This window comes from Suncus etruscus, chromosome 7 (genome assembly GCF_024139225.1).
Source record: "Suncus etruscus isolate mSunEtr1 chromosome 7, mSunEtr1.pri.cur, whole genome shotgun sequence".
NCBI lineage: Eukaryota > Metazoa > Chordata > Mammalia > Eulipotyphla > Soricidae > Suncus > Suncus etruscus.
In genome coordinates, this window is record NC_064854.1 from 43,407,665 (window position 1) to 43,479,753 (window position 72,089).

At 44.4% G+C, this 72,089-nt stretch overlaps 1 protein-coding gene and 1 non-coding gene across 2 annotated transcripts; both read left to right on the forward strand.

Moving 5' to 3' along the window:
• Positions 1 to 21,276: 21,276 nt before the first annotated feature.
• Positions 21,277 to 21,366, forward strand: TRNAY-GUA (transfer RNA tyrosine (anticodon GUA)). The gene is given in 2 exon segments: positions 21,277 to 21,313; positions 21,331 to 21,366. It is a non-coding gene; the product is annotated as a tRNA-Tyr (tRNA).
• Positions 21,367 to 50,069: 28,703 nt separating this feature from the next.
• LOC126013502 (histone H3.3A) lies at positions 50,070 to 58,267 on the forward strand. Its single transcript, XM_049776622.1, has 3 exons — positions 50,070 to 50,218; positions 51,100 to 51,253; positions 57,621 to 58,267. Exons 1-3 carry the CDS (start codon positions 50,091 to 50,093, stop codon positions 57,747 to 57,749), a joined length of 411 nt encoding a protein of 136 aa, XP_049632579.1. The 5' UTR covers positions 50,070 to 50,090; the 3' UTR covers positions 57,750 to 58,267.
• The last annotated feature ends 13,822 nt before the right edge of the window (positions 58,268 to 72,089 follow it).

A 72,089-nucleotide genomic window follows, 5' to 3' on the forward strand; every position in this document is an offset into this window, starting at 1 on the left:
GCAAAGAACAATAGAACATGATCTATTCTGGTTTATCTCATATTTCTGCATTTTAGTAAATAAAAAGGAAAATTTGTTGATTTATCATTTGTTTCACCTTAAACAAAGCTGGTTTCCTACCTCTTTCCCCGCCCTCTTCACATGTCAAAGACTTACCTGGAGGAATTAGTTAAATAGGTTTTTTTGTCTTCACTGTTCCCTCCCAAGAATGGTCTTGGAGCTCAATAGGAACTTTAGTTTTGGCAGGCAGCTCTCACTCCTCGTGATTGAAAGCCCCTGACCACACGCCTTTCCCCTTCTCAAACTTGCCTGGTTTATTTCCTGCGGTAACCTCTGCTCCAGACCTGTTTTTTCTGGAGTTTGATTATGGTGTGTGGAGCCCCACACTAACCAGTAATACAGAAGGCCCAACTAGTTCCAACCATGGTCCAGTAAATCCTTAAGCACTGATTTTATAACATCCTGGCTCGATGTAACAATTATTTCAAATTGACTCCTGTTCATCTAAGTTTTGATAATTCCACTTGCCTTTGTGTTGTTAAAAGCAATATGAAGGGCTGGAGTGATAGCACAGTGATAGAGCATTTGCCTTGCACGCAGCTAACCCGGGACAGACCTGGGTTCGATCCCTGGGATCCCATATGGTCCCCCAAGTCTGCCAGGAATGATTTCTGAGCAGAGTAACCCCTGAGTGCCACCAGGTGTGGCCCCAAAAAACAAAAACAAAAACAAAAAAAGCAAAAGCAATATTGTTGCAGAACAACCCTTGATGGGTTTGACTGATGGAGGGATGGAGAATGAGGCCTTTCTCCTTCAGCTTGGACCACCATCTGTCACCCTGTTCAGCTGGTGGTTCTGAGGTGAATGTGGCGGGTATAAAGCTAACAGGCATTCAGGCTTCTGAAGGTAACAGCTTTATTCTGTGCATAAGGCTGAAGCCAAAAGCCTCAGAATCAGCCCCCAGAAAAAAGCCCCAGCCTTCCACAGCCCTTGCTTTTATACATGAGAATCAGATACCACCCTAGGGTGGGAGCAGAATCAGGTACCACCCGAGGGTGGGAGCAGAATGCCAGGTCACACGCTAGGGTAGGGCACAATCACCGATCTGGGTAGGATCAGTAACATAATAATCCCATGTAAATGTTTACATACACAACACAATATGAAGTAAATTTATTTATGTCTATAAGGATAGATGGGAAATTTGGGATACTGATGAAGGGAAGGTCACACTGGTAGTGGGATTGGTTTTTTTTTTTTTTATTAACATTTAATGCCTGAAATGACTGTATTATGAACAACTTGGTAAGTCACAGTGTTATAATAACAAATTTTGGGTCAGAGAGATAGCACAGTGGTAGGGCATTTGCCTTGCACACAGCTGATTTAGGACGGACGGTGGTTCAAATCCTGGCATCCCATATGTCCCCTGTGTCTGCCAGGAGTGGTTTCTGAGCTCAAAGCCAGGATTAACACCTGAGCACCACCGGGAGTGACTCCAAAACCAAAACAAAATTATTTTGTTTAAGTAAAGAGGTAAGAATATTTCTCCGGGGCCGGAGAGATAGCATGGAGGTAAGGCGTTTGCCTTTCATGCAGAAGGTCATCGGTTCGAATCCCGGCGTCCCATATGGTCCCCCGTGCCTGCCAGGAGCAATTTCTGAGCATGGAGCCAGGAGTAACCCCTGAGCACTGCCGGGTGTGACCCAAAAACCACAAAAAAAAAAAAAAAAAAGAATATTTCTCCATTGGTCTATCTAGAGGTAGTATAATCTGTTTCTGAAAAAAGGAACAAAGCAGGAATGAAGCAGGTTTATGAGATCAGGACCAAATATTGAAAGACCATATCCCAAATTCACAATCTTTTGACTGCAAATATTCTTGGAATAAATTTAATTAGTTAGAAAGTCATCAGGTGAGCAGTTAAAACTTGTGCTGGACAGGAAATGATAAAGAAATGGAATTGGTTGCAGAGAAAAAGAAGTAGCATGATTTAGAAGAGATGATCTATTTATATAACTGAAATTCAATCATGAAAAACTTTGCAATTGTGAATAAAAACTCAAACGTATTATGAACAACCTTATAACCATGGTGTTTAAATAAAGTAATTTTTTTTGGTAAATAAAGTAATTTTAAAAAAAAAGAATAAAATCACCAGAGCACTGCAGGTATGTGTTTGCCTTGCCAACCCAGGTTTGATCCCCGGCATCCCATGTGGTCCCCTGAGCTTGCCAGGAGCAATTTCTGGGTGCAGAGCCAGAGTGCGGCTGAGTGTGACCCTCCCCGAGATAAAGAAAAAGAAAATAAAGAGATGGTTTAATTGTTACATGGTTCTAGCAATGTGACTTTCAAATTAACAGTGTTAGCATCGGTGGAAATTTGTACAAAAACACAAATATATGGATCTTGGCATAGACCTACTGAATCAAAACTCTAAGTTGTGACTTAGCAATAACAGTTTTGTACAGCTTTCCAGGTAACTTTAAGGCACTCTTGTTTGAGAACAACTGAACATGAGAAATCTTGCAAGTTGGCTCAAATATAGAATTCTCCACATTGATTCATGCTCTGCATATTCAAAAAGCAAACTGAAAATGTCGTTTTCTTTTTTTTTTTATTTTATCTTTTTTTTTGTTTTTTTTTTGTTTTTGTTTTTGGGCCACACCTGTTTGATGCTCAGGGGTTACTCCTGGCTATGCGCTCAGAAGTCGCTCCTGGCTTGGGGGGACCATATGGGACGCCGGGGGATCGAACCGCGGTCCGTCCTACGCTAGCGCTTGCAAGGCAGACACCTTACCTCTAGCGCCACCTTCCCAGCCCCTTATTTTATCTTTTTAAATAAGTTTTGTATTGTGTAAAAAATGTTTAACCTACACGAAAATAGAGAATAGAGCAATAAAACCATCAGATACCTGTATTTCAGATTTAATGATTTAGCAAGATTTTGCTGAAAGAATTGACTTTTCTTTACCTCTGAGTTATTTTTCTTTTCTTTTGATGTTTGGGTCATACCCAGCAGTGCTCAAGGGACCATGGGGTGCCAGAGATAGAACTCTGTCTCCTATATGCATAGATTGTGACTCTAGCATATTGAGCATCTCCTAAGCCCCTGAATTATTTGTTTTAACTGTAGACATTATTTTCAATTTACCCCTCTATCTTTCAGTATGCCTTTTTCAAAAATATATATGGTACCTGTATTTTGGGGCAAAATATATAGTATAGTGGGCAAGATGCCTTGCACATGGTTGACCCAAGTTTGATCCCTGCCACCCCATCAGGAGTGATCCCTGAACCCAGAGCCAGGAGTAAGCCTTTAGCATGGCTTAAACCACCCCCCAATTAAAAAAAAAAAATATATATATATATATATACACTTACATTTTCACATAATCATAATGTCAATATCACACCTAACAATGAAAAATAGTACTTTATTTGGCTTCTATTTTTTTTGTTTTGTTTTGTTTTGTTTTGTTTTGGGGTCACACCCGGTGGTGCTCAGGGGTTACTCCTGGCTGTCTGCTCAGAAATAGCTCCTGGCAGGCACGGGGGACCATATGGGACACCGGGATTCGAACCAACCACCTTTGGTCCTGGATCGGCTGCTTGCAAGGCAAACGTCGTCGTTGTGCTATCTCTCCGGGCCCCTGGCTTCTATTTTTTGGTTTGTTTTGGGCCACATCTGGATAAAATCAATATGCTGTCTCTCCATGACAACTAATTTTTAAGTCATAAGAAAGTGCTTGATAAATAAGGCCAAAACAACAGGATTAAAAAATAAATAAATAAGGGGCCAGAGTGATAGTACAGCAGATAGGGTGCTTGCCTTGCATGCAGCCAACCCAGGTTTAATCCCTGGCATCTCTAATGGTCCCCTGTGTCTGTCAGGAGTGATTCCTGAGTGTAGGACCAGGAATAACCTCTGAGGATTGCCAGGTATGGCCCCAAAACAAAACAGCAAGAAGACAAATAAGTGGCTGAAGAGAGAATGTAGCAGGAAAGATGCTTACTCTGAGCAATGCCAGTTTGATCCTCTGAGCACAACCAGGAGTGATCTCTAAATTCAGAGACAAGTGTAAGCCCTAAGCATCATTGGGTGTGGCCCCCAAATTTAAAATAAATCAAATCACCAAAAGAGAGCTGACCAAATGTATTTGGAAAGAAAAATTTAAATATATTTTAATTTTTTATTAAAGCATCATGATTTATAAAGTTATTTCTAGCTGAGTTTTAGACATACAATGTTCCAGGACCAATCCCACCACCAGGGTCAACTTCCCTCCACCAATGTTTCCAGGTTCCTGCCTATACCTCCCCATCCCAACCTGTCATCTTCACAGGCATCTTTTTAAGTTTGGTTGTTAAAGTTTTGGTCTCGTGATTTTAGTGCTGTTTGTTCTGTGATCTGGATATTTATCTCTGTCCTCCTTTATTACCATTGATGTTCCTGAGTCTCCATAACTTCTGTCCCCCTTATTTCACATCTTTTTCCCATAAACAGATTTTTTTGTTTCGTTTTGTTGTGGGGCTACACACAGCAATGTTCAGAGATTACTCCTGGCTCCGAGCTCAGAAATTCATTTCAGTGATTGAATCAACTTTAAAATTCTCAGGGCCGGAGAGATAGCATAAAGGTAAGGCGTTTGCTTTGCAAGCAGAAGGACTCTAGTTAGAATCCCAGCATCCCATATGTTCCCCCAAGCCTGCCAGGAGTGATTTCTGAGCGTAGAGCCAGGAGTAACCCCTGAGCACTGCCGGGTGTGACCTAAAAACAAAAACAAACAAACAAAAAAATCTTTAAAATTTTATTTTCAGGAACTGGAATGATAGGACAATAGGGCATTTGCCTTGCATGCGGCTAATCTGGGATGGACCCGGGTCCAATATCTGGCATTTCATATAGTCCCGAGAACCTGCCAGGAGCAATTTCTGTGTGCAGAGCCATGAGTAACCCCTGAGCGCTACCGGGTGTGGCCCAAAAACAAAAGAATTTAAAAAAAAATTTTTGATAGAGTGTATTCCACTTAAGAATTGCTAGCAGGGCCCGGGCGGTGGCGCTAAAGGTAAGGTACCTGCCTTGCCTGCGCTAGCCTTGGACGGACTGCGGTTCGATCCCCCGGTGTCCCATATGGTCCCCCAAGCCAGGAGCAACTTCTGAGCGCATAGCCAGGAGTAACCCCTGAGCGTTACTGGGTGTGGCCCAAAAACCAAAAAAAAAAAAAAAAAAAAAAAAAAAGAATTGCTAGCAGCCTAGCTTGAGATACATTTTTTTTGCCTTTTTTGGGCAACACCCCATGACACTCAGGGGTTACTCCTGGCTATGCGCTCAGAAATTGCACCTGGCTTGGGGCACCATATGGGACACCAGGGGATCGAACTGCCATTCGTCCTAGGTTAGCACGTGCAAGGCAGACGTCCTACAAACGTCCTACCGCTTGTGCCACTGCTCCAACCCCAAGATAATTTAAATTTTTCACAGGGAGAGTTGGGCCACACCTGGCTGTTCCCAGGATTACTTGTGACTCTGCACTCAGGTATCTTGGGGAGGCTCTTGGGGGACCATATGGGATGCCTAATATTGAACCTAGATTGGCTGTGTGCAAGGCAAATACCCTACCCGCGGTACTACTGCTCTGGCCCTGGGATAATTCTTTTCTTTTACTTTATAGGATTCCCTCTGCTCTTGTTCTCTCTTGCTCATATTTTCTAAATAAAACTATTCTACTCAAACATTTTTGATACAAATAATGGACTGAAGTAATTTTTCTTTTTTAACTTTTATTGGGCGTAAGAAAGATTCATTACTCATTATTTTCATCGCTGATTATTCCGCCCACTTCCTCCCTGCTTTTCCCTTTCACGAATGGGTCCATTTATTTAGGTAGCTATGTCAGGTTGAAAATTCTGTAAACAAGATGATAAAATGTCCATCTGATTTTGTTGAAGATAAGAACAATTCCGAAAATAGTTGTTGCCCTTCACTGTGTTTGTTCTCCTAGTAATGAAGCTCACTGCCTTTAATTATAGTTTGAGACACTGTGTTGAAATATTTAATCTCTGAGTAATGACTGGATTTTAGTTTCCTAATTGGCATCTGCGTGCTTAATGTCTGTGCCAAGGCCCGAATCTGAGAATGAAGACACTATAGAGGATGAGGTCTAGATAGATGTAAAGAAACTCTGATACCTGTCACCTCAGTTACAGAGCAATCATGCCCTAACCTCCCCCCCCCAAAAAAAAAGATACACAACTCACATGTTACCAGATCCAAACACTTCTAAATGGTTTAACAACAAGCTGTTAAGAAATGCAAGCTAAAAAGAAGACCCCAGGAGTGATGAGCACACAGTGAAGTGTAATTGTAGCTTCAAAGATGCCCTTGGCCTTGGCAAGTCTTGCTCATTCTCAAATGGTATTTCAAGTACCTGGGAGACAGTCCAGAAGATACTACTCCACCCACAAGTGAGTGGCTTATTCCAAACCTTGTGAAACCGGCTTGAAAGGGATATAAGAATAGGTTAGGTGGAGAAGTGAGCATCTCTAAATCTTGGCCCCCTAAATTTTTTTTTCAGGAAGAAGCAGCCTCCAAAGTGGCACCTGGGGATTATTGTTTCACATGGTTTGACGCAAGATGTCTGTCCTCTGCCACACACCTCTTTGGTGAGGGCATTCAAGGTGCTGTGGGTGTGAGACCTGTAGGCTCACATTCCCTGAATAATGCATGTGGCCTTTGGTGTGTTTCCCCAGCCTAAAGTTACACACGAATGAAGGTGGAGCAAGAGATGGAATTACAGAACCCATCATGCTTGCCCATTGACACATTCCTAGGACCAAAAGACCAGTCATTCACTGATGACAGATGCTGCAGGCGAATGAACAGAACCTCCCTTTCAGTTGTGGAGAGAGAAGCATTTCTAGTTTTCAGTCTAGCTAACATAGGGAAACAGGCTCCCAACCCATCTAACAGCAGTGTTAAGCCTGTTTTTATTCAGGAGAGGATATATCACTAGACGTCACCAAGCTCCATATTCACCTGGAGGTCATGATATTCACAGGAAGTGAACTCACAGGAAAATTTTTTTCAAACATGAATAACAATAGGTAGGACTGAATTTGGGCCATGGCAAGGCAATACAGTGATGATCAAAGGTGCAGCCCCAAATACTAAACCGTCATTATGGTTGCAGGACAGGAGCAAAACAAGGCCATCAAATAATAGGAACTCTCCCATCCACTAAATGGATGGAAGACAACAGGCAATAGGCAAGGCCTGTTGACCTCATTGACTGGAGTGGTCATTTAATTTTGATCTTCCCACCCTAGAACACAACTCAGACCTGAAACTTTCTCTAAATTCAGCCTGATCCTATCCCACACACATGCCCAATGTTTTCACTTAATTCTTTCAAATATTTTGTTATGTGGGCTTCTCCTTGTGTAACCAAAGAGGAAACTAAAGCCTAAGTGCCACACAATCCGGAAGACACAGCACCAGGAGAGGAACCCAGGGCCCCCAAAGTCACATTTTCACTTCCTCATTTTCCATGAGCTCCAACCTACCAAAAGTATGTTTTCTGAAGATTCATAAATGCTATCGCCTGTTTTACCTTGGCATTAATAGATTCTAAGTTTCATTGTGATCTGAGCCAGATAAACTTCAAGTAGAGATGACAAGAACATTTAGCTCATGAGGCCTTAAAATCCTCTTTTAGGGTAGGAGTAATAGACAGCAGGTAGGATGCTTGCCTTGCTCATGGCCATCTTGTTTCAATCCCTGACAATTCATCTGGTTTCCTGAACCCTCTGAGAGTGTTCCCTGAGCATAGATCCAGGAGTAGGCCCTTAGAGCACCTAGGTATTTCCCCTCCAAAAAATACTTTACTACTTTTTTGGTGAGGGGACTCCAAGTGGTGCCTGAGAAAGCATGCAGTGCCAGGGATTGAATCAGGGTCAGTTACATGCAAGGCAAGCACCTTAACCCCCTGTACTATATCTCTGGGCCTAGATCCCTACTTATTAAGACTCAATAACTTCATTACTGCCTGTAGCAGCTAATTTAAAGTATCCTGCACACTCTTTGGCACAGCAGTGTATAATTTTCAATCTAGAGTAGACAGAATGGCTGGTATTACCACTTAGACAATGGAGAAAATGCTTAGAAATTATCACTTACAAAATGCTTCCCTTTGGTATGTCCCTTTTTATCTGAAAGCAGCTAACCTGAAGTTTATATTCTCTGTAATAGGAGAAAGGGAAAACATCACAGAAAAGGCTCACAGCATTTAGCCATCCTTACTAATTCCTTGCTGACAACTAAAGGGTACTTTGAACCCACCCCTTAAGACAAACAAACAAACAAACAAACAAATAAACAACACTTTGATTTTAAATGTCTTGCCAACTTGATCTGGGACCACAGAGATATAGCATAGTTGTATGTGGCCAACATGGATTGGACCCCCAGTATCCCCTGTTTGCCTGAACCCACCAGAAGTTATTTCTGAGGGCAGAGCCAGGAGAACCCCCTGAGTGTCACAGTGTGTTGCCTAGAAACCAAAACAAATAAACAAACAAACAAAAACAACTTGATCTTTGTTTATACAGTGGATTCAAAAGGGTGAGGGGGTCCAGGGAGTTTCCATCCTAGAGAAACAGCAATTAAAGCGATCGATCCATCTTTTCTCCTTTCAAACCCCAGAGCCAAGCAGCACCTGTAAATTTTCCTCCTGAACTAGACCATCCAGTGAATATCACAACACATGTGCAGAATGCTTTGGGGTCTGTGTGTAAAATTGTTGGCCGCCTCTTCCTGACCTCTAAACACAAGCTTCTCTGCTCCCTACAATCAGTGTTTAGCAATGGGGTCTCACTCCCAAGAAGCTCGTGTTCAGAGGTCACACCAGGCAGTGCAGTTACTAAGGCTTACTCCTAGCTTTGCATTCAGGGATTACACCTGGCAAAACTTGTTGTGTTGGGATTTGGTGTAGTATGCTGTGCTGGAAATCAAATGGGCTAGCCACATGCAAGACAAAAGCCTGGGCTGGAGAGCTAGCATGGAGGTAGGGCATTTGCCTTGCATGCAGAAGGTCGGTGGTTCAAATCCCAGCATCCCATATGGTCCCCCGAGCCTGCCAGGAGCAATTTCTGAGTGTAGAGCCGGTGTGACCCAAAACAACAACAACAACAACAAAAAAAAAAAAAAAAAAGAAAAGAAAAAAGCCTATTGTGGACATACTGAAAAAACTGTTCTTTCGAGGAATTTACAATAACCAAGAGAGGGAGCGGAGCAATAGCACAGCAGTCAGGCGTTTGCCTTGCACGCAGCTGATTCAGAATGAACCTCAGTTCGATCCCCAGTGTCCCATATAGTCTCCCAAGCCAGGAGCTATTTCTGAGCGCATAGCCAGAAGTTACCCCTGAAAATCACCAGGCATGATTCCCTTAAAAAAAAATAGGCAAGAGAGAAATATTAATTCAATATTAATATAAATACATTGAAAATCAAACTCGATGGTATAATGTCATTTACAAATTTGTAAAACCATGGACTTTTGTAAAACCTGCTGACTTTTAAAAATACATATTAGATGTTAAAAGTATGTGAAGATTATATACAGAAATTACGGGGTGCTTCCCAGCAGTTCTCTGGAGGCCAAGCAATACTGGAGAACAAATACAAGTCCTTGTGTATGCTAGGCAAGTACCCCAGCCCTTTGAACTACCTTCAAGGCCTCAGGAAACAGAACTTAAATAAGGCTGGAGGTTGGAAAAAAGTTCTAGCATCATCACTCAGCAAATCACAAGTCCCAACATGCCTTGCATCTCAGACAGGAAGTGATGTTGCTTCCCCATGGAATGAGGAAGTTGACTTCTTTGCACAGCACCCCTACAAAGGCTATGAAAAGGGGTGCTGCCTTTGATTAGGGGAAGTGATTTGTCTCACTATGACACTGCAATTGGTAAACTGTGTTTTTGTTGTTTCTAAGCAAACACATTTCATTGATGGAAGTATTTTAAGGTCAACAACAGTATGAAAACATGAGTGCAGAGCTAGGAGTAAGACCTGAGCACTGCCAGGTGTGGCTAAAAACAAAATAATCTATTTACAAATTCTGAAGGTGGCCTCCCCAAGAGGTGCTCAGAGGCTTACAAGATTATACACCACAATGCTAGAGAGGTCACAGTGCTGATGGTCAAACCCAAGGCTTATGAATGCCACATAGGCACTTCGATCCTTGGAGCTATCTTGCTAGCAACTGTTTACAAATGTTTTAAATTATAACAATAAGGTAATAAAAGATAAAGATGGGTTCTGATGAAACTGCGAGAGTGTCTATGAGTCTCAGAGGGGGAGTGCCTGAAGAAGCCAAGCCTTTAAGAAGCCCCATTCTTCATGGAGAATGAGGATAGTCTTCCACTCAAAGCAATGCCACGTTTATGATGCTGTGATTGGAATCTAATTTGGAAATACAGAAATGGCAGTGACTTGTATTATGACATTCAGGGTCATGGATATGGAGAGACACTGAATAGGTTCAACAGACAAAGGGGCCTGAGTGATAACACAGTGGTAGGGTGTTTGCCTTGCATGCAGCTAACCCAGGACAGACCTGGGTTTGATTCCCAGTGTCTCATCTGGTCGCCTGAGCCAGGAGCGATTTCTGAGCACATAGCCAGGAGTAACCCCTGAGCATCACCGGCTGTGGCCCAAAAACCAAAAACCAGGGGCCGGAGAGATAGAGCAGTGGTAGGGCATTTGCCTTAGACGCTGAAAGACGGTGGTTCGAATCCCAGCATCCCATATAGTCCCCCGAGCCTGCCAGGAGCGATTTCTGAGCGTAAAGCCAGGAGTAGCCCCTGAGTGCTGCCGGGTTTGACCCAAAAAACAAACAAAAAACAAACAAAAAACAAACAAACAAAAAAACAACTAGACATGGAGAAGGTAAAATGGCAGGACAGGGGTGGACCATATACTCAGGAAGGCTGAAGAGGGAATTAAATGAGGCTGAATTAAATGGATTCAACTGAGTGTGTGGCACTATCTTGGGCAATGTAATACTGAGAGAAATTTGCATTTAGCAAGAATCATATATCTTTATTTCAGATTGCTGGGTTTTTGTTTTGTTTTGTTTTGGTTTGGTTTGGTTTGGTTTTTGGGTCATACCTGGCAGTACTCAAGGGTTACTCCTGGCTCTACGCTCAGAAATCGCTCCTTGCAGGCTTGGGGATCATGTGGGATGCCAGGATTCGAATCACTGGTCTTCTGCGTGCAAGGCAAATGCCTTACCTCTATGCTATCTCTCCGGTCCCAGATTGTTGGTTTTAAGGAAATTTGTCTTGTTTTTGTTTCAAGGCTTCTCTAGTGGTAGTGGAGGCCACCAGGGCAATATCTAGCCATGCCAGCTCAGTGTCAGGGATCAAACCTGGGACCCTGAACCTGCCAGACCTACACTCAGCCCTTTAAGCCATCTCCTCAATCTTAAATTATTTTATTTTATTTCATTTTGGGGAGTTTGGGCCACACATTCCTGCACTGCTTAATGGACCATTTGTGCTACAGATCTAACCCTGGTTGGCTGTGTGCAAGACATAGGCCTTATTCATACATTCTCTCTCTAGCCCTGCAGCCCTGACTTTAAGACAATATTAAGATATTCCAGGAAAACCCAATTCTATTAACAAAAAAAGTAAGAGATGGGTCAGCAGAGATAACTATCACACTCAGAATCAGTTGCTTAGGAGGGAAAAACTGCAGTGTGACACTGTGAGGGATCTCAGGGTCTGCTCTGACCACAACTGAAAACCATTTCTAGTTCAGTGGCTTGGTTTCATTTGATTCATGAAGGATTAAATCTTGGTGTTTCATTTTCCTCCTTTACAGACAGGCATTTTCTCTTCACTTCTAGACCTGTTGCTTTCAAGTTCCTCTAAATGTGACTCAGCTGGAGGCAGGAGAGATAGCGTGGAGGTAGGGCGTTTGCATTGCATGCAGAAGGACGGTGGTTCAAATCCCAGCATCCCATATGGTCCCCTGAGCCTGCCAGAAGTGATTTCTGAGTGTAGATCCAGGAATAACCCCTGAACTCTGCCGGATATGACATAAAACCAAAAAAAAAAATGTGATTCAGCTATGGTATGAATGTTTGTGTCCATGAATGAATGTCCATGAGGTGTGGTGTGGGAGGTGATTGGTTGATGAAGGAGGAGCCCTCCTGAAGGGGATTAGTGCCCAGATATAAGGGCTGGAGAGATCATCCTTAACCTTTCTGCCATGTGTAGACTCAGCAAAAGATTAGCATAGGCAATTGGAGGAGAGTTTCCTTCAGATGCCAAACTCTTTAACTCATGGTCTTGGGTGTTCCTATCTCCAGAACTGAGACATAAATGTCTATTGTTTATAATCCCCACTAACACTCCCTCTGTGCTATTTCCTCACAGCAACCTGAATTAATATAGACAGATTTCAGGTAGAACCCTAAATTCAGCTTTTTTGTTTGTTTGTTTTTGGGCCACACCTGGTGGTGCTCAGGAGTTACTCCTGCCTCTGTGCTCAAAAATCACTCCTGACAGGTTCAGTGAACCAAATAGGATGCTGGGAGTTGAACCCAGGTCTGTCCTATCTGGGTATCTTTCCTGTGCTATCATGAGCTATCTTTCTGGCCCTGGGCTTTGGTTTTATTTCCCTGCCTACTAGGCAGAGACTTACCTACCTACTTCAAATGAACTCCAACTGTCTTGGTTTGACTTGTTCTGAAACCAAAACACTGAGAACCTGAGGGCAACACCTTTACTTCAGACATGATCCCAGGGCTAGAGTGATAGTACAGAGGATAAGGTGCTTGCACATGGCAAACCTGGGTTTGATCTCTGGCATTCCATATGGTCCCCCTGATCCCCTCCAGGAATGATTCCTGAGTGCAGAGCCAGAAGTAACCTCTATGCCTCACTGAGTGTGCCTGCACCCCAAAAAAGAGGTGATCCCAAGAAGACAGAGTAAGGCAGAGAGATACAAAGAAGGGAGCCAAGCAAGAGAATATTATTAAGCAAGTCATTACGGTGGCAACTACAACAGGAAATAAATCCTGCAGGGGATTCTGGCACCACCATAGACACACCTCTGAGGTTTCCTACCCCAGGGATGAGAAAGCTGGGGTGTCTCCAATTCCCCACCCCTTGTTGACTGAGGCTTGCTTTTACAAGCAATAGCTTCCTGTGATGTCTGTCTACCATTCTGTGGAAGGAAAGCTGTCCAATCAAGAATCATGAGTACAGGGACCAGAGCGGTGGTGCAAGTGGTAGGGCATCTGCCTTGCATGTGCTAACCTAGGATGGACCGCGGTTAGATCCCCCAGTGTTCCATATGGTTCCCCAAACCAGGAGCGATTTCTGAGTGCATAGCCAGGAGCAACCCCTGAGCGTCACCTTGTGTGGCCCCAAAAGCAAACAACAAAAAAAAAAAATCATGGGTACTTGTAATAGGAATATCCTTGGAATATGCTATAACTTTGGGACAAGGGAAGACAGATGCCACTGAAATTTTGAGCCCTCTTTAGGGAACAAGCTGACTTTAAGGTGTTTCCACACCATCTCCATTTCCTGGTACTCACATCCTTTATCTAATCCCCTTTCCCAAAGTGTGAAGATTCTAACATAATCTCTGGCAAAGGTGATGAGATGTCAGTCTGTAATTAGGTGATTAGCATGTTATGTAAGATTAGTTCTTGTTCACTCTTTCTCCATGCTGTTTTGGTAGAAGCAAGCACTCTGATATGAGCAATCTCTCCCTGCCAGTCTCCCAGTATGGCAAGGGAGAGTCCCACATACAAGAAACTGTGAGAAGCCTCTTGAAGATGAGACTGGCCTCTGACCCATGGCCAACAAAATCCTGGGCCTTGATCATTGTGAAGCAAGGAGCCACACTCTGCCAATAGCCCAAGAGGGTTTGCAGGCAGATTCATCATTGCAAGCTCCAAGCAGACCCAAGTTCTGGACAGCAACAACATGCCAGCCTTGTAAAGGTCAGGTTTATCTTATCTATGTCGACCAAAAGTCCTATCATATAGGGTGTGAGAAAATAAATGAATATTGTCTCTGATTACTATGTTTGTGATCATAGTTATGTAGTCCAGAAAGCATATACAAGGATGGAGCAGTAGTACAACTAGTTGGGCACTTAAGTGCCTTGTAGGCAGACAATCCAGGTTCAATCCCCAGTAGCATCTCATATAGTCCCTCAAGCACTGCCAGAACTAATTCCTGAATACAGAGACAGGATTAGTCCCAGAACACCCTGTCAGAGTAAAATAAAAGCAAAAACAAAAGAAAACAGAAAACATACATTCCACATCTAGGGGCTGGAGAGAGAGCATGGTGGTAAGGCATTTGCCTTGCATGCAGAAGGTCGGTGGTTCGAATCCCAGCATCCCATATGATCCCCCGAGCCTGCCAGGAGCAATTTCTGAGCATAGAGCCAGGAGTAACCCCTGAGTGCTGTTGGGTGTGACCCAAAAAACAAACAAACAAAAAAACCTTTTTTTTTCCACATCTAAAACCCCCAATCTGAGTAGCCTGCTTTTAACTCAACAACATGTTTCTCTATTTGCAATATTTACTCTATGTCCACTAATTAAGTTTAAATAAATATTTGGTTGGTTTTTATTAAAAAGTAAGATGCATTCATTCTAAAACATTTTAAAAATATATGTAAGCAAAGGAAACTAATAAACATTTCTCAACTTTTTCCAAATTACCTTCCAGAGAATTTTTCTTTATATTTGAATCCTAGAATCATTCTTTTTTTTTTTTTTTTTTTTTTTTTTTTACTCCTGTTGTGGGTGAACCTTTAACCTACATACAATTTTTTTTGTTTGTTTTTTTGGGCCACACCTGTTTGATGCTCAGGAGTTACTCCTGGCTTAGCGCTCAGAAATTGCCCCTGGCTTGGGGGGACCATATGGCTAGCGCTTGCAAGGCAGACACCTTACCTCTAGTGCCACCTCACCGGCCCCCCTACATACAAATTTATAATTCAAAGAGACTACATTCATATAGATTATGCTTGAGCTCTTCCAAACAGGTTCATTTTCAAAATACCAATGTAATTGGGAAGAGGCAAGAGTCCAGAGGGAGATGGTCCCGTGGCCACAGAGCAGCCATAATCCAGTCTTTGCTCACTGGGAGTCTCGATCTACCCAAGGAAAGAAAGTGCCAAGTGTTTGATCCTAAACAGCTTTTCAATAAATAATGGCTTCTGAATTTAAATTTTTGGCACCAGGTTTAGCAAAGGAGGAGTGTCAGAGACTGAATATTCAGCATATTCCCTGGCTTATTTATTTTTCCTTACTTCTCTAGCCCTGACCACACTGGGGAAATGCTCCTGCAAGCACTAAGGCCTAACACTAAGTTCCCAACATTTCATATTGATGGGGTGGACTGATGGAGGGACGGAGGATGAGGCCTTTCCCCTCCAGCTCGGAGCACGAGTCTGCCACCCTGTTCAGCCGGCAGTTCTGAGGTGAAGTGGCAGGTAAAAGGCTAGCAGACAGTCAGGCTTGTGAAAATATTAGCTTTATTCAGTGGACAAGACTGAAGCCAACAGGGGCCGGGCGGTGGCGCTAAAGGTAAGGTGCCTGCCTTGCCAGCGCTAGCCTTGGACGGACCGCGGTTCGATCCCCCGGTGTCCCATATGGTCCCCCAAGCCAGGAGCAACTTCTGAGCGCATAGCCAGGAGTAACCCCTGAGCGTTACCGGGTGTGGCCAAAAAACCAAAAAAAAAAAAAAAAAAAAAAAAAAAAAGACTGAAGCCAACAGCCTCAGTATCAGTTCCAGCCAAAAAGCCCCTCGCCTTCCACAGACCCTTGCTTTTATCCCCCAGAATCAAGTACCACCCTAGGGTGGGAGCAGAATGCCAGGTCACACCCTAGGGTAGGGCACAATCACCGATCAGGGTAGGGTCAGTAACATAACAATCCCATTGAAATGGTTACATACACTGTTGAATTAAATAAATAATGATGGGGCTAGATGGTGATGGATGGTGAAGGATTTCTCTCTGCCATCCCAGGCCACGTGGCTCAGCAACCCCCATCCAGCCGGCGGGTCCCAGGCCCAGGTGAAAGGCGAAATCACTCACTCACAGGCAGGCATTAGGAAGCATCATCTTTATTCATGCCCTGACCACCACAGGTGTGTGGCCTATCTCATAACCTTTCAAGCATTTGGCCATTCTTAGCCCTGCATCTTATAATTCAGCCATCTTCCTTTGGCCTCCATCCTGGTCAAAGACCAAAAGAGGCAAAGAACCTAAAGCCCGGGAGCGCAGCAGGGCAGAGCCCCAATCCCCTGGCTTCAGGGTTATCTACCTATTCCAAGACTCCTCCCAGGAATGGGCGGGTCTCAGATAGGTACACCAACAATACACAACATCCCTCCTTTCTGTTGTTTGCAAATAAAGCAAATTCTGCCTGAATGGAGCCTCCATGATGCCACCTGTCAATAGTGGAAGCTTGAAACACCTCTTTTTTCTTATCCCTTTGGAAGAAAAAGGGTAAGGAAAAGGGGGTTTTAGTTTGTTTAAAAAAGCCCTCCTCAAGGGACTGCTGTAGGCTGAGCACAGGGGCGAAGCATGGGACCCCACCCCATATATGTGCTGTGTTCTCCAAGAGCTCTCAGAGACAGTAATGTGGGGAGCAGAGGAGAGATAGAGAGATGAGGAGAATGACAGTGGAAGGTGCAAAGTAGGAAACAAGAAGAATATTCGCTTTATGCCCATAGGGATGGTCAAAATTAAAGACAGATAATAGGATAGAGTGAGAAGGTGAGAGGCTGGAGTGGGACTGTTGCTGGGAATATTGAATGGGGCCACTTCTTTGAAAACATCTAAAGTGAAAGATAGGGAGGGCTCTTGTCTTGCATGCAGCAGATCTGGGTTCAATTCCCAGAATCACACATGATATGCCGAATGATGCCACCAAGAGTAATCCCTAAGCACAGAGCCAGGAGTAAGTCCTGAACATAGGTGGATGTAGCTCAAAAACAGAAAAGAAAGTCAAACATAGAGTTTCTGTGTGACTTGGCAGCTCTACTTCCAGTAAAATACCTAAAAGAATTAAAATATATATTCAGGGCCTGAGAAATAGTATGTTGGGATAAAAGCATTTACCTGGCATATAGTCAACCGAGGTTCAATGCCCAGCAACATAGTCCCCTAAACTCCATCAGGAGTGATCCTTGAGCACAGATCCAATAGTAAGGTCTGAGCATAGTCAAGCCTTAAAAATAGGAACACAGACATGCATGTCTGTTTTTTTGTTTGTTTGCTTTTGGGCCACACACGGTGATGCTCAGGGGTTACTACTCCTGGTTATGCGCTCAGAAATCACTCCTGGCTTGGGGGAACATATGGAAGCCAGGTGATCGAATCGCGGTGATCCTGGGTCAGCTGCGTGCAAGGCAAATGCTCTACCACTGTGCTATCACTTCAGCCCACATACATATGTTTAAGTGTTAGAGAGTACAGGGGTTAATGCACTCGCCTTGCATGTAACTGATTCAGGTTCAATCCCCAGTACTCCTACTCAGTGCAGCTCTGGAGAGCCCCAAATACCACCAAAGTGATCCTAAAGTTCCCAAACACTATCAGGGTAGCTTAGATAGTGCCTAGCATTACTGAGCCTGAGCAGCACCACATCATTGGGCCTTTGCACTGAAAGGTCAGCCTAGTTGGCCAAGAATTGCTGGAAGGATACCAGAGTGATAGTACAGTGGTTAGGGCACTTGCCTTGCATTCTACCAACCCTGGTTCGATCCCTAGCACTCCATAGTGTCTCCTGAGCCCCACAATGAGTGATCCCTGAGCACAGAGCCAAGAGTAATCTCTGAGAACCACCAGGTTTGACCCAAAAGCCAAACTAAAACAAAATAACAAAAAAAAAAAATAAATAAAACCTGGGCTTCCAATGTACAAAGAATGTGTTCAGCTCATTGATCTCTCTCTCTCTCTCTCTCTCTCTCTCTCTCTCTCTCTCTCTCTCTCTCTCTCTCTCTCTCTCTCTCTCTCTCTCTCTCTCTACCAATCTTACACCCACCCACTCATTTATGTCTTGTCCTGGGCAATGTTATTCTGTGCTTCAATTCATATGACTGTCTCAGTGAAACAGACCCTTTGAATACATAAAAGGACATTTTTATAGCCACCTAGTCCTATAGCCATTCTTTTTTTTTTTTTCTTTTTTTTTGGGCCACATCCAGTAACACTCAGGGGTTACTCCTGGCTATGCACTCAGAAGTTGCTCCTGGCTTGGGGGACCATATGGGACACCGGGGGATCGAACCGCGGTTCGTCCAAGGCTAGCGCAGGCAAGGCAGGCACCTTACCTCTTGCGCCACCGCCCGGCCCCCCTATAGCCATTCTACTCTCCTTCTATCTGTCCCCTGGCAACTACTTCTGTTTAAATGTAATTTTATGGGGCCAGAGCGGTATGGGGCGCAGCAGTAGGGCGTTTGCCTTGCACACGGCTGACCTAGGACAGACACTCCTGGCGTTCCATATGGTCTCCCAAGCTAGAAGCGATTTCTGAGTGTATAGCCAGGAGTAACACCTGAGTGTCACTGGGTGTGGCCCAAAACCAAAATAAATAAATAAAATTAAAAAAATAAATGTAGGGGCCGGGCGGTGGCGCTAAAGGTAAGGTGTGCCTGCCTTGCCTGCGCTAACCTTGGACGAACCGCGGTTCGATCCTCCGGTGTCCCATATGGTCCCCCAAGCCAGGAGCAACTTCTGAGCGCATAGCCAGGAGTAACCCCTGAGCGTTACCGGGTGTGGCCCAAAAACCAAAAAAAAAAAAATAATGTAATTTTATGATGATGCTGGAGTGAACATATAAAGGGTAGGGTATTTGTCTTGTATTCAACAGACCAAGGTTCAATCCCCAGAATCCCATATGGTCCCTCCAGCCAGTCAAGAATGATTCATGATATCAAAGCCAGGAGTAACCCCTGAGTATTACTGCATGTGGCCCCCAAATAAAGACAAGAAAAGACTTATTTAACTGTAATTTCATGTTATAAAAGTGGAATCTCTTCAGGCTGGAGCAGCAGTACAATAGGTAGAGGCCTTGCACAGTCAATCTAAACTTGATTCCCAGGTCACCGGAGTCTCACCAGGAGTGATCCCTGAGTGCTGAACCAGGAGTAAGCCCTAAATACTGCAGGGTGTGGCACCCTGTCCTTCCTCACAAAAAAAAAAAAAAAAAAAAAGGTGGAATATCTCATACTATGTAACCTATGTAATTTTTTGAGATGGTCTCTTTTCATTCAGCAGAATTCTCTGGTGATCCATCTAGGTTAATTGTATATCAATAGTTTTTTCTTTTCTATTCCATGGTATAAATATAGCATGGCTTATTTAACCTTTCAGCTGTTTTGGGTAGTTTCCAGCTTGGGGATTACAAGTGAATCTATTAATATAAAATTTTTGTGGGAATGGACATTTTCATTTTCTAGGATAGAGCCCCAAGAATGCAATTACTAAGGCCTGTGGTATTGATATTTAATAACAGGAGAAACAGCTATACTCCTTTCTAAAGTGCCTGAATAACTTTATATTTCTATTAACAATGTCTAAGTAAAATCATTTCTTTGTGACCTCCTGGGAATTTAATGCTGTTACTCTTTAAAATTTTTTCATTATTATTCATTTATTGTTTAAAATTATTCATTATTCACTTATTCATATATTGTTTAAAAGCTGGACAAATAGGTACCAAACTTTTGACATTGATTATCTATGATTGGTAGGTGATTCTCTTATGGAGGACTTTCAGTTTCTGTCACTAGAAGGTTTCTTATTTATGTGGTTCAGATTTTACCTAATACAAGTTAGTAACCTAAGTCAATGTTCTTGGTGCACTGTTCAGAGGCCCCAGGTCTATAGCTGGCAGTGCCAGGTTGTGCCGGAGATTGAACCCAGGGCCCACATATGCAAGGCATGTACTCTGCCACTAGAACTACATCCCTGGTCCTCAATAAGGATTGGGGGAAGGGGCATACAGAGAGATACTTTGGAGACCATGTAGTGCCAAAATTGAACATGGAGCTCATTCTGAAAGGTTCCAAGCCTTTGTCCTTTCTTCCCAACCTCAGGATTTTTTTTTAAAGAAATAATAGGTATTAAAAATTGCAAGCTTGAGGCAAGAGCAATAGCACAGTGGACAGGGCACTTACCTTGCATTTGGCTGGCTCAGATCCAACCCTCAGCATCCCATATGGTTCCCCAAGCACTGCCAGGAATGCTAGCAGGTATGGCCCAGAAACCAAAAAATAAAAAATATATAAAATAAAAAAGAAATTGCAAGCTAGTATTATAAGTATACCATAGAGGAGATTATCCATGGAAGGAGGTGAAGAGGTGGGCAGTGGAGGGGACAGAGGCTTGAGGAAACTTTGTCCTGACAGCTAAGAAACCCATAGAGATGGGAGGCAGAGATCACAGGAATGACAGGACATCTGGGGTTTGACTCTGTCTAAGAGAACTCTCTTCTTTTTTGTCCTTTCTTATCCCTGAAGTCTAGTTTCTAGGATCCTCTTCACATTACAGGACAAGAGGAGAGAGTCAAGATTTGCTCTTTTCAAACCCAACTCCATCCCATCCCATCTTACTAGAACCGTCTCTCAAGCAATTCCTCTCATAATGCACACTTTCCTAAAATCCTCATCACTTTCCTCCCTGGAATTCTCAGCTTGGGCAGTCCTAGTTCCCCATGCTGTTTGTGGGAGATGGAGTGAAGGAGTTGGGGTGCTGGAGGGAGTATCATCCTAGCCTTCACCCCGACAGTCTTTTCTTCTGGCCCCTACCCCAACTATGCTCAGCATAGCCCTGTGGATCTGTCTGATGAGACAAGCCCCCCATGCAGTTGGTCCCAGGGAGAATAAATGGTGGAAGGAGTTCGTGCTTCACCAGATTCCCCATTTTTTCTGGGAAACTCAGGCAGAGATGGAACTAAGCCCCAAAACCATGTTTTTCATGGTCCTGCTTCCTGAAAAGTCATCTTGTGTGCAAAGGCAGAGTGTGTTTTCTTGGTTATCTCTAGGCTGTCATCACAACATTAATGACAGTGTTATGACATTAATCACACTATTAATGGCAGGGGAATTCTGAAGCCGGTTCTGTAGAACCCAGCAATACTCAGGGGTTACTTCTGCTCTTTGCTCAGAAATCACTCCTGGCAGGGCACCAGTGGATCATATGGGATATTGAGGATCAAACTGAGTCTTTCGATAGCTCAGTTGGTAGAGCGAAGGACTGTAGGTGTATGGCCCCTGGTCATCCTTAGGTCGCTGGTTCGTATCCGGCTTGAAGGACAAAGGTTTTTGGAAAAGAAATCTGTATTTACAGTGTGGAAAATGTAAAACACCATGGCATGAAATACCTAAATTAGGAGGATCAAACTCTGGCCAACCAAATGCAAGACAAATGCTCGAACCAGTGTATTATCACTCCAGCCCCTGGAGAACCTAAATTAGATTTTTTTAGATTTTTATTCTGAGTCTGGTGGGTGTGAACAAGGAGTCCAGGCCTCAGCTTTTTCATCCATCCATCATGAAATGGGTTACTTAGAGTTGGGTTTGCTCTCACCATTTCTTTTTTTTGTTTTGTTTTGTTTTTTGGCCACACCCTGTGATGCTCAGGGGTTACTCCTGGCTATATGTTCAGAAGTCGCTCTTGGCTTGGGGGACCATTTGGGATTCGGGGGGATCGAACCACGATCCATCCTAGGCTAGCGCTGGCAAGGCAGAAATGCCTTACCACTCTGTGCCACCTGCTCTCACCATTTCTGATGGCTTAATCAGCTGTCCACTGAGAAAACCTGGAAAAGAAGCTGCTCCCTAGCAGGCAGTTAGCAGATAGGAAAGCTTGTGACAAGAGCAAGTCTAAGCAGCTGAAAAACCCCAAACCCAGGCATTTTATTCACCCAAAGACTGTTTTTGAAAAAAATTATAGCTGTAATCCCATGAACAAAAGCTTCAGACAACTGAGGAGAGAGCTCAGCAGTCAAGAGTGGATGTTTTGTTATTTTATTTTATTTGGGGGCCACACCTTGTGATGCTCAGGGATTCCTGGATCTGCACTCAAGAATCACTGCTAGTGGTACTTCGGGGATCATATGCAAGGCAGTTCCCCTCTACTCCCCCACCCTATTGTCTATTACTTTTGTCACCCTGCCTAAATTTTAATAGACACATATTCAAAACTGTTGCATCACTTCACATTGTGTTTTCATCTCAGCAAATGCACCTCAAAGGTAGTGTTTCTGAGAAATATCTCTGCATTTCTATTCCCATGCCAGTGTATGAAAGAAAATTTTGAGATGATTTTGCTGAGGATTTTCATGTTTCACCAGGTCTTCTGGCTACATGGAACTATATGAAAGATGTTTATGATGGCCTAAACTTCCCCCCTTCTGCTTCTTAGAGCCATCACTAGCCGTTACCAAGACTTCCTCCTTTCCAGAATCTTCTTCCCATCTCTTTTTCACAATTATCTCATTATTTTTTTCCACTGCTATGGAGCCACTCCCAGTGGTACTTGGTGTACACTTTTGAGCCCAGAGACTCCTATTCACAAAGCAAGTCTTCACCACTTGAGACAAATCTTTTTTTAAAAATTTATTATAACAGTGATTCACCAAATTGTTCATAATACAGTTGTTTTAGGCATTAAACATTCCAACACCAATCCCACCAGTATAACCTATATAACCGTCTCTCCACCAATGACCTGTTTCCCAGCCTGCCCCTTAGCAAATACAAATTTACTTCATATTTCTTGTTACAACACAAAGGCAAGCAGATTATCAAAACTTAGATCAATAGATCAATTTATAATAATTGTTGTTTCACAATAGTGTTATTGAAGTCAATGTCTAAGGATTTACTTGGTTGACTGATGCTATTTGAATCTGTTATTATTTTTGTTTATTAATCTTGGTAGCCTTCTATGCAACTTTCCCATCATATTTGCTGTGATTCTACTGAGCTGATTGTGCTATGAGATGTCATACAGCATCAGATGCAGCCATGTGGTATAGGAGCCCTGGAGCTGAAATAATTTGGTGGCTCGGCAGTTTAATGCTGTTCAGTTGTGGAACTGACATAGCTGTTTCTATGTCAGAGGATGTCAGATATGGCTATGGTTGAGCCACATTCTTTTCTGTTTGTTTGGTTTTTGAATTTGGGGCCACACCTTGCAGCACTCAGGGGTTACTCCTAACTCTGCACTCAGAAACTACTCCTGGCAGGCTCAAGAGACCATTTGGAATCCCAGAGATAGAACCTGGGTAGGCCATATGCAAGGCACACGCCCTACTTGCTGTGCTATTGCTCCAGCCCTTGAGCCACATTCTTGGCAAAATTATTTTATTCTTTCCAATTCTCTCCTTTCTCTTCTATGCCTGTCCTGTATATTTTCATGTTTCACACCAACAGGTAATTGAAAAATTAAACATACAGAAACAATACAATGATAGCTCTATTATTTTAGATAATTTACCCTTTACCATATTTGATTCTCCTTCTTGTGGCAAATATAAACAATCTTAACCACATAACTCCAAGATTATTACATTTAATACAATTGACAGCAATACTGTATCTTTGACTATCTTGCTCTATTTTGTTTCTCAAGTTGTTCCCTCTCACTGACTCTTGACTCCAAAATCTTCCTACCTCTAAACCACATTCTGACACTTAATCTAGCTGGTTTTTCCTTCACTGTGAAAATTCTCCTAGCAGGAACCAAGCAGAGTTGAACAAACTGCAAGAAAAGGCCAAAGGACTCTGGGATATAACGTCCAATTTGTACCTCTGATGTTCTCTGTGTTAAGAAAGAAAAAGTTGGAGCTGGAGTGATAGCATGGCGATAGGGCATTTGCTTTGCATGCTGACGACCTAAAATGGACCCAATTCAATCCCCGGCATTTCATATGGTCCCACATGCCTGCCAGGAGCTATTTCTGACTACAGAGCCAGTAATAACCCCTGCACACAGTGGGTGTGGCCCAAAAACAAACAAAAAAAAAGAGGAAAAGTCAGTGTACTTTGGAGCTCTGTCCACTTTCTGTATCCTTTGCCACCACCTATAAGAAAGATCTCAAAAAGACACTATGTCTTGCTTATTACCTCAGAAATGGCAGACAAGTCTAGCCCCAAAGAAGGAGGGCAATAGAAGTTATTCAAAGCCATCTCAGTATGTACCAGAAACACTGGGAACATGTTCTCCCAAATCCCAGGTCTCATATGGTGGACCCTACCTTCTCAGATGCTATGTGGCCCTTCATAGACTAAAGACAATGGCTCTGTGTGAGAGGCCAAATCATCACTAATCTGCCCAATTTCTCTGCAAAGTTCCTCCTTCAGTACCAGTCAGTGAAAAATAAATAACACAACCTCTTACTGATGATACTGTCTCATAATTTTGGGGTCTGAAATCAAGGTGTGGGCAAGATTAGGTCCTTTTTTAATTTGTTTCTGGGCCACACCCAGTGATGCTCAGTGGTTACTCCTGATTCTACACTCAGAAATTTACTCCTGGCAGGCTTGGACTATATGGGATGTGGGTGATCAAACCTAGGTTGGCTGATGCAAGGCAAGTGCCTTACCCACTGTACTATCACTTCAGTATCAAGATTAGGTCCTTCTGAGGACTGTGAGGGAGGGTGAGCTATTCCTGGTTCTCTCTTGTGGAGGCCATCCTCTCTGTTTCTGCATATTGTCTTCTCTGAATGCCTGTCTACCCCTCTGATAAAGATACAATCATTGGAAACATGCCCATCCTGCCCTACTATGATCTCATCTTTTTTTTTTTTCCTTTTGGTTTTTGGGCCACACCCGGCAGTGCTCAGGGGTTACTCCTGGCTGTCTGCTCAGAAATAGCTCCTGGCAGGCACGGGGGACCATATGGGACACCAGGATTCGAACCAACCACCTTAGGTCCTGGATCGGCTGCTTGCAAGGCAAACGCCGCTGTGCTATCTCTCCGGGCCCTATGATCTCATCTTAACAATGTCCAAAAGGCCTCATTTCCTAATAAGTTCACATTCTGGACAACTAGGAATTAAGACATCAGTCTTTGATTTTGGGGGTAGACACTGCTCAGTACCTAATGAAAGGATATGACTCTAGTCTTTGATAGGAAAAGCCTGTGGATTATCAAATGCATCTGATGATTGGTAATAAGATTTCTTTTATTTTGTTTTATTAGTTTTGAGGCCACACCTGGTAATGCTCAGGACTTATTCCTGGCTCTATGCTCGGGGACTACTCCTAACAGACTTGAGGAACAAACCTGGGTCAGCTGCACAGCCCAGAATTATTTCATTTTATTATCATAGCTCTAAAGGGAAGAAAGTTCAAGTAGTATCACCATTTTATAAAAAGAAAGTTGAAAGGACTTAGTAAACTTACTTCAGATAATACCATGAATTTTTTTCACTTATGTGCGGGCTGATCTCAACTCTTCCTTCTAATTGCATTCTCAAAGAGTAGTCCTTTCTGAGTTGATCCTATGTCCCTACTACAACATCGCCCGAATTAATAATAAGAGCATTTTGGGTTGGAGAATGTTCAGTGTGCTGAGCAAATGCCTTGTTTGCTAGGTTCAATTTCTGTCACCACATTATCCCCAAAGCATCCCAGGAACCACCTGGGGAGCAGAGTCAAAGTAGCACTGCTGGGAGTGACTCAAAATGAAAAAAGGAAAAACAAAACAAAACTAAGACTTTTTTTTTTTTTTGGTTTTTCGGGCCACACCCGTTTGATGCTCAGGGGTTACTCCTGGCTAAGTGCTCAGAAATTGCCCCTGGCTTGAGGGGACCATATGGGACGCCGGGGGATCAAACTGCGGTCCTTCCTTGGCTAGCGCAAGGCAGACACCTTACCTCTAGCGCCACCTCGCCAGCCCCAAAACTAAGACTTTTTAGACTACTAAGTGATTTGAGAGACTAGAGCACTGGCGGATCCCATATTACCCATGAGAATCACCAAATTATCCCTGAGTGCAGATCCAAGGAGTAATCCAAGAATACAGTTGGTACAGTATAAAAGCCAATTAAGTCAAAGAAAAGAAAAAGTTTGGAGGATCAGAGAGATAGTACAAAAGGCAAAGTGTTTGTGGTTCAATCCCAGGCATCACATATAGTTCCATGAGCATCATTAGAAGTAATCCCTGAGGGCCCGGAGAGATAGCACAGCGGCGTTTGCCTTGCAAGCAGCCGATACAGGACCAAAGGTGGTTGGTTCAAATCCCGGTGTCCCATATGGTCCCCCGTGCCTGCCAGGAGCTATTTCTGAGCAGACAGCCAAGAGTAACCCCTGAGCACCGCCGGGTGTGACCAAAAAAAAAAAAAAAAGAAGTAATCCCTGAGCACAGAGATAGGAGCAAGCCTTGAGCACTGATGACTGTGAACAAAACAAAAAAACTTTGTCTTGAAATGAGAAGAGCCAGAGAAGTATCCCAATGTGCTAGAGAACATGCTTCACAAGCAAGAAGCCAGATTTAAGATCCAAGTTCATTCCTGGCACTGTGTATGATCCTCTATGCACTGCCAGGGTGACCCTCCCCCCAAGTAATAAGCCATGAGCAGCCCCTCAGAATCAATGGTATGGCCCGCCAAAAGTAAAAAATCAGCAAAATTTATTTGGAATGAGAGGGGCTGAGTTCTAATCAACTGCCTCTGGAAGGGCAAAAACCTTCCTTTCAGCTAACATCTCAGTCCCTAGTTCCTGCAGGACATTCTGGATCTTTCCTACACACACTAGGCTGGGGCAGCAGCAGCACACTGGGAACTGCATCATGTGCCAGGTTGGAGAGAGTGGTTTGGAGCCTGTCTATTAGCCAAATGATTCATTCTAGAATAGACTGACTTTTGGAACCGAGTGCCCTTAGGTCGTAACTTTTCGTGTGCTTCTATGGGAAAACCTCATGACTTTCTGTAGATAAAATGAAATGAGTGAATTTCTCAGGCCTGTAAACTCCTCTCCTTCCAAGTACTGGACAACAATGAGGAGTAAGGGGATATGAAGAAGATGAAATAAAGAAAAAGCCTATTAGAGAAGTGGAATTAATATCATAAAGAAGAACCTCGGGGTAGAGAGATAATACAGCAGGTAGAGGGCATGCCTTGCCCACAGCTGACCCAGATTTGATTCCTGGCACCGGTATAGTCCACTGAGCCCTGCCAAGAGTGATTCCTGAGTGCAGAGCCAGGAATTATCCCTGAGCATCGCTGGGTGTGGCCCCAAATACCAAGCAAGACGAAACATAGAGAAGAACCTGGAGGCTAATCTGCTTTGTCTTCTCATCTATCTATGACTTTGGTAGATTCTTGCCAGGTAAGCTACAGAAATACTCTCAAAAGACAAGAACACAAGATTAGGCCACCCCAGAGACCAATGAAGCACACATTTAGTGGATGAGGAGAAGCCTGTACTACTGTGGATTTCTAAAAGGGCTTAACATATTAGCTCAGTGGTTGAATGCCTGCCTGGGAAGTGTGTAGGCATGTGTTCAATCCCTGGTGTTGCCACATGCACAAACATAATCCTGGCAGCTCTTCTGTTTATAAGCCCCATCATGACAATGGATATTTGGCTGAACTGTAGCCAGGCATGCATAAGCACCACCACAAAGGGGTGTGACCCTGCGTGAGCTCTGAACCAAAAACTGCTCAAGCACCCCACCATCACACCATCACAGCTAAAAAATGTGACCCTGCACACAAATATAACTAAAGGAGTTCAACTCTTGGAATGCACTGCTGCCAAGTGTGCAAGCACCACTGACTGGTGCAGAAACCCTGGTGAACATCACAATTAAATATGCAAGTATGACAGCCAGATGTGTGGGTGACCTCCCACCTCTCCTTTCCAGTCATCACAAAATCATCAATAATATTGAAGGATGGGAAGATGAAGAAAACAACAATTTGTTTTGTTTTTTTTCTTTGGACTATACCAAGTTATACTCAGGATTTACTCCTGGCTCTTCCATCAGGGATCACTCATGGTGGGGCTTATGCGAGTATACGGAGTGCCAGGGGAATGTTGGGTTGGCCACATGCTCTAGGCAAGTACCATTCACTGTACCATATCATTCTAGCCTCAACATTTCGGGGGGCACACCTGGTGACACTCAGGGGTTACTCCTGTCTATGCACTCAGAAATCACTCCTGGCTTGGGGGACCATATGGGATGCCAGGGGATAGAACCAACATCTGTCCTAGACTTGCGCATGCAAGGCAGATGCCTTACCACTTGCACGTCACTGCTCCAGTCCCAACATATTTTTAATGGTTGAATTTAATTACACTCATTATTTCCCCCTCTTTTTTCCTTTGCTTTTTTGGTTTTTCGGCCACACCCGTTTGATGCTCAGGGTTACTCCTGGCTAAGCGCTCAGAAATTGCCCCTGGCTTGGGGGGACCATATGGGACACCGGGGGATCGAACCAAGGTCCTTTCCTTGGCTAGCGCTTGCAAGGAAGACACCTTACCTCTAGCGCCACCTCACTGGCCCCTTTTTTCTTTTCTTTTTAGAGTATTTTAGGTATTGTGATTTAAAATGCTGTCTGGCCCCAGAGAGATAGCACAGAGGCGTTTGCTTTGCAAGCAGCTGATCCAGGACCAAAGGTGGTTGGTTCGAATCCCGGTGTCCCATATGGTCCCCCGTGCCTGCCAGGAGCTATTTCTGAGCAGACAGCCAGGAGTAACCCCTGAGCACCGCCGGGTGTGACCCAAAACCCAAAAAATAAATAAATAAATAAATAAATAAAATGCTGTCAATAATAGGATTTCACAGTATATAAAAGAAAAAGTGGGGAGTGAGGTGAGGAGAGGGAGAAAAAGAGAAAGAAAATAGAAAGGAGGAAGAATCACAATAATAAGGAGGAAGAGAAGAAGGAAGACAAAGAGTAAAAGGAGGAGGAGGAGGAGGAGAAGAAATTATCTGAGGGGCCAGAGAGATAGCATGGAGGTAAGGCATTTGCCTTGCATGCTAAAGGACGGTGGTTTGAATCCCAGCATCCCATATGGTGCCCCAAGCTTACCAGGAGCGATTTCTGAGCGTAGGGCCAGGAGTAACCCCTGAGCACTGCTGGGTGTGACCCCCCCAAAAAAAAGAAATTATCTGACATAGAGGCAGACTGGGGTTGGGAGTAGGCATCGGGAAATAGGAGTAGGAGATGGGAAGAAAGAAAACTGGAAAAATTGGTGACAGGAAAGGAATATTGGTGAAGGGATGGGAGTTGGAATACTGTATGACTGAAACTCAACTATCAACAACTTTTTAACTCTGTATGTCACAATGTTTTAATTTTTTGGGGGGTGGGGGTTTGGGGTCACACCCGGCAGTGCTCAGAGGTTACTCCTGACTCTACACTCAGAAATCGCTCCTGGCAGGCTTGGGGCACCATATGAAATGCCGGGATTTGAACCATTGTCTTTCTTCATGAAAGGCAAACGCCCCACCTCCATGCTATCTCTCTGGCCCACAATGATTTAATTTAAAAAAAAAAAAAAAGATAGGGTCTTATGCATAACATTCTATCACCACACCAGAAACAACATTTTTGTTTGTTTGGGAGTCAAAAATAAATTCTAAAAATCCTGGAGTCTTTATTTTTTTTTTGTCTGTTTGTTTTGTTTGAGGGGGTCAGGGCCACACCCAATGGCACTCAAGGCTCTGCATTCAGAAATCTGCCCCTGGCAGGCTCAGGGGGACCATATGGGATGCTGGGGGTTGAACCAGGGTCTGTCCCAGATCAGTTGCGTGCAAAGCAAATGCCCTACTGCTGTGCTATCTCTCCAACCCCAAGTACTGGATTCTTCTTTTGTTTTATTGGGTTACACTTGGCAGTGCTCAGAAATTGCTTCTGGCAGGCTCAGAGGACCATATAGGATGCTGGGAATCGAACCTGGGTCTGTCCCAGCTTGGCAGCATGCAAGACAAATGCTCTACTGCTGTATTATCTCTCTGGCCCCCAAGTACTGGATTCTTTTTGTTTTGTTTTGTTTTTGGGTCACACCCGGCAGTGCTCAGGCATTATTCCTGGCTCTATGCCAGAAATCGCTCCTGGCAGGCTCGGGAAACCATATGGGATGCCAGGATTCTAACCACCGTCCTCCTGCATGCAAGGCAAACGCCTTACCTCCATACTATCTCTCTGGCCCCAAAGTACTGGATTCTTTAAAATGTCCTTAAATAGGGCCAACTGGAAAGATTATAACAAGTAAGGCACTTGCCTTGCACGCAGCTGACTCCACCACCACTGCATATGGTTTTTAGGTTTTGGGGAGTTTTTTATGTGGGGGGAGTTTGGGCCACACCCAGTGGCACTCAGAAATCCCTCCTGGCAGGCTCGGGGGACCATATGGGATGTCAGGAATGGAACTCGGGTCTGTCCCGGGTTGGCCACGTGCAAAGCTAATGCTCTACCCCTGCCAACACTGCATATGATCCCTGAGCACAAAGTTAAGAGTAAGCACTGAGCACCACTGGGTATAGCCCCCAAATAAGCAAAAACAGGAAACACTTAATGCCTGCCAACCCTGAGAATATTGAGATTCAACAATTCAGAATGTGTGCAAATTCTTACTAAGTATCAAATCCAATAAATCATTTAGCCCTATTCAAAGAAATTGAAGAATCCTTGGTGCACAGACTCATCATCCCCAGCAATTTCTATGCTTTTGATCTAACCTATATGCTGGGGGCTGGACGGGGATGCTTTCTGTGCTCTTTACTTCCAATATATAATGACTTGTGCCTACTTTCATTCATCTTTAATAAATAAACATATGATGAAATGAACAAATGAATCTTCAGGACATTCAGCAATACCTTTTCATTAAAACCTAATTTGGTGCTGATGTAACAAACGCAGAGAACAGAACAGCATCAGCATCTGGTCCAGTCTCTTGTCACATCCTAGCTGTTGTCCAAGGAGAACAAAGCAGAGCTTCAGAGAATGGCTCCTCTCCTGGACAGGCACTGTGCTTGTGAGGGAGAGGGGGAACGTGGCTACCTGAACTCTCCTGAGAATCTGGGATAGGACAATGCAAAGCTTCTGCACCTATATTGAGGTTAGTTAGGACTGACGTCAGTTGCCTTGTAGAGCATGATGATGTGACCCAGAGACGTCTCTGGGGAGGGACAAGTGCTGATAAAAGATCCTTTTTGCCACCAGAGGGTACTTATTCCATTTGCTCTCCTAACACTTTGCACTATCCTGGAACCATAGTGCCATGGTTAGCCTGGATCACCAACAGTATGGCATCTAGAGGGGTTTCCACAAATAAAGCCATTCACTTTTGGCTTACGGCCCTCATTTCCCATTTATGTGTCTGCTATGTGTCCTACATTTGGAATAATACCAGTATTTCCATATATTCCAACTTCAAAAACCTGTATCCTGTTGCCAGACCCTGTGTTCTAGTGTTTTACACTCTGAAAATTCTCATCATCATGCCATATGGCTCTCATTGTACTTAGAAGGATTTTTATCTAAAACATTTTCACTGTAAATATAATAAAATCAGAGCTAGGAAGATAGTACAACAGGCAAGAAGTTTGCTTCGTGGGGCCGGAGAGATAGCATGGAGGTAAGGCATTTGCCTTTCATGCAGGAGGTCATCGGTTCGAATCCCGGCGCCCCATATGTTCCCCCGTGCCTGCCAGGAGCAATTTCTGAGCCTGGAGCCAGGAATAACCCCTGAGCACTGCCGGGTGTGACCAAAAAAACCACAAAAATAAATAAATAAATAAACAAACAAACAAACAAGAAGTTTGCTTCGCATGTACTGACCCAGATTCAATCCCCAGCAATACATATGGTTCCCCAACCACTGCCAGGAGGATTTCTAAGTAGAGGCAGGAGTAAGCCCTGAGCACAGCTAAGAGTATCCCAAAAGCAAAACATAGAAAGTCCATAGTAAGATCATTTTATCAAATTTTTGGAAAATTATAAATAAAACCTTATCACCCATAAACCACCATCATGGTATATATAATATTTACAGTACTTTGCCAAATTAAATATACAATTTTACATGCTATTTTCTCCAACCAACATTACACTGTGTTCCCCTTCCTTTGTCTTGGGTGTGAAGGTGGCTGTGGTGACTAGAGGTGCATACACATTGATGCACTGGTGCTCACCTAGGGTAGTAATCAGCACTAACAACACACACAGCTGAACTGGCAAGACTCAGAGCAGAGCTGCTAACAACTCACTGGGCACATAAAGTGGCACAGGGGTTTGAATTCATGGCCTCACTCGGGCAAAGTCAGTTTTCTAAGACACTGAGCAATTCATCAAGCCCCTGACTCTATATTTTTGTTGGCTTATTTGTTTTTGGGTCTTTCTGCCAGGCTGCTCAGAGGTCACCCCTTGTACTACTAAGGAAACTATATTGTGCTGGGATTAATATAAGGCAAGTGCTCAGCCCATTGATTTATCTTGCCAGCTCCCCAACAGTGCTTTATTTATTATTATTTTTTTGGGGGGCCACACCCAGCGGTGCTCAGGGGTTACTCCTGGCTATCTGCTCAGAAATAACTTCTGGCAGGCATGGGGGACCATATGGGACTATGGGGATTCAAACCAACCACCCTAGGTCCTGGGTTGGCTGCTTGCAAGGCAAACGCCGCTGCGCTATCTCTCCAGCCCCAAACAGTGCTTCTTTTTGGAGGGCTTTTTGCTTTTGTGTTTGAACCATAATCTGTCTATGCTAAAGACTTATTCCTAACTTTGCATTCAGGGATCACTCCTGGAGGTGCTCAGGGGACCATATGTGGTGCTAGGAATGAAGTTCAAGTTGGCTACATGTAAAACAAGTGCCTTTTCTGCTCTACTTTGGCTCCCAACAGCTTTTTTTATTTCTTCATGGAAATTTGGGCCACATTCAGATATGCTCAGAGGTAATTCCTTGCTCTGCACTCAGGAATTACTCCAGTGAGTGCTCAAGGTACCATACAATGCCAGGGATTGAATTTAGGTTGGCCACATGCAAGGCAAGTGCCCTACCACTATCTTTCTGGTCTCTCACAACAGTCCTTTTTTTTGTTTGTTTGTTTGTTTTTGGGCCACACCCGGCGGTGCTCAGGGGTTATTCCTGGCTGTCTGCTCAGAAATAGCTCCTGGCAGGCATGGGGGACCATATGGGACACCGGGATTCGAACCAACCACCTCTGGTCCTGGATCGGCTGCTTGCAGGGCAAACACCACTGTGCTATCTCTCCGGGCCCAACAGTCCTTTTTTTGAAGAGGGCCACACCCAGCAGTGCTCAGGGGTTACTCCTTGCTCTGCACTCAGAAATCACTCCTGGCAGGCTCAGGGGACCACATGGGATGACAGGGATCAAATTCAGGTCTGTCCCGGGTTGGCAGTATGCAAGGTAAACACCTAACCCTACCACTGTACTATCGGTCCGGCCCACAACAGTACATTTTTAAGAAACACTTTAGGTATATGGCCACACCAAGTGGGGCTCAGAGGTTACTCAGGGAACCATATGGTAGGGCAAGGCAAGTGCCTTAACTGCTATACTATCTTTCTGGTCCATAAAAAAACATTTCTAGGCAAAATTTTCAAAGACAGTATTTTAGTGAAAGGATAGATTCCCATCAAAAGTGTACAATATATTAAATGTTTTTGCTTGCATTTTTCCCCATTGGTATTAATATGCTTGAAATTAATATCATTTTACATTTTCTATATATAGTTTATGCTTACTTTTGTAGTACAGAAATTGAACCCACAGTCTCAGACATGCAAGGTCAGTGCCTTATTGCTGAGCTACTTTCCTGATTCACATTTTCTTTTGTTTGTTTTTTTTGTTTTTGGTTTTTGGGTCACACCTGGCAGCACTCAGGGGTTACTCCTGCCTCTATGCTCAGAAATCGCCCCTGGCAGGCACAGGGACCATGTGGGATGCCGGGATTCGAACCACCATTCTTCTGCATGAAAGGCAAATGCCTTACCACCATGCTATCTCTCCGACCCCTGATTCACATTTTCTATATTTTATTTTTTCTTTCATTTAAAAATTAGAGCATAATTGCACATATCTCTTGATACATATTGCAAAACATCTTCAAAAAAGTTGTACCGAAAACATTAACATAACAATGTCCAAGGGATTTTATCTATATTATTACCACTAACAGTCAATATGTTAAGTTCTAGTCCATGGTAGAAAGCTTACCCAAAGAGTGAAGAGTATAGTTAGAGTATATAGTAGAGAGTATAGTTAGAAGAGTCTACTATGAAAGAGATAGTTGGAACTGATAACTCTGGATAAGAACTGAGTGCTGGGGCTGGAGCTATAGTGCAGCATGCTTGCACATGGCCAAACTGGGTTCGATCTCCAACATCCAACATCCCATATGATCCCTCAGCCTACCAGAAGTGATTTCTGAGCGCAGAGCCAGGAGTAACCCCTGAATACTGCTGGGTGTGCCCCCAAAAAACAAATAATAAGGGCTGGAGCAATAGCATAGCAGTAGGGTGTTTGCCTTGCATGTGGCCGACCTGGGTCAGACCTGGGGTCAATTCTTGGCATCCCATATGGTCACTGAGCCTGCCAGGGCGATTTCTGAGCACAGAGCCAGGAATTACCCCTGAGTGCCATTGGATGTGATCTAAAAACCAAAAAATATTAAAAGAAAATAAAAGAACTGGATGCTGAAAGGGGATAAAGTGACATGCGTGGGATAAAGTGACATGCGTGGCAACCCTTCATTACAGTAATGTCAGAGAGAGGGGGGGGGGTAAAATGCCTGCCCTAGAAGCAGGCAGGGGGAGGATGAGTGAGAGGAAAGAGGACATCAGGGAGGGTGAGAGGGAAACTGGGGTATTGGTGGCAGGAAATGCACACTGGTGAAGGTTATTGTACATTGTATAACTGTAACTCAATCATGAACAACTTTATCTATGAAATAAAAACCGTATTATGAACAACCTTGTAACCATAGTGTTTAAATAAAAAATAAAAATAAATAAATGTTAAGGTCTGAAAAGAATTCTGATAATTTCCTTGAACAAGACCTCCATGTGGTAGTAAAACATAGGGACAAAACGGAAAATAAATAGTTACCATAGTGAAGGACAAATGAAGAGCAGTGTCTTCTAAGCCCTGGATTTTCAGCTAGGGGTCACAACCTCGATGAAGATATGTCACATCAAATTTGTTTTAGAAAATAAACTTCTAGGGGCCGGGCGGTGGCGCTAAAGGTAAGGTGCCTGCCTTACCTGCGCTACCCTAGGACGGACCACGGTTCGATCCCCAGGCGTCCCATATGGTCCCCCAAGCCAGGAGCAACTTCTGAGCGCATAGCCAGGAGTAACCCCTGAGCGTCACCGGGTGTGGCCCAAAAACCAAAAAAAATAAAAAATAAAAAAATAAACTTCTAACTTATTACCAGTTAAAGTTTGATTTATGTAACTATTTTATAGACCTAGATACCCTGGGTCATGTAAAAATTTCTCAGCAAGACAAGTGCCTCGGGGCCGGAGAGATAGCATGGAGGTAAAGCGTTTGCCTTTCATGCAGGAGGTCATCGGTTCGAATCCCGGCGTCCCATATGGTCCCCCGTGCCTGCCAGGAGCAATTTCTGAGCCTGGAGCCAGGAATAACCCCTGAGCACTGCCGGGTGTGACCCAAAAATCACAAAAAAAAAAAAAAAAAAAAAAAAAAAAAAAAAAGACAAGTGCCTTACTTTATCATCTTTCTAGCCCCAAATATCATTCTTTTCAACAGCACTCAGAGATACAATTTCTGGTAACATCTCTACTATTTCCTAATATGAAACAAAAGTAACTAAATACTAACCAATGGTCTTTTCATTGATGAAAGGATAGTAGTAACTGCAATGTATCTACAGTGACCCAGGCCCTTCCCACTGGTTTTGTCCACTTAAAGAACTTGGATTAGGTCCAGGAATGTGTCTCAAAATGGTAGAGCACAAGCATTAATGTGTTGCACATGTCCTGAGCTTAGTCAACCCAGAGCACTGCCAAGTACAAACACAAAACAACCTACACTAACTGTGAGGTGGTAATCTTGAATTCTTGAATTTTGAGGGCTGATTACTTTGTGGGGGGAAGCCACACCCAGCAGTGCTCATGACTTATTTCTAACTGCTTAGGATCACTCTTGGTGGTGCTCAGGGGACCATGTAGGGAGGGTATCAAAGAATGAACCCAGGTTGTCCACATGAAATACCCCACCCACTGTGCTATGCTCCAGATCATATGGGGACTTGTTTTTCAGCCTCATTTGACAGTTCTTAAACCCATGTTCCAGGAGAGCAGAGAAACTAACCGACCTTGGGGAGTCTCTGGCTAGGGCTCCTGAAATTCAGTCGCCCCATTCCTCTGAGGTTACTGAACTGTAGCCCCTTTACAACTTGAGGAGTACAAATGACAGATTATATACCAAGCACCATTTGTACACTAACTCCTCAACATGACAGAGCCTCATCTTCCAGGGGGATTCCTACACTTCACTACTAATCCTCTCAAAAGTACGGCAGTTTTTACTATTCTGCATTATAATTTATATTCTAGGTTGTAACAACTTAGTGTATATATCTTACCTGGTGATGCTCAGGGGTTACTCCGGGATATGCACTTAGAAATCACTCCTGGCTTGGGGGACCACATGGGACACCAGGAGGATCAAATCGTGGTCCATCCTAGGCTAGCGCGGGCAAGGCAGACACCTTATTGCTTATGCCATTGCTCTGGCCCCCTATGTTAGCATCTTTATCTGACATTACAAGAAAATAATTCTTGCTGGGTAAAAATATTACCAAATTCATGGATTTTAAAGATTTTTTAAGGATAAGTTTCTGATAACAGTGACTAATCTTAGCCAAATAAAAATTTGTCAAGCACGAGGGCTTCTAAGCAGAGACAGAAATTGACTTCCACACTGGCCAAACCTTCTACTTATTATTACTTGGGGGGTGGGGAATCTAGCACATTGATAGTATAAATGATAAGTATTAGTGATGATCATTTCTATATTATTATTACTATATTATTAGTTCATTGATAGGCAGAGATGTCTAAGTGCCTTAGAGTTTGATCTGATCAAACCATTATACCATTCTTGCTGAAGGGTTAAATTCCTCTAGAATGAATTATTAAGAGTTAAGAACCGGGGGCCCGGAGAGATAGCACAGTGGCGTTTGCCTTGCAAGCAGCTGACCCAGGACCAAAGGTGGTTGGTTCGAATCCCGGTGTCCCATATGGTCCCCCGTGCCTGCCAGGAGCTATTTCTGAGCAGACAGCCAGGAGTAACCCCTGAGCAATGCCGGGTGTGGCCCAAAAAAACAAAAACAAAAAAAAAAAAAAAAAAAAAAGAGTTAAGAACCGGGGCTGGAGTGATAGAACAGTGGTAGGGCACTTACCTTGCATGCATGAGGATGGTGGTTCAAATCCAGGCATCCCAGATGGTCCCCCGAGCCTGCACACTCAGCAGCGCTCAGGGTTTTTTCCTGGCTCTATGCTCAGAAATCGTTCCTGGCAGGCTTGGGGGACCATATGGGATGCCAAGATTTGAGCCACCGTCCTTCTACATGTAAGGCAAATACCCTACCTCCATGCTATCTCTCCAGTTCGAGTTCTACCTTTTAAGAGTAAAATGTATACATTCCTGAAGTCTCCTCATAGGACTTATTCCTTGGACGGAGGTTGTTTTCTTTTGGGGCCAGTGGTGTTTAGGACTTACTTCTGACCCTATGTTCAAGGATCACTCCTAGAGATCTCAAGGGATCATACGGGGCGCGGGGGATCAAAGGCAATTTGGCCACAAAGAAGGCAAATGCTCTTACCCGGGGCCGGGAAGGTGGCGCTAGAGGTAAGGTGTCTGCCTTACAAGCGCTAGCCAAGGAACGGACCGCGGTTCGATCCCCCGGCGTCCCATATGGTCCCCCCAAGCCAGGGGCGATTTCTGAGCACATAGCCAGGAGTAACCCCTGAGCGTCAAACGGGTGTGGCCCAAAAACCAAAAAAAAAAAAAAAAAAAAAAAAAAAAAAAAAAAAAAATGCTCTTACCCACTGTACTATTTCTCCTGCTCCCCGTTTTTTATTTTGGTTTTGTTTTAGTTTATTTTTTGTGGTGCTAAGGACAAAATCCAGAGCCTTAAATATGCCATGCAAAGGCTGCCACTGAGGTACATTCCTGCCACTCTGCTTTCTATCTCACTGTTCCCCCCAAATATCACCCAATTGCTGCCAATGTAATAGTCAAACAAGATAGTATCTGGGGCCGGAGAGATAGCATGGAGGTAGGGTGTTTGCCTTGCATGCAGAAGGACGGTGGTTTGAATCCCGGCATCCCATATGGTTCCCTGAGCCTGCCAGGAGTGATTTCTGAGCATAGAGCCAGGAGTAACCCCTGAGCGCTGCCGGGTGTGATCCAAAACAAACAAACAACAACAACAAAAATAAAATTTCGGGGCCGGAGAGATAGCATGGAGGTAAGGCTGCCTTGCATGCAGGAGGTCATTGGTTCGAATCCCGGCATCCCATATGGACTCCCGAGACTGCCAGGAGTGATTTCTGAGCGTGGAGCCAGGAGTAACTCCTGAGTGCTGCCGGGTATGACCCAATATATATATATATATATATATATATATATATATATATCATCATTTCTCTTCCCCTGAATTTCCCCCTCAGCACAAGTGCCATGGCCTGACCCATAGACTAGGACAAGTCCTTGGTGATTTTCCATCCACCTCTCCTAAGACATCCTGCCTTGATCTATTTGCTCTAGTTGATGAAAATGTTTGCCTCTGGGACTGAGCGATGGCTCAGTGGTTCAAGTAAGTGATCTGCAACCTCTGAGGCTATGAGTTTCAATCCACATGTGCTGAGCCTTTGTACCTGACCAACTGTTTTGCTGTCTGAGATCCCTGGTGCAACCACTACAATTTCCAGCATCTCAAAAAGATTTCCAGCCACACTACAGCCAGGTACAGGAGAGCACTATAACTAAAGTGTGTAACTCCCAGGAATCAAACACTGGAGCTTCATGAATGTGAGCCCTGGTATGTGCACTGCTGCACACAACTCAGTGAGCACCACACCCACTATGTGCAGAAACACCCCACTAAAGAGCATGACCTGGGAGACTCATGCTGTTATGCAAGAACCCAAATAAGGGGGCCAGGCGGTGGCGCTAAAGGTAAGGTGCCTGCCTTACCTGCGCTAGCCTAGGACGGACCGCGGTTCGATCCCCCGGCGTCCCATATGGTCCCCCAAGCCAGGAGCAACTTCTGAGCGCATAGCCAGGAGTAACCCCTGAGCATCACCAGGTGTGGCCCAAAAACCAAAAACAAAACAAAAAAAAAGAACCCAAATAAGTATTTTGGGTTTTTTTGTTTTGTTTTGTTTTGTATATTTTGGTTTTTTGTTTGCTTTTTGTTTTTGTTTTTTTTGGCCATGCCCAGTGGTGCGTAGAGATTATTCCTGGTTCTGCACTCAGGAATTATTCCTGATAGTACGTAGGAGACTATATAGGATACTGGGATCAAACCCAGTTGGGCTGTTCAAAGCAAATGTCCTACCCAAGGTATTCTCTCCAACCCAACATCCAAACAAGTGTAGCCTCTGCTGTAACAATATAACAGAGAAAGGGGCCTAAGAGATAGCATGGAGGTAGGGTGTTTGCCTTGCATGCAGAAGGACAGTGGTTCGAATCTCAGCGTCCCATATGGTCCCCTGAGCCTGCCAGGACCGATTTCTGAGCATAGAGCCAGGAGTAACCCCTGAGCGCCACCAGGTGTGACCCAAAAACCAAAAAAAAAGAGAAGAGGGAAACCAAAGAAAACAGTTGTCTCCATACTTGTCCTCATGCTATTCTCTGTCTTTCCATCTTTTCTTCCATGAACCTACTAATCTTGTTTGTTTTGGGAGCCACAACCAGCAGCGCTCAGGGATTATTCCTGGCTCTGCTCTCATATATTACTCCTGCAGGCTCTGGGACTATATGGGATGCTAGGGATTGAACCCAGTTCGGAAGTATGCAAGGCACATGCCCTATTCATTGTGCTATTGTGCCAGTATTTCTACTCATCTTTTTTGTTTTTGTTTTTAAGTTCAGTAAGTTGTATTTTTTTCCTTAAAGGATGAGTAAAAAAATATATAGTAAAGGTGTGATAGTGGCAATCGCCAATGTTTGCATAGGTCCAGAAAAATGGAGAAAATGGAAAAAAAGTCCTTGACCTGATTACAAAAAGGCCTCACCCCAGAAGTTTATTGGCATAAGACAGACTCTGGGTTCCAGGCATACCAGTCTATCCAACTCCAGTCATTCTCAAGGTCCCGGTGAAACTTTTGCACACTTTAGCTATAGTTGGTATCAGACTTTTGTTTTGTTTTGTTTTGGTTTTGGTTTTTGGGCCACACCTGGCGATGCTCAGGGGTTACTCCTGGCTGTCTGCTCAAATAGCTCCTGGCAGGCACGGGGGACCATATGGGACACCGGGATTCGAACCAACCACCTTTGGTCCTGGATTGGCTGCTTGCAAGGCAAACGCCGCTATGCTGTCTCTCCGGGCCTTTTATATTTAAAGACTCTGGATTCTGTGCATTTCTTTCGTCGATGTCAGGCTGATGTGGAGCATCCTCTAGTTTCAACATATAATTAAATGCAGAGCAATCTGCCCTGCATGCAGACTGTTGCTGTCTACTCATTTTTTAAGGCTTGTGTAAATCTTTACATATCATACAAACAACCTAAAGTTTGTATATCCTTTCCATTATATATGTTGATCCATGAATAGCCTATATTTGTAGCTAAACACAGAGCACACACCCTGCTTTCCCTAATCTCCTACACCCTGTTTTCCCTAATCCCCTAGCACACACCCTGTTTTAATCCCCCAAAGTTAACACCCTACTTTCCCCTATCCTGATTGGCTGTCATAGAACTCACTCCCTTTCTCCTAACCTGATTGGCTGACAAAGTTCACACTCTACTTTCCCCTAACCTGATTGGCTGAGACATTATAAATATCCAATGCCTAGGTGGAGTGATAGCACAGTGGTAGGGTGTTTGCCTTGCACGTGGCTGACCAGGGACTAAACCAGGTTCGATTCCCAGCATTCCATATAATCCTTTGAGACTGCCAGGAGCAAGCCAAGAGTAACCCCTGAGCACCACTGGGTATGGCCCCAAAACCTAAATAAATAAATAAATAATCTGATTCCCATCTAAAATAACGTGTTATTTCTCCCCACCCTCCCCGATGTGGCTCATAGATGTTTTTGCAGGCGAGATCTCTCTTCACCTGGCATCCAACTCACCAGCGACTTCTATATATAGAGGAGTATTTTGAGTTTTTTTCCTTCAAAATTTATAGTTATCTATAACTATTTCCTTCCTGCTAATAAAATTTATTTAAAATGTTTTCTAATTTAAAGTTTAGCTATCATCCTTCTGAAACACTCCCTAATCTTTGATGCTTCCACATAATTGCCAAAACGCTTCTCATGGAGCTTGAGATGATTCATCTTCAATAGGGAAGGGCTCTCTGCACCTTTGTAGCCAGTGCCTACTAGCACAGTGCCAGACACAACACAGGCACTCAATAGATGTTTGTTGAACTGACCTGGATTGTCTTTGTGCACTCCTTCTGGGCACCTCGAAAACCCTAGGGGAGGAGTTTTGCCTCCAGAATGACAACAGTCTACTCAATGAAATAAACACAACCCAGAAGGAAAAGCTGATTAACACTTAGAACAACTTTTCTCTTCCTCCCCTACCTACCACCATACATCCATGTAGAATTTTCCTTTAATTTCTGTTCTTAGAGACTGGGGGCACTGTTCAGGTACTTCTAATAATGTGAGGATTGCTTTATTAAGTTTATGCCTTTAACTTTATGTAGTAAATGTCCCGTGAAACCCTGACTCACTAACCAGCAGGGGATGGAAGCCAAATATAACCTGGGTCATCATGCTTCAAAACTGGTTACAGTTTTCAGTTTATATGTTAGAGAAATATTAACAAAATTGGGTAGGGGAATAGACAGAAGCTGAGAGGCACACTGGTGGTGCTGAAGGCTTATTCTTGACTGCATTCAAGGATCACTCCTGGTAGTGCTTAGAGAATCATATATTGCTGGGCTGCCTGTATCAAATCCTGATTTGCTTCCAAACACCCTATCAGCGGTACTGTCTCTCTGACTTCAACAAAACTGTTTTATATTGTAATATGCACAGCAAGCCAAACCACTTAAAAACTGTATGACTGACCAGAGAAGTAATACAGCAAGGTAGGGCACTTGCATTGCATGGAGCCAACTCAAGTTCGATTCCCTAGCACCCCACATAGTCCCTGAACTCATAGCTAGAAATAAGCTATAAAAATCAGTGGATGAGGCCATAAATAAATAAATAACAACAGTATTTTTCTAAGAGATTATGCAGTAGTAAACGTGCTTACTTTACACACAGTCTACCTGGGTTCAATTCCCAGCAGCACATATAAACTCTCAAATTCTGCCAGGGTGACTGCTAAGCATAGAGCCAGGAGAAATCCTTGAGCCTAGCATATGTTCCCCCAAAACAAAACCAAAAACAATAAAAACAGGCTTGATTCAATGAGTGTGGAACCCTAACAGTCAAATGTTCTTTATCTTTTATTTCTTTTTTTTGTTTGTTTGTTTTTTGGGCCACACCCATTTGATGCTCAAGGGTTATTCCTGGCTAAGGGCTCAGAAATTGCCCCTGGCTTGGGGGGACCATATGGGACGCCGGGGAATTGAACTGCAGTTCTTCCTTGGCTAGCGCCACCTCACTGGCCCCTATCTTTTATTTCTAATCCTTCTAGTAACTTGGCAGTGTTGGAGTTTATATTTTTTGTTTTGTTTTGTTTATAGGGGCCAGAGAGATAACACAATGGTAGGGCGTTTGCCTTGCAAGCAGCTGACCCAGGACCAACGGTGGTTTGAATCCTGCATCCCATATAGTCTCCCATGCCTGCCAGGAGCGCTTCTGAGCACAGAGTCAGGAGTAACCCTTGAGCATTGCCCGGTATGGCCCAAAACAAAACAAAACAAAACAAAAAGATGGGGGCCAGAGAGATAGCACAGCTGTAGGCTGTTTGTCTTGCATGCAGCTGACATAGGACAACCCGGTTCAATTCCTGGCATCCCTATGGTCCCCTAAGCCAGCCAGGAGGGATTTCTGATGCAGAGCCAGGAGTAACTCGAGCACTGCCAGGCGTGGCCCAAAACCCAAAAACAAAGTTATCTCTATAGTTCTGGTGTTAAAAAAGAAAAAAGTGGGCCCGGAGAGATAGCACAGCGGCGTTTGCCTTGCAAGCAGCCGATCCAGGACCAAAGGTGGTTGGTTCAAATCCCAGTGTCCCATATGGTCCCCCGTGCCTGCCAGGAGCTATTTCTGAGCAGACAGCCAGGAGTAATCCCTGAGCATCGCTGGGTGTGGCCCAAAAACCAAAAAAAAAAAAAAAAGTGTGACTCTCAGAGGGAAGTGGGCTGCAACTGAGGATAAAAGTAAAAGAAAGAAACCAGATCACACAAGAGCTGATTTTAACCAAGAGCAGCTAAACATCAAATGGATTTAAGACAGAGTGTGACTTAATCTGTTTTAAACTCAACTCTCGGCTGGCTTCTAGAGAATGGAAGGGTGGTGGTGGTGGTGGTGGGGCATAAGAAGTTACTGTGGGGCCCGTAGAGAGAAGTCATATTGAGAAGCTTTTCAGAGTCTAACCTCTCTCCTACTTCCTCTCTCTTCCCCCCTCCCCCTCTTTCCCTCCCCCTCTCTCTCCTTCTCTCCCCATCTCTCCCTCACTCCCTTCTCCCCCCCCTCGCTGCCCCCTCTCTCTTTCCTCTCCGCACTTGAATGATTGGGGGAGTGAGGGGTAGAGGGAGAGCCTGGGATATATGGGGGGGGAGGGAGAGAGAGAGAGAGAGAGAGAGAGAGAGAGAGAGAGAGAGAGAGAGAGAGAGAGAGAGAGAGAGAGAGAGAGAGAGAGAGAGAGAGAGAGAGAGAAGCTTTTCAGAATAGGAGCAATAGGATATGGGCATGAAAAAAGGGTATCAATATATTTTGGTTCATGCAATTGAGTAAATGATGCTATTTATTGGGCAAGACTAAAGGTAAGAGTGTTCTGAGAGAGATCCAAAGCCTCAGGACATATTTTTCTTTTCTTTTTCCTTTTGTTTTTGTTTTTGGGTCACACCCAGCAGCGCTTAGGGGTTACTCCTGGCTCCATGCTCAGAAATCACTCCTGGAAGACTCAAGGGACCATATGGGATGCCGGGATTCGAACCAATGACCTTCTGCATGAAAGGCAAACGCCTTACCTCCATGCTATCCGGTCCCAGGACATATTTTTCAACTTAGTGCAGAGAGAAAGAGAAAACCTGATAATGAGATTTAAGAGGTAGATCAACCATCTATTTTGCTCTTAGGATACATACTGTAATATCAACAGATGAAATGTAAAGGCTGGGATTTCCATCAAAATAATTCAAGGGGGGGCCCGGAGAGATAGCACAGCGGTGTTTGCCTTGCAAGCAGCCGATCCAGGACCAAAGGTGGTTGGTTCGAATCCCGGTGTCCCATATGGTCCCCCGTGCCTGCCAGGAGCTATTTCTGAGCAGACAGCCAGGAGTAACCCCTGAGCACTGCCGGGTGTGGCCCAAAAACCAAAAAAAAAAAATAATAATAATAATTCAAGGGGAAGTAGGGAAGTAGTTATGAGTAGATTTTTTTTTGGGGGGGGGGAGAGGTCACACCTGGCAATGCTAAGAAATTACTCCTGGCTCTGTGCTCAGGAATCAATCCTGGTGGGTAGGTGTTGGGGACCAAACTAATTTTGGCCACGGTAAGGCAAGCACCCTACTCACTGTACTTTCTGGCCCTGAACAGATTGGGGGGGCGGGACCGGGGCCCACCCGGGGCCCACCTTCAGCCGCACTTGGAGTTATTCCTGGCTCTGAGCTCAGAAATTACTCCTGGCAGGCTCAGGGGACCACATGAGATGGGAGGGGATCTAACCGGGTTTGGCTGCTTGCAAGCCACAAGCTGCGCTATAGCTCCGCCCAAGACTAATTCCTTACTCTGGAGTGTTTGACAATTTCCTAGGAACTAGATGAGATCACCTAAGGTGGTACAGCAGAAGTGAAAGTCTCCAAACCCAGGTGCAGTGGGAGTGACCTAAAGCAGACCAATAAACTGAAGAGCTAAGACAGGGCTGCTCAAGTTTACATTCTCTGGGGGAGGAGACAGATAAGACATTAAATAAATATGAGAGCTCTGAATCAGTGTGATCAAGAAAAAGGGAGCTAAGATTAGTTCCCTGAGGTATTTAACTGCTAGGGGCTAATTCAGTATAAATAGTAGTTTTAAAGTACTCTCCAGCCTTTGTTGTGAGTCACTCCCTAAGGTGCTGGGGGCAGGTGGATTGAGCCCAGGTCTCTTAAACCACATTTCCTAGGAATTTCATTTTTTTTTTGTTTGTTTTGGGGTCACACCCGGCAGTGCTCAGGGGTTACTCCTAGCTCTACGCTCAGGATTCGCTCCTGGCAGGCTCAGGGGAGCATATATGATGCCGAGATTCGAACCACCGTCCTTCTGCATGCAAGGCAAACGCCCACCTCCATGCTATCTCTGGCCCCTCCTAGGAATTTCTGATCCAAGTTATTGCTTACAAACAAAGCTCAGTTAGTTGCCACCAACATTTATTTTCAGAAAAAAAAAATCTTTTTTTTTTTTTTTTTTGGTTTTTGGGCCACACCCGGCGATGCTCAGGGGTTACTCCTGGCTGTCTGCTCAGAAATAGCTCCTGGCAGGCACGGGGGACCATATGGGACACCGGGATTCGAACCAACCACCTTTGGTCCTGGATCGGCTGCTTGCAAGGCAAACGCCGCTGTGCTATCTCTCCGAGTCCAGAAAAATGTTTTACCTTAGAAAAGCTTTAGGGGTTGGGCCGGTGCGGTGGCACAAGGCCTTGCCGGCGCTAGCCTAGGACGGACCTCGGTTTGATCCCCATCTGGTCCCCCAAGCCTGGAGCGATTTCTGAGCACATAGCCAGGAGTAAAACCCCTGAGCATCACCGGGTGTGGTCCAACCCCCGCTCAGAAGAAAAAGAAAAATCTTTAGGGTCAACAGGCTAAGTTGGCACGCAGGAAGCCCAGGTTCCAGCCCCAACACCTCACCTCAAGGCTCCCCAAGCACTGTCAAAAGCAATGCTTTACACAGAATTAGAAGCAGCTCCCAAAAACTGCCAAGTGATGCCCACCACCTAAGTAAAAAGAAAAGCTTTAGCTCTCCTCCTCTCCAAATCCTTGTCCTGGGTGCTTTCTTACCCCAATTTCTTTGGTTCCTATAGTCCCCCTCGCCCCCCACAGTAGTGTCTGCTACTCTCAGTGCTCCCAAGACCCTCTTTCCTTCCCACACTCCAAGTGCTACTTCCCAGCACGCTTTCAAATTTCCAGAGACTATAAACCACATTAGCACAAGTCTGTCACTCACTGTCATAATCCTAGAACCCAGAATGGTATCTAACAATTACCACTCCAAAAAATATTCCTTTTGAAAGAGAACTTCCAGGGGCTTACACACTGACAACTAGCACTGGTGGCCTCTCTCTTCATGCATAAATACTTCCATTTTACAGACGTGCAGTGGATGCAGATCCAAGGTGATGACTTTTTCACCTAACATATTTTCCCTTTCCTAGAAGCGGGTTTTTTGTTTAAAGCCGAGAGAGAAATGATGTTCCAAGGATGATCCGTGCCATTAAACGTTTCTTCTAATTTAATTAAAATGCCATCTTTCTAGATTAATCCAACAAGTTTTCTACTGTCTTTCAAAAGAAAACCAAAAAAAGGCAAACATCTCTTTTTTTGGCCCGAATCGCAGAAACTCTTCGCTAGCAGCAGAACAGCCTTGCTTGCTTTGCTCCAGTGCTTTGGAGCAGAGGCCTGCACACAGATAGCCAGCGTTTCTGCACACAACCCCCGACACTTAACGTTCATGAAATAATAATGAAACAGGAGGCCGGGGCTTTTTGCTTTCTCCTGGGTCCAGGCCTCACTTAAGTGACCTTGGACAAATCCATTCCCTTCCTCCTATCGGATTTCCATAGGCCTCGTTTGGAGAGGAAATGGATCTTCAGCCCTATCCTAGGGGGGTGTCAGCGTGAGGACCCCCTAATCCCTTCCTCGATTTGGGGAGCGCCTTCGGAACCATCGAGGAGTGGGGGGCGGTTCTGATGGGCTCATAAGGAACTCATGGGGGTGAATGCGGAGAACTTGGGGAGGCGGTGAGGTCAGCTGGGCTAAGCTATAGATTCGGAAAACAGTCGGAAACCCGGTCCCCATACTAAGAAGCTCCATTCGCTTCCTTTTAAGTGTCTTCTGAAGCTGACAGAGGCTGTGGACAGTCGATGGATGACCCGATTTGGTCACTGAACAGACTACTGAGACGGCGAAGAAGGCCCAGCTGGCTCCCTCCACATCAGCGTGGTGTTTTGTTGTGTGCGAAGAGGCTTGCGAAATAACAGCCATCTTGCATCAGGCGGCCCGGCCCGGGAGATTGCCACCGGCGGGAGTCGAGTGGGCCTTCCCTGAGGCGCGAGGAGCCGGGCCGACCCGCCTGCTGGGGACCGGCCTGAGAGGACCGAGTTGCCGTCCGTCAGTCGGCGGGCAGGCGGGCGGGCGGGCGGGCGAGCGTGCGTGGGCGGGCGGGACGGGGCGCTCCCCGGACTGACCAGCTTCCCCGGAAGTCCCTTCCTGAAGTGAAGCGCCCGGCCGCCCCGCCCCCACCCTCACCCTCGCCCCGCCCGGAGCATGTCGGGAGCGCGCGCGGGAACGAGGCCGCGGCTGGGTTCCCCTCCCCCTCCCCCTCTCGCCTCAGGCTCGCCGAGGCCGGGCGTTCCCCCCGCCGCGCCTCGCTCAGCCCGCCCTGCCCCCTCAGCGTCCCACACCGGGCAGGGCCGGCTGCGTGGGTGCGCGGAAAGAAGGAAGGCGCGGGGACGGGGTGCTGGGAGTGCGGGAGTTGAAGCACTGGGGGGTGGGGCGGGCGGCCCCTCGGCGTGTCTTTTGTGTTTGTACACACACGGCGCGAGGCGGGGAGGCGGGCGGGCGGGCGGGCGGCCCTGAGGAGCGAGGAGAGAAGAGGGAGGAGGGAGGAGAGAGGGGCGGGGGCGGGCGGTGCGCGGGGGCGGGGGGAGGGGCGCGGGGCGTGGCCTCGCGGCGGGCTCGGGAGTGGGCGTGGCCGCGCCTTCCCTCCATTGTGTGTGATTGGCCGGCGCGCGGCGCGGGGGCGGGGCGCGGCGCGTAGGGGGCTCGCCTCGGTGTCAGCCATCTTTCAATTGTGTTCTTCGCCGCCGCCGCCGCCGCGCCACCGCCGTCGCCGTCGCCGTCGCCGTCGCCGCCGCCGGTTTCCCCCAACGCCAGCGCCGCCTCCCGCTCGCGGACCAGCTCCAGCCCGAGGAGAAGGGGGGTGAGTGGCCGCGCCTCGGGGCGCTTCCCGGGCCCCGGAGCCCGGACCCGTCCCCGCGCGCGGGCCGGCGTCCGGAGGGGGAGCCCCGCAGCCCCGCGCAAACTTTTTGGCCCCGGAACGGAGCTGCGGGAGCGAGCGGCGCCCGGCCCGGATCAACGGCTGCAACCGCCGCGGCGGCGCCTCGGACCCCGCGACCCGCGACCCCCGACCCAGCCGCGCGGGCTGCTCGCCGCCGGCCCCGCTTCGGGCGGGAATCGATGGAGCCAGAGCCAGAGCCAGAGCCGCCGCCGCCGCCAGCCGGGGAAGTCGCTCGCCGCTCGCCGCTGCTTCCTTCTTGCCTTCTCCCTCCCCACAGTTGCTGCTCAGCTTCACCATCTTGTCTCCTCTCCGCTCAACGACCATATTTTCTTTCTTTTCTTTCTTCCTGTCTTTCGTTTCCCCCATTTCAGGAAATGAAATTTGTGGGGGGTTTTAATTTTTAATTTTTATTTTTTTGCAAATTTAGACTTCACCCAGCATCATCACCTTTCTTTATTTTTAATCTAATTTAATTTAATTTTTTTCCGTTGAAGCGGAAACTTGATGCACCGGGGATGCACCCCCACCTCCCCCCCAAAAATAAATAAAACTTTTTTGCATCTCGGTGGGCGGCACGTGGCAAAGGGTCATCTTTTTCATCATTTTTTTATGTTTTGAGCGTTTAGATGCTGCTTGTGGGGGAAGAGGGAGACCGGGAGGCGCGGGGCGCGATTGTTTCCTTCCATCTTGCGGGGCTTTGCGGGGCCACCCCGACTGTGCCCCGGGACTGGGGGAGGCGAAACTAAAAGTTTACGCGGGGCCTGGAAGGACCGGACCGGTCGGCCGGTGCCTGGCGTTCATTAAAGTCGGGGTGCGAGGCCTTTATTTATTTATTTTTGATTCCTTGGGATTTCCTGGCGAGGACGCGCTGGCTCGCTCGCTTCTCGCTGGCTGCTGCTGTTTCTCCAGATCGCCCCTCGCCCCCCCTTCGGGATGCGGGACCCGGGGTGTTCTCGGGTGCTCATTGCAAATTTTTAGCCACTGCCAGGCGATGGGGGCTAATTTTGGTTCGAGCTCCGCTTTGGGGCTTCGTGCTTTTTGTGGCTGGTTTGTTAGGTAGCTGGTCCTGTCTGTTGTCGACTTCGATGGAAGCCGCTTGGAGCTGTTGGTGGAAGCTTCTCTTTTTGAAAGGCCGTCCGTCTGTCTGTCTGTCTGTCTGGAAGAGGGTGTCAGGGCCCCCCATCTGCTAGTACTCCAGTTTGTTTCTAGAAGTCGTGTTGGGGTGGCACGGCCGGTCGACGCACCCTTTCGGGTTACATAACATTACGGGTTTTTTTGGTTTTTTTGGTTTTGTTTTGTTTTCTAGTTTGCGATTATGGCTTTTCTCGACGGGGCGGGGGGTCGTGGCGGGAGGTTTCTCCTTTGGCGTGCAGTGTTCCGTTGATCTTCGGGGTGGCTGCCTGGTGGTGATTGTTGGTTGGTTGTTTTCCCCCGCCGGCAGGTAAGGTCTCTCTGCCATGGCTCGTACAAAGCAGACTGCCCGCAAGTCGACCGGTGGTAAAGCCCCGAGGAAGCAGCTGGCCACGAAAGCCGCTCGCAAGAGTGCGCCCTCTACCGGGGGGGTCAAGAAGCCTCATCGTTACAGGTAGTTTTATTTATTTATATTTAGAGGATGTGTGTCTTTTTTTATGTTGTGTAAGGGAACCGATCTCAAGAATCCAACAAATTGTGAATCGAGCACTTAGAAAAGCGCCTGGTTTTGCTTTGGAATACTTGAAGAGACACATAAGATCGATTGTCCTACTGAGCCCATTTTTTTATTTTGAAACTACGATCTTAACATACACCAAAGCAGACATCTTGGTCACTAATAAGATAATGAGATGACAGTTTTCGTTTATGTCAAGTTAGAACTTACTTTTTAATAGTAAGGGTTTTTTTTTTAATGTTGTTTGGGGAATAACACTGCTTTTGGTAACAGGACAGCTTGCCCTGGTTTTTTGCTTAGTGAAGTTGCTGTTTGTTTACTTGAATTGATCTGTTTCCCTCAGTTGGCACCTTGGGCTTTTGAATTATCCTGAGAGTGTTGTTCAGGGCATCTGCCATTAGAGGGCAGATGTTGTCCATACTTAGGTAGCCAGCCTGTCCAATTGACTTTTTAGGTGGGAGAAATAAGTCAGAATTGAGGTAAATTTTTGCTGATAGTTACTTAATTTATATAATAATGGTGAGTTCTCTATAGGAGAATACAATCGAAAAAGTGTTGATCGTGAGGTATGGATGGTAATCTGAGGTACTCAGCAGCAGACTTAAATTCCATACATATATTCTCACTGGACATTTATAATATGACTAAGGAAATAACTTTACTTTTAATTAATTTCTGTCAGGAATATAATGTCTTCTAATTACTTCAGAGATAATGATCAGTTTTTAAAATTGTAAGTGAAACTTAAAAATTCACGTAGTGATTTTTTATCATTTAGTGACCTCTTTGTGTTGTCGGATTTTTTTTTTTTCCTTAAGGCCTGGTACTGTGGCTCTTCGTGAAATCAGGCGTTATCAGAAGTCCACTGAACTTCTGATTCGCAAACTTCCCTTCCAGCGTCTGGTGCGAGAAATTGCTCAGGACTTCAAAACAGATCTGCGCTTCCAGAGCGCAGCTATTGGTGCTTTGCAGGTAAATGGCAGATGGGAAAGGCTCGAATTCTAGCTGTATGCAGAGAATAGTTGTAAATTTTTTGTGTATGCTTCTACAATATCAAAAGTGTCTTATTTCATTGTCAGGGTGTCAGGAAGGTTAAATTGTTCAAGGTCGGGCCAGAGTAATAGCACAGCGTAGGGCGCTTGCCTTGCACGTGGCTGACCCAGGAGGGACCCTAGGTTCCATCCGTGGCGTTCCATATGGTCACCCTCGTCAGGAGCAACTTCTGAGCTTATAGCTATAGTTACTGGGTGTCGCGCCCCCCCCCCAAAATTGTTCAAGGTCATAGCATAATTTAAAGCTGTCTAGATTACATCATAATCTGAACCCTCCTTGACATCAAAGTCAAGTAGACATTCTACTATAGCATTGTACTAAAAATCTTTAGACTCTTGGTTTAAAGATGTTGGGGGATATTAAAATATGGAACTAAAAGGTCGCTGTTTGGGCCAGAGATGTAGCTTAGCGGGAGGCACTTATCTTGAATTTATAGTGCCCTGTGTGTTTTTTTATTATTATTTCTGGCAGCACCCCCAAAATGGTATATGAAATTTCTGCAATATATTTTATACAGTAACTAGTGTGGAAAGAAATGTCTCTGAAACTGAAGAGATGGCTGCAAGTGGGAAGGCTATGACTGGGATGGGAATGTAGATGGGCAGCGATAAAGATTTGTGTCTTGAGGTCAAGAGATAGGCTCAGTAGGCTGGAGCCTGATCTGATCCCTGGCACCACATGGTCTCCATAAGCTGGAAGTGATCAGTATTATGTTGGTTTAAGACTAGAAGTTTGCTAGAGAGAATTATGATTTCCTTTTATGTAGTATATTGATTTGAGTCTTTTAGCACTCCAGGGGATCTGAAATTAGTCTTAGCTCCAGGATGTGAGACTTTGAGGAAGTGTTGTTCTACAGGTAATTAGGTATTTAAAATATTTCTCATTACAAAATTAAAGCTTGGAGTGCCTACAGTAAGGTATTCAATAATGTAATCAAGTCATTAGGATACCTGTTTTGGTATTGTTCGGTCTTCTTTAGAATTCTCAGAATATATTAAGACCACCACAAATCTGACTCAGTCTTGGGTGCAGTGTTGGAGAATTTCGATGCTTCTGTTGCTGTGCCAGGCTTTTGCTTTATATGAGAGGAAGATTTGATAGGTGGATTCAACCCTGAAATGTGATTGGTTGGAGCTGTTTCTATGGTTAGTCTAAACTTCATTTGAGGAGGTTGGAGAATTGATGCAGTGTTATGCATCTGACCCAGGATTAATCCCTGGTATCCCGTATGGTTCCCGAAGCACTACCAGGAGTGACCCTGAACATTGCCAATAAAACTTAATTTGGTGAATTCCAAGAATAGGCATCCATTACATTCTCAGTGAATGGAAATTACTGAAATTTCAAACTGCTGAAACCTTTCTGTACTGTTGTTTAAAGCTTTATTTTTGTTTTACTTGAGATCCTATTTCATCTTCTTACTGTAATTGTACTTATTTTTCCTACTGTTTTTGTGCAGAAATATTGGTAAGGTTACCCAGCATTGCTTTGAAGCTAATTTTGCTTTCCAGTTAGTCAGCCAGGATTACACTTGTAAGAACACATTATACTAGAATGTTACTGAGCTAAAGAGTTAGTGATAATATAACTTGAGAGATTGAAATTGCTGAACAATCTGGATGAAGTGCTATTAAAGTTCATGTGTAAGTGTTCCTTGTTACTGTTAAATGCATTTCTGGGCTGGAGAAACAGTTACCGCTGGTAAGGCATTTTCATTGTATATGGCTGACCAGTTTCATACCTGGCACCCCTGAGAGTCCTGCAGCACCACCAGGATTACGTCTTGAGCATTGCTGGGCTTAAAAATTTATTTTTTCTAAGTTTAGTTATTGGCTTTGAGCCAAAATGCTCTTCTCTGCAGTCTATGCCTATATCTCAATCTTATTTACTGGAGAAAATGAGGTAACAGACTCTTTGAGGTTTTTTTTTTTTTTTTTTTTCCCTTTGAAATAGAACTTTTAAAAACTACTTTTTTACTTTAAATTCAGAGGCGATGGTAAAGAAGTTAATCTTAAGTTTTTTGTAGATAATTAGGAACAGACTAAAAATGTAATTTCTGTCCTTAATGTCTGGGAATTTTGTCTAAGGTGTTCTTGTATTAAAAAAGAAATACTCTGGATCAGAGCCATAGCACAGCAGGGAGGTATTTGCCTTGCATGTGACTGACCCAGATTTGATCCCTCAAATTCTATATGGTCCCAAATGCCTGCCAGGTGTAACTCCTGACTACCACCAGGTGTGATCCACAAACCAAAAAAAAAAAATTTTTTTTTAATGAATAAACTGTTGGCTGGAGCTATAGTAAAACAAGTAAGGCATTTTCCTTGTGCTTGGCTGACCCGATTGTGTCCTTAGCATTCCATATACTAGGCATTGTCAAGTGTGGCCCCAAAACAAGTGGAAATGAACTGTTAGTGTTAACAAATGTTAGATGTATTAGAAGATTGAACATATTAAACTATTGAGTTAACATGTTCTTGTGGTTGTAAGACAATTTTAATTTTCTCTTTTACAGTTATGGGTTTTTTTTGTTTTTGGGCCACACCCGGTGGTGCTCAGGGGTTACTTCTGGCTATCTGTTCAGAAATAGCTCCTGGCAGGCACGGGGGACCACATGGGACACCGGGATTCGAACCAACCACCTTTGGTCCTGGATCGGCTGCTTGCAAGGCAAACGCCGCTGTGCTATCTCTCCGGGCCCACAGTTATCGTTTTTATGTCTTAAAATATTTGCCTAATGTTTAGGAAACATTGTAATATTCGTAATAGAAATGGATATGGATCACTGGTCCTATATTCCATATGGGATATGGTATTGAGATACAGGACAAGCCCCTCATTAATGTTGTAGCTTTCCCAGAACTGACCAAACTCATCCCTATAATACAGCCAGATTCTCTGTTGCTATTAAGAGTCCAGTTGACACATGTTAGAATAGTACCTGGGAACTGCTCTTGATGTCTCAGAATTGGAAGATCTTTTGCACTATCTAGGGTGATGTACCAGCTAGGTTTGCATATTCCTGAGGTGCTGAGTGAGACAAATTAAGATGGTTTTATTATTTTTGTTTCAGGTCCATACCGGGCCATGTTGAGGGACTATTCTCATTTGAGGGTTCCCTTCTGGTAATGCTCAGGGACTACAGTGATGCCACGGTCCAAATCTGGTCTCCTGTATGCTAATCATGTACCCCATCTATTAACTTTCTATTTAGCTCCTAAATAATTTCATGAGGATCATAGGTTCAGGTATTTTGAAAACTGAACCTCTTAAGTGTAGGCTCTCGTATTCCAATTTGGGGGTATATGGTTGATTCTGATGCAGTGCTTCAGGGATTGACATCCCACAATATAGGGATACTACCATCCATCCTAGGTAGGCTGTGGGCAAGGCAAATGCTATCTCTCCAGCCCCAGGCACACATAGTTTTTAGATGCTCTCCTCTGCATTCAGGCGTCAGCTCCATAATATGCATGGGGTGAGAGCCACTCAATTGTTTCTCACATTAATATCTCATGAATGAATATTGAATGTTAAGGAATTTATCTTACAGATTAATTGCATAAAGGTGTAGCTTTCATTTGGGATAATGGGCCAGTATTGTAACTCACTGGAAAGAGCATATACCCTGCCAGTATATGGCCTGGGTACAGTCTGACAACATATATTTATGATAGAGAGGTGGACATAAAAACAAAATGAGGGGCCGGCGAGGTGGCGCTAGAGGTAAGGTGTCTGCCTTGCAAGTGCTAGCCAAGGAAGGACCGCGGTTCGATCCCCTGGCATTCCATATGGTTTCTGAATGCAGAGCCAGGAGTAACCCCTGAGCGCTGCCAGATGTGTGTGTGTCTCACACACACACACACACACACACACACACACACACACACACACACACACACACACACACACCGCAGAGCCAGGAGTAACCCCTGAGTGCTGCCGGATGTGACAGGCACACACAGCCAAATCAGATCGCTACTGAACATCTGGACATTATATTATAAACTCATACTGGAAGATAGCTGTCTTAGCAAGGGAGATAATTAAGAGGATTGGAGTTACATGTTTTGCAAGCTGGAGTCATACATTCTGTCTCCAATAAACTCTAGGTGTGATCCAAAACAAAAAGATGGTTGATAAATGCCAAATCAGTACAAGGAAAATTAGAATTTTTAAGTCACATGCATCTAGAAGCCACTGGCAAAAGAGATGCTTCATCAAATTCCAAAAATTTATTTGGCTTACCACTTCCTTTTTCTGAGATTACAACTGCCCCAACCATTTCCAGAGTGTGGAGTAATTATTTGCCACCTTAGGAATCACAGTCCTAAAAGAAAAAATCTTGGCTCTTAGGAACCATGCATCAAGACATAGGATGGTAAAAATTTGTTTGAGAAAGTTTATGGCGCTAGAATATGAACTCAGAGCTCTGTGGACTTCCAGTTTCTTGAAAGAGGCCTCAAATGATCTTTGGAACATCACTGGGAGTGGTTACAACCACCACCAAGAGAAAAAAACAGGATGATGGTGTAAAAGGAATAAAATAATCTTTTATAGGATGAGATTAAATTATTTGATTTGATTGTTGTGGTGTTAATGCTTTCATAGTATGAATCTCAATAATTTGGAATATCAGGTGTTAACAGAACAAATCTGGCTGTGTATATAAGTCCATAAATGAAAGGTTTTGGGTTTGTTTCTATTTGCCTTTTTTGTTTGTTTTGGGGCTATACCCAGCAGTGCTCAGGGGGAATTTATTCTTGGCTCTGGGTTGAACCCAGGTGGGCCTTGTTCAAGCCTTAAGTTTGTGGTTTTGGCCATACCCGGTGATAGTTGGGTGTAGGGCTTGGGGCCATATGGGATCTCTGAACCCCAGAAAAAGTAATCTCAGTGTTCTTGTAGTGTTTAGGATTGAGCTAATAAAACATTTAGAAGGACAAAAAAATTTCATGACAATATAAGAGCCAGAGGTAGCAGGTCAGGTACTTGCCTTGCATGCAACCTACACAGTAATGATTCCTGGTGCCCCACATGGTCCTGAGACCATCCAAAATGACCTCTGAGCAGTGTCCAGGACAAGCTAAACACTCTGCCAAAAGGAAATATTTTATTTAGTTTTCAGACACCTCTGAACTACAGAATTAAGAGACCATGTGCCAGTGATCTAAACAAGCAGTTTTTTAAATTACTCTATTTTCACTCTATAAGATGCACCTAACCGTAAGATCCACATTTTTTTTTTTTTGGTTGGGCCATAACATGGCAGTGCTCAAAGGTTTTTTACCTGGCTCTCTGCTCAGGAGCGGATTTGCTCCTGGTAGGTTTAGGGGACCATATGGGATGTCTGGAATCAAACCACCATCCATCCTAGGTCAGCTGTATGCAAGGTAAATGCTATCTCTCCGGCCCCAGGCACACATAGTTTTTTTTTAGATGCTCTCCTCTACACTCAGGCATCAGCTCCATAAGATGCATGGGGTTGGGTTGGGGTACATCTTATGGTACAAAAAATGAGATAATTGGGGCCAGAGAGACAGCATGGAGGTAGGGTATTTGCCTTGCATGCAGAAGGACGATGGTTTGAATCCCAGCAGCTCATATGGTCCCCCAAGCCTGCCAGGAGCGATTTCTGAGTGTAGAGCCAGGAGTAACCCGAGGTCTGCTGCATGTTACCCAACCCCCCCCCCCAAAGATAATTGTGAGAGATATCTTCTACCTTATAAACTGAAATGGAAAAAAACAAAGAGGGATTTGTTATTAACACATTAGAGATTTGGAATAAATAAAGCATGGTATATTTAGGTAGACTTCTAGGGCTACATCTAGTCAGGAGGGATCAAATGGAGAGAATTTGGACAGTTAATGTTATGATCCAGGTCCTACAGAGCTCTTTTGTGATAAAATTTCTAAAGTATACACGGTAGATTATGATGGTGTGGTGAAAAGCAGTTATCAACTATAAGGCAGTATTTTGGCAGGCAAAAGTTGAAACTGACAAGGGCCTGAGTTGATAAACGTTGGGAACTTTCCTTGCAATCTGCCAATACTGTTAGATCCCTGTATTGCACATGTTCTCCTGAGTACTGCCAGGAGTAATTCCCTGAGCACTGCTGGGGATTACTCAGTGTAGCCAAAAAAAAAAAAAAAGTATGTACTATCGTAATTTGGTCAGCTTTTTTTGAGGTAGGTTTTTAAAGGCTCAGAAACCTTGTTATAGCTGATAAACATAATTTAAGTTGGTAATAATGCCATTGTTTCCCCTCCCCTTTTGTTCCTTTTGTAGGAGGCAAGTGAGGCCTATCTGGTTGGCCTTTTTGAAGATACCAACCTGTGTGCTATCCATGCCAAACGTGTCACAATTATGCCAAAAGACATCCAGCTAGCACGCCGCATACGTGGAGAGCGTGCATAAGAATCCACCATGATGGGAAACATTTCATTCTTCAAAAAAATTTTTTCCCTCTTCCTGTTATTGGTAGTTCTGAACGTTAGATTTTTTTTTTCCCCTGGGGTCAAAGGTACCTAAATATATGATTACAAATGGAAAAATAGGGGACAGAAATCAGGTATTGGCGATTTTTCCATTTTCATATGTGTGTGAATTTTTAATATAAATGTGGGGGCATAAAGCATTAATGGGAAGTCAAAAATGTTCCAGTGAACAAGTTTCAGCAGTTCAACTTTATAACAATTATAAATAAACCTGTTAAATTTTTCTGGACAATGCCAGCATTTGGATTTTTTTAAAACGAGTAAATTTCTTATTGATGGCAACTAAATGGCGTTTGTAGCATTTTTATCATACAGTAGATTCCATCCATTCACTATACTTTTCTAACTGAGTTGTCCAACATGCAAGTACATGTTTTTAATGTTGTCTGTCTTCTGTGCTGTTCCTGTAAGTTTGCTATTAAAATACATTAAACTATACCTGATTTTGGTCTTTATTACCAGTGTTAAACTGTACCATTATTTTTCACATCCATATTTGTTTTTTAATTCAAATAGGACGGTGGCTCGATGGTCCCCCAAGCCTGCCAGGAGCTATTTCTGAGCATAGAGCCAGGAGTAACCCCTGAGCACTGCCTGGTGTGGACCCTCTCCCCCCCCCAAAAAAAAAAAACAAAAAAACAGAAACAAGCATTTTATATGGGATAGAACAGTGGGTAGGGCATTCACCTTAAATGTGGCCAACCAGGGCTGACGTGGTGGCACTAGAGGTAAGGTGTCTGCCTTGCCAGTGCTAACCTAGGACGGACTACGGTTCGGTCCACCAAGCCAGGAGCGACTTCTGAGTGCATAGCCAGAGTTAACCCCTGAGCGTTACCAGGTGTGGCCCAAAAATAAAATAAAAAAAAGTTGACCAACCTAGGTTCAATCTCTTATTTCATATGGTTCCCTGATCCCTGCTAGGAGTGATCTATGAGTGCAGAGCGTGGTGTGGCTTCCACAAAAGAATTTTTGTTTAACGGTAAGTAACTGGGAAGTTTTCAAGTCAAAAAATTAGAGCTTTAGGGGCTGGAGAGAGAGCATGGAGGTAGGCCATTTGCCTTGCATACAGAAGGACTGTGGTTTGAATCCCGGCATTCCATATGGTTCCCTGAGCCTGCCAGGAGTAACTCCTGAGCGCTGCCAGTTGTGACCCAAAAACCAAAAAAAAAATAAGAGCATTGGGCTAGAGCAATAGGAGCAGAGAAGGAGTAAGTCCTGAGCACTACTGAGTGACCAGAAAAAAACCTAAAACATTGAGATCTGGCTATTTCATTAAGAACTAATTGTTCATAGTGTTTAAAAAAAACAACTTTATTCCTAATAAAACTGATAATGGGAATATTTGAATGATTAAAGCTGAAAGATAATGGGCTTGGGTTGCTGTAGATACATGGTTTGGTTCCTTTATAACATTGTGTTTACAAGTGCATAGAATGTAAAGTTCTTGTGAAGTGTAAGCAAGATAATTTTGGCTTAGAGATAAATTTGTTGATATGGAGCCAATTTTCTGTGTAATGCTTTATCAAGCTTTTACTACTGTTCAAGTAACTATTCAATATCTTATTTTTACTTACCTGACACTGTTAAAGGAATACAGAAGTGTACCAACACTCTGTTCAGGCACAATCTAATTTAGAGAAGTAGACATTAGAAAAAAGTGGAGCCAGAGTGCAAGGTAATTATGGTGCACTTTGATACAGCTAACCCAAGCTTGGTATCTGGATGTTATGTGTCTCCTGAGACAATGAAAAATGCTGAAGATATAAATAATAGCGAGTTGCTGGGACCAGCGCTTGTCTTGCATGGGCTGAAGAAATAGTTCAGCAGGTAGGTGCTTGCATTGGACTTGACCCGAGTTCAGTTATCGTCAACATCTCATATGGCCCCTGAGCACTGGCAAGTGTCCAAAAGTAGGGGTGGGGAGTAGTAGAGAGTATAGTAAGACACTTGGTACTAAAGTCAATTTGGATGTGGTTCTCTAAGCGTTGCTAGGAGCATTGTCAATGCAGAGCAAATAGTAAGTATTAAGGTATGTGGCATGGGTGAGAAAAGGCCCAGTTCTAAAATTTTATTTGAGTCCTGTTAATATCTATCTGCTCAGGAATAAAAAAAAGAAAAAACAGTGAAAACCAAGTTGAAAACCCTGAGCTATAAACAGACTGGTAAGGACACTGAGTGCAAAGCTTCAGAATTCAGCAGGATAGGGCTGGAGCAGTGGCCCTAAGCTGTAAAGCATCTACCTTGCATGGGAGGTTCGATACCCCGTATCCCATATGGTCCCCCAAGCCAGGAGCGATTTCTGAGCGCATAGCCAGAGTAACCCTGAGCATCACTGGGTATGGCCGAAAAAAAATTCAGCAGGGGGCCGGAGAGATAGCACGGAGGTAAGGTGTTTGCCTTTCATACAGAAGGTCATCAGTTCGAATCCCGGCATCCCATATGGTCTCCCGAACCTGCCAGGAGTAACCCCTGAGTGCTGCCAGGTGTGATCCAAAAACCAAAACAACAACAAAAAAATTCAGGATAAAATGGTCTGATTTGTGTTTTAATGAAATCATTTTCCATCTGCAGAAAATGCAAATAGAGCAGGAGGGGAAAAATTACAAGCTACTATGGCTACACTTGCTACAATGGCTTGGACTTAGATGGGGGTAGTAGGAATAGTGACAAATGGCACTCTGGATTAATAATTATTGTTTTGGAGGGTGCCATATCCAGTGGTTATAGTTATTTGATAGAGCTTAGGGATACTCCTAACTCTTAACTCAAGGATTATTCCTGGGGCCGGAGAGATAGCATGGAGGTAATGCATTTGCCTTGTATGCAGAAGGTCCGTGGTTCAAATCCTGGCATCCCATATGGTCCCCTGAGCCTGCCAGGACCGATTTCTGAGCATAGAGCCAGGAGTAACTCCTAAGTGCGGCTGGGTGTGACCCCCCCCCCAAAAAAAAAGAATCCTGGTGGTGTTTGGGGGACCATAATGGATTCCAGGAAACCCAGGTTGGCTATGTGCAAGACAAATGGCCTACCCAGTATACTATTAAGCCTCAGGCAAAAATTTTTTAAAGGTAGAGCACGACGACTTACTGATGGAAGTAGGTATGAGAAGGGGTTTTATTAGTACCAACTTTTGGGCCTAAGCCCACTGCAATCAATGATTTAAGTTCTTGTTAGGATAGGAAAGGCCAAGGGGAGCAGAAGTTCTGTGGTATATCTTCACAATGGAATACTAATCAACTGTTAGGAAAAATGAAGTCATGGAATTTGCTTTTGCATAGATGTGGAGAGTTATGCTGAGCAAAATGAGTCAGGGATGGGGATAGGCATAGAATGATCACATTTGTGGGATATACCGTATTTGCCGGCATATAAGACAACCCCCTAATTTTGCAGTTAAGACATAGATTTAGGCCTATATTCGCTGTATCAGACAGAACGTTCCTGTGCTGCAGCTGTATGTACCACAGTGAGCCAATCACAACAAGCAGGTCCCCTGTTTGTGACGCCGGCTGGGAAAATCCACGAAACTACGCCTGCCCAGTGGGGCCCGACTAAAAAACTGTGAGTGCTACCTGTGTGTATTTGTTTACTGTCCTCTTGCGTGAACTTGGGAGTGGGCCGAAAAGAGGCTCGAGCAGAGCACGGCTGCTCCGCTTCGCTACGCGGCCGTGCGCTCTTTCTAAGAAAAGAACACCATCTCAACAAGAAGAAAAAATCACACTAAGAACTGTGCTGGATCACAGAAGCAAGCATTTCTCCCTGGAATGTCTTCTCTGCTGCGTGCTTGGGCCTAAGATTTGATCCTGTGTGAGGCTTCATCCACGGAGGACTCCCCTCCTTTAGAGGCAAGTCGGCCCATCCAGAAAGGGCGGAGCCAGAGGAGTGTGCCGCCTGCATCATATAGCCAATGAATACCACCACAACACGTAGAAAAACCCACAATACAAGTGTGACAATGGGGAAACAGCGCTGGCCAGCATCAGATATAGAATGATGACAATTCTGATGACCAGATAACAACCAACCAACTAATCAACCTCTCAGATAAGGACTTTAGACTAGCAATATGGAAGATCCTCAACGAACTCAAAGAAACCATGGATTGAGTTGAACAGAACACTAATAAGAACCAAGAAAATATGAAGACAGAAATCACAAAACTCCAAACTGAAATAACATGTCAACTAACAGGCCTGAAAAAGTCAGTAAACGAAGTGAATGACAAAATGGATAAGCTCTGGGACTGGGTATCAGAAGCTGACAATCACAACAAGCAAAGGTTCAAAGGTTATACTGTAATAGACTTCCTCTCTGACTCTGGCCAATCTGAGCAGGCTTTTGACAGTGTAGATTCGGGTCCAGAACATTGTCTAATTTGCATGCATAAAAAGCCTGCTTGGATTGGCTGAGTTAGAGAGGCGGTCTGAGAAGCCTTGCAGTGATTGGTGCAGGATCGAGTTGGAAAATTCGTTTCATGGCAATATTCAGACAATTTTTGTTTAGCGGCATATTGAAAACATTTTTCGGGATATACTTGGCGTATAAGACGACCCCCGATTTTCGTTTGACTTTTTTTGTTTCAAAAGTTGTCTTATACACTGGAAAATACGGTATGTATTTTTAAAAGACAGTATGGTAATAACATCCAGAGACTAAATGGAGACAAGTGCCAGGAGGACCACCAGTCCATGTTAGAAAGTTTGCCACAAGTAAAGTGCAGTTAAAACAGAGAAGGGATGTGCCAAAAAGATAGCAGCCAGCCAGGAGCGATTTCTGAGCATAGAGCCAGGAGTAATCCCTGAGTGCTGTCAGGTGTGACCAAAAAAAAAACCAGAAGGGACCACTTCATATGACAGTGATAGTTGGAAATGATTAGACACGAATGGGTTCTGAAAGGATAGTGATATGTATGGAACCTCTTCGGTAATCATTGCAAACCACAGTTTCTAAAATGAAAAGGGGATGAATGAGGAAAGAAGAAAAATGCTACTGAGGCAAGCAGGGAAGAGGGCAGTGGGGAGGGTGGGAGGAGAACTGGGTACACTGGTATTGGGAAATGTACATTTGTGAAGGCTGTTGTACACTGGCTGAAAATCATGAACCTTGTAAACCAGTGTTTAATTTGTTGATTTTAAAAAAGGGCCTAGGTGAAGTATATGTTCAACTGAGATGCTTATTTAGTTGTTAGGGAGTGTTCAAGGAGGTTGGATGAATATATACCTGAAAGAGTTCAGGGAAGGTTTTTGCTTTTGCTAGAGAAAGGTGTTTTGTTTTGTTTTTCGGGCCACACCCGTTTGATGCTCAGTGGTTACTCCTGGCTAAGCGCTCAGAAATCACCCCTGGCTTGGGGGGACCATATGGGACGCCAGGGGATCAAACCTCGGCCCTTCCTTGGCTAGCGCTTGCAAGGCAGACACCTTACCTCTAGCGCCACCTCACCGGCCCCGTGAATCCATTCTTTTTTTTTTTTTTTTTTGGTTTTTGGGCCACACTCAGGGGTTACTCCTGGCTATTTGCTCAGAAATAGCTCCTGGCAGGCACGGGGGACCATATGGGACACCGGGATTTGAACCAACCACCTTTGGTCCTGGATCGGCTGCTTGCAAGGCAAACGCCGCTGTGCTATCTCTTCGGGCCCGGTGAATCCATTCTTAAGTCCAATAAGCTAGATGAGGCTGGGGGGTGTCATCTGCAGAAAAGTGCATGCCTGACATGCATCAGACCTGAGATTCACTCCAGGACCTCAAAACAAGTTAACTTACCAAAGAGATAGTGTTGATAGATTTTATAGAAGAAATCCAAATAAGGCACTCAACATTTAGTTTAGTGACTGAGAATCCAGAGGATCAAGAGGGAAAATACAAAATTTAGTTACATTTGTCTTGATTTGGGGCCACACCCAGTAGTGCTCTGAACCTTTTGGAGAATCGGAGATTGAACCCAGATTGTCCATGTGCAAGGTATGTGCCCTACCCTTTGTATTATTGCTGTCTCAAAACATTTGGAAGTTTAAAACCCACAAAGATTCAAGTACATAGTCTAGAGTTGTAGTCCAGGGGTTAAAGGCGCTGTATTACATTGCAGCTACCTCCATTTGATCTCCAGCAACACATTGACCTCCAGCACTCCTGGATGTGGCCCAACACCTTCACCCCCCGCAAAATATTGCTTCAGGGCGGAGAGAGAGAGACCCATGGTTTTAAATACTATTTATTGCTGGGGTTCAGGGATGGCTCACTGGCTAAAGCACTTGTCAACCAGTACTACCCATATGCACCAAATGCCACAGCAAAGTGATGTCCAGCACACCACAACCAGATGTACATAACCGTGTGGCTGAAGTGTGCAACCCCTGACGACTGAGCACCAAACCAAAAATAATGTATTACAGCTATATGTGTGTGACACCAGAATACTACAATCAAAAACTAACATAGGGGCTGGAGCGATGGTGCAGTGGTAGGGCATTTGCCTTGCACTCAACTGACCCAGGACAGAACGCGGTTCAATCCCCTGGCATCCCATATGGTCCCTCAAGCCAGGAGCGATTTCTGCGTGTATAGCCAGGAGTAATTCCTGAGTGACACCGGGTGTACCCCCCCAAAAAAAATTAGTCATGTGAGCAAGTACTGTAACTGTGATAACTGTGATTTCCACTAGCATTTCAGCTGAGTGTGAGCACTGAAGCCAGATAGATATTCAAGCCCCAGTGAGCATCAGGACTTGGGATATGAGCACCACAACTGATGAGATGTGGCCCCTGCCCCTAAGGGGAAAAATCTACTAAAACCAGAGTGAGGTCTCAGACTGACCGTTGGATTTGTACCAGGTTTTATCCACTGTGACTGATAAGAATTGGTTTGGTGAACTAGAGATAACAAGCTTTGTTTGGAATGAATTTGAGACTGGCACTTGGCTGAAATGATCTCACTTTACATCTGTGACAATACAAACTGATAAGAGTTTCCCAGGGAGTACAGCATCTCCCAGTGTTCGCTAAAACACTCAGCCTGTGTAGAATCATGGGGAACAATAAGGTATGAGTCATTGTCTAAAACCGGAGGAAAGCAGGACAGACCAGCAGAGCCCGAGTAGGAACCCTGATTTCATGCCCAATGCATGTTGCCCCCACCTATATGTCTGTGTCCCAGGGGTTGGAGAAGTATGCAGATTGTGAGCACTGCTGGGCGTGGCCCAAAATGAATTGGGGGATGGACCCTCAGGAGGACCTGAATTTCATCCCTGGCATCACATGGCTCCTGGTGCAAGGCAAGATGCACCTCAGCATCACCCACCCCAGCTTGCTTTTTTTTTTTTTTTCTCACCCCAGCTTTTGATCAGGTTCACACACCTGGAAATAACTGGGCATAGACCCAGGTATGGAGCACTACTGAAGAGCTCCCCTCATGTCTTCCCTACCCACAGCCCCCTAAAAAAAACGAACTGAGAAAAGGGAATGGAGATGAAGACAGGTCACTATGACCTCAAATTTTGTTTCAGATGAAAAGTGGAGTCAGATAATACAGAAAATGGGGCACTTGCTTTGCATGCCGTCAACCTGGGTTTACTCCTGGACATTATACATGGCACCCTGAGCCCACCAGGAGTGATCCTTGAACACAGAGGTAGGAATAAGCTCTGGGTACTGCCAGGTATGGCCCCTCACCAAAAAAAGAAAAGAAAAATATGTGGCTAGTTAACGATGAGGAAAGTTCTAAGGTGCTGCCCTTTAAGATAGAGGACATTCTTTAAAACTGAGGTGGTAGGGATAGGAAGCAGTAACATAGCTGGTAGGGCATTTGCCTTGAACACAGCTAACCAGAGTTTGATCCCTGACATCCCATATGGTCCCCCAAGCATGCAAAGAGTAATTTTGAGCGCAGAATCAGGAGTAACCCCAGAGCACCAGGTGATCCAAATAAACTGAGATGTGATCCAGCTTTTTTGAAAAATAGTCCATATCCCTTAAAAAAATAGAAATTGAATTTTCTTTTTTCTTTTTCTTTTTTTTTTTTTTTTTTTGGTTTTTGGGCCACACCCTGTGACGCTCAGGGGTTACTCCTGGCTATGCGCTCAGAAGTTGCTCCTGGCTTCTTGGGGGACCATATGGGACACCGGGGGATCAAACCGCGGTCCATCCTAGGCTAGCGCAGGCAAGGCAGGCACCTTACCTCCAGCGCCACTGCCCGGCCCCTAGAAATTGAATTTTCATAGGACCCAGCAATACTGCTCCTAGAAAGATACCTTAGGGGCCTAAAAACAATGCAGAAAAAGCCCTCTGCATTCCTATGTTCATTGTGACATTTCACAATGAAGTTATGAGATAAGCTTATACATGGATGGGTATGGAGAGTATTAAGCTGTGCAAAATGTGCAGAGGAAGAGAAATATAGAGTGATTACACTTGTTTGTGGGATTAAAAAAACAAAAAAGGAGGGCTAGAGAAATAGCACAAGCGATAAGGCATTTGCTTTGCATGCAGCCGATCCAGGACAGATGGTGGTTCGAATCCCAGCATCCCATATGGTCCCCCCGTGCCTGCCAGGAGCGATTTCTGAGCGCATAGCCAGATGTAACCCCTGAGCATTACCGGGTATCCCCCCGCACCCCCCCAAAAAAGATAGAAGGGTCCAGAAAGATAATACAGAGAGTGGGGTGTTTTCCTTGCAGAAAGCCGGCTGGAGTTCAATCCCCAGCATCCCTTATAATCTCCTGAGCCTGTCAGAAGTAACCCCTGAGTGTCGCTGGGTGTGTGCCCCCTCCCCCCAAAAATGGATAGTATGATAACAATATCCAAGACAGGGCCTGGAGAGATTGCACAGCGGCGTTTGCCTTGCAAGCAGCTGATCCAGGACCAAAGGTGGTTGGTTTGAATCCCGGTGTCCCATATGGTCCTCCATGCCTGCCAGGAGCTATTTCTGAGCAGACAGCCAGGAGTAACCCCTGAGCACCGCCGGGTGTGGCCCAAAAACCAAAATAAATAAATAAATAAATAAATAAATAAATAAATAAACAAATAAATAAACAAACAAATAAATAAATAAAACAATATCCAAAGACAATAGAGATGAGATCCAGGAGAACCAGTCCATGGTAGAAGGCTGCTACAAATAGTGGGAGAGTGCAATTAGGGGAGAGTATGGACCACTGTGATAATGACAGTTGGAAATGATCACTCTGGACCAAGAACTGGGTGCTGAAAGGAGATAAAGTGATATGCATGATACCTCTTCAGTAATAATATTGCAAAGCACAGTGTCTAAAATGAAAAGGGTAAGAGGAAGAAGAGAGAGTGAAGAAAAAAAATGTCTGCCGGCAGAGGGGAGGGGAGGAGAGAAACGGGACATTGGTGGTGGGAAATGTGCACTGGTGAAGGGTATTATACATTGTATGACTGGGGCCGGGCGGTGGCGCTAAAGGTAAGGTGCCTGCCTAGCCTGCGCTAGCCTTGAACGGACCTCAGTTCGATCCCCCGGTGTCCCATATGGTCCCCCAAGCCAGGAGCGACTTCTGAGCGCATAGCCAGGAGTAACCCCTGAGCGTTACCGGGTGTGGCCCAAAAACCAAAAAAAAAAAAAAAAAAAAATACATTGTATGACTAAAATTCAATCATGAACGATTTTGTAACTATCTGATAGTGACTCAATTTTTTTCATTTTTTAACTTTATTAGTTGATTGATTGGTTTTTGGGGGGCCACACCCAGTGGTGCTGAGGGGTTACTTCTGGCTCTAGACTCAGAAACTGCCCTGGCAGGCATGGGGGACCATATGGGATGCCGGGAATCGAACCTGGCCCCTCGTGGGTTGGCCACATGCAAGGCAAATTGCCCTACCACCGTGCTATCTCTCCAGCTCCTAAATAATTTATTAATAAAAATTAAAAAATAATGGGTCCAGAGTGGTGGTGCAAGCGGTAAGGCATCTGCCTTGCCGGCGCTAGCCTAGGACGGACCTTGGTTCGATCCCCAGGTGTCCCATATGGTTCCCCCAAGCCAGGAGCAATTTCTGAGCGCATAGCAAGGGAAAAAAACCTGAGTGTCATCAGGTGTGGTGGCCCAAAAATTAACAAAAGAAATTAAAAACTGAGATGGGAGACACAGTAACTAGGAAATAAATAGTACAGTGGCTAAAACACATGCGCCAACCCACTTTCATTTTCAAGCACCACAAGGTCTTCTTGAACATCAAGGGATGCAGTCCTGGAGACCCTCAACACTACTAGGTATGCCTCTATTGGCAATTACCTGAGCCTCATTGTGTCCTCTGGCCTGATTGGTCTAGATTCACAGGTGGAGCCCCAGGCCTTGAGAGCACCTCTTAGTAGCCCTCCACTTTGGAAAAAGTAAAAAGATGGCAGAAATAAAAGATTTCCTGTAGTACATTTGTGTCTTTGAGTAGTAGGGGTTGTGAGGATTGTCTGAATTAAAATGGTAAATTCTTGGAACTGTTCCTAGAACATTGTAAATGCTTAATAAATATTCTCTGCTGCTTTTATTACAAAATTATTACTATTAACTATATTTATCTTGGAAACCCAAAAGAGTCTCCATTTTTAAATTCTCGGTTTGGGTGAGATCTCATTAATAGAATCAGCAGTCGTTCAGCAGTAGAGAACTTGCCTATCATATAGGAAGCTCTGTGCTTGATATTTCGTAAGGCTAACAAGGAAAAAAAGCTCTCAATAACAAGGCAGGCTATAAATTTACAAAACTCAACAGTTTCTATAGCCCACCAATAAATATTTTAAGATTTATAATGAATTTGCTGTTACAAGACCAAATCATACAAATGTAATATGATGGGGCTGGAGCAATAGCACAGCGGTAGAGCATTTGCCTTGCAGGCGACTTAACCAGAATGGACCTTGGTTCAATCCCCAGCATCCCATATGATCCCCCAAGCCAGGAGCAATTTCTGAGCACATAGCCAGGAGTAACCCCTGAGCGTCACCAGGTATGACCCCAAAAAAAAAAACAAACCAAAATAAAGGGTAATATGAAAAAGATATTGAGCCCAGAGGACTATTTCAGGGACGTAGATCAGTCATATCTAAGTCATTTGAAAGCCCAGTCCCCCACATATCTCATGATCCAGGCAGTTCCGCTGTTTGAGAATCTCAGGCACTGCAAATTCTTTCTGTCTGCATGCCAGCCAGGTTTATAATGAACATCACAAAAATGAGTGAAAGGAAAGAAGGAAACTCAATGGGCTTGAAAACATGCTTTGTATGAAGAGGCCGGGGTTTGATCCCTGGTACCAAATAATTCCCTGCACACTACCTGGAGTGACCCCAAGCACAGAACCTGGTATAATCTCTGAGCACAGCCAGATGAGGCCCAAAAACTAAAAAAAAAAAAAAAAAAAAAAAATAGTTTAGATTATTTTACTGAGTGAAATGAATCAGGGAGAAGCATAGACATAGAATCACACTAATTTATGGCAAACACACACACACACACACACACACACACACACACACACACACACACACACGGGGGGGGGGGGAGGAGAGAACATGGTAATACTCAAAGTCAACAAAGGTACAGGAGAACTGGTAGGAAGCTTGCCACAAATAGAAGTGCAGTTTGTGCAGAGAAGGGAATACTATGACAGTGATAGCTGGAAGTTTTCACTCTGGAGAAGAATTGAGTGCTGAAAGGAGATAAAGTGATACATGATACCCCTTCAGTAACAGTATTGCAAACCAGAGTGTCTAAAGGGGCGGGGAGAAAAATGCCATAGAAGCAGGCAGGGAGGAGGGTAGGATAGAAACTGAAAACATAAATCATTCTCAGAAACTGGCTCAGCTTATTTTGGTTTATGAGTCACACCTGGCTCTGCACTTAGCAATCAGTTCTGGAGGGTTCAGAGGACCATGAGGGGTGTTAAAGATTGAACCCGGGTCTGCAGTGTGCAAGGCAAGCATCCTATTGTCTGTGCTCTCTCAGGCCCCTCATGTAAGTTAGTGGACATAGTAGATAGTATTTTAAAGATTTCTTCCTTCCTTCCTTCCTTTCTTTTTTTCACTTTCTTTCTTTCTTTCTTTCTTTCTTTCTTTCTTTCTTTCTTTCTTTCTTTCTTTCTTTCTTTCTTTCTTTCTTTCTTACTTTCTTACTTTCTTTTTCTTTCTTTCTTCTTTTTCTTCTTTCTTTCTTTCTTTCTTTCTCTTTCCTTTCTTTCTTCTTTCTTTCTTTCTTTTTCTTTCTTTCTTCCTCTCCTTCCTTCCTCTTTTCTTTCTTTCTTCTTTCCTTTCTTTCTTTCTTCTTTTCTTTCTTTCTTTCTTTTTCTTTCTTTTTCTTTCTCTTTTTCTCTTTCTTTCTTTCTTTCTTTCTTTCTTTCTTTCTTTCTTTCTTTCTTTCCTTTCTTTCTTTCTTTCTTTCTTTCTTTCTTTCTTTCTTTCTTTCTTTCTTTCTTTCTTTCTTTCTTTCTTTCTTTCTTCTTTCTTTCTTTCCTTTCTTTCCTTTCTTTCGGTTTTTGGGCCATACCTGGTGATGCTCAGGGGTTACTCCTGGCTATGCGCTGGGGGTACCATATGGAACTCCAGGGGATCTAACCACGGTCTGTCCTAGGCTAGCGCTGGTAAGGCAGACACCTTACTTCTAGCGCCACCACGCTGGCCCCAGATTTCTTTATTTATTCCTTTCTAACCCCTCCCACACTCCCCTCTTCCTTTCCTTGTTGCAGTGACTGTGGTGCTAGCCCTGGGTTTGTACATAGATTGTGGTACTCATACACTTGGCTGCAGTGCTTGTTGATGTTTGAGCTTCTTTACTTGTGGTAACTATCACATGCTCTCTGGGACCTTTATGGAAGTGCATAGAGGATCTGAACAACCAAGAAAGATGCATTTTCTCTCTTTTTTTGTTTTTTTTTTGTTTGTTTGTTTGTTTGTTTTTGGGTCACACCCGTTTGATGCTCAGGGTTTACTCCTGGCTAAGCGCTCAGAAATTGCCCCTGGCTTGGGGAACCATATGGGATGCTGGGGGATCGAACCATGGTCCTTCCTTGGCTAGTGCTTGCAAGGCAGACATCTTACCTCTAGCGCCACCTCACCGGCCCCAAGATCCATTTTCTCAAACAGACTCGGCAACTGTGAAGATTAGTCTTTCTGGGGACAAAGTATAGCATACAGACACTCTGGACTTGATCCTCAATGTCCCATATAGTTCCTGAGCCACCAAGAGTGATCCCTACGCACAAAATCAGGAAAAAGCCCTGAGCACTGCCAGGTATGACTCCAAACTAAACAAGCAAACAAACAAAAAATAATAAAAAGGAAGACTTGTCTTTACACCTAGATGATCTCAAACATTCTACCAGGTCCTTCTTCCTTCCTTCCTTCCTTCCTTCCTTCCTTCCTTCCTTCCTTCCTTCCTTCCTTCCTTCCTTCCTTCTTTCCCTCCTTTCTTCCTTCTCTCTTCCTTCCCTCCTTTCTTCCTTCCTTTTCTCCTTCCTTTTCTCCCTTCCTTCCTTTCTTCCTTCCTGTTTTTGGGCCACACCTGGTTTTGGGGTGCTGGAGATTAAACAGCTGCAAAAAAGGCAAGGGCCTTGATCACTGTACTATCTTTCTGACCCTTTGACCAGGATTTTTCATTGAACGTGATAAATATATTTCTTCTAGAAGAACATTTGCCAGTTCTCTGTAAAAGACAAGAAATTTCAAGTGAAAGAGAAACAAGGGTTTTTTTATTTCAATTATTTTATAGCTTAAAGTTAAAGAGTTGTTGAAAAAAAACTTAAAGGATTTCTAGTGGGATGTATTGAACTGGAGGATGTCTCAATAGCTGTTTGCAAGCATGAGGCCTATAGTGCTGTCCTCAACACACACAATACAGTTACGCACACAAAGCCTATTGTTGAACTACAATATTTAAAATTCAGTGCCAAAGTGATAGTACAGCAGTTAGGATTCTTGCCTGGGTTCAATTCCTGGTATCCCATATGGTCTCTGAGCATGGCCAGGAATAACCCAAGTGTGAACCAAAAACAAACAAAAAAAAAACAATATTTAGGGCCCGGAGAGATAGCACAGCGGCGTTTGCCTTGCAAGCAGCCAATCCAGGACCAAAGGTGGTTGGTTCGAATCCCGGTGTCCCATATGGTCCCCCGTGCCTGCCAGGAGCTATTTCTGAGCGGACAGCCAGGAGTAACCCCTGAGCACCGCCAGGTGTGACCCAAAAACTAAAAAAAAAAAAAAACAATATTTAAAAACAAAAAATTTTTTTTTATTTTTTGGTTTTTGGGCCACATCTGACGACG

What these genes read in the sequence shown, in the direction of transcription:
- LOC126013502 (XM_049776622.1), top strand. Translation starts at nt 50,091, where the DNA reads ATGGCTCGTACAAAGCAGACTGCCCGCAAGTCGACCGGTGGTAAAGCC. An exon ending in AAGAAGCCTCATCGTTACAG is followed by an intron (nt 50,219 to 51,099) that starts GTAGTTTTATTT and finishes TTTTTCCTTAAG; the next exon opens with GCCTGGTACTGTGGCTCTTC. An exon ending in CAGCTATTGGTGCTTTGCAG is followed by an intron (nt 51,254 to 57,620) that starts GTAAATGGCAGA and finishes TTCCTTTTGTAG; the next exon opens with GAGGCAAGTGAGGCCTATCT.